The sequence below is a fragment of the Salminus brasiliensis genome, chromosome 6 (genome assembly GCF_030463535.1).
Source record: "Salminus brasiliensis chromosome 6, fSalBra1.hap2, whole genome shotgun sequence".
NCBI lineage: Eukaryota > Metazoa > Chordata > Actinopteri > Characiformes > Bryconidae > Salminus > Salminus brasiliensis.
The window spans coordinates 19,130,386-19,202,474 of NC_132883.1; positions in this window are offsets into that span (position 1 = coordinate 19,130,386).

Sequence of the window (72,089 nt, forward strand, 5' to 3'; positions counted from 1 at the left end):
AAACAAGGTCTAAGAGTTTGAGCTCAAGTCAGTTTATGGCCCAACATCAAAACCCCACAAATCTCCCTCAACCGGCAAGACGATGTACAGCTAGACAACAGCCTCTACCCCCAACTTTCAGGAAGAGCAACGCAGTCCAGCAGTTCAGCCCATTTGAGAACAGTGGTTTTGGAGGTGGTGAATCACACGTACATCTTCTACCAGCGGTGTTTCTGTCTCTACCTGTGATGTGGCGACCGTACCGGAACACCTGGAGACTGGAACACACTGTCCTCACTACCTGATCTAGAAAGAAGAGCTGCAGAGAGTTTGTTGAGTAGAAATGAACTTACTTATTCCGTACGGGCTCATCCTCCGGAGCACTGCTGTCTCGGACACTCCGAACGACTGCGCTCTGTCTCCAGCGGTGTGGCCCAAAAGGAGGTGAGCCTCGATTCTGTTCGGAGGGCAAATGGAGGATGGACGTCCAGCGTCGGCTTCGTGAGCTGAACTACAGCACCCATTACTCCTTCCAGACCAAACAGGAGGTAGTCGTTTGGCGCGTGACTCTGAAAATCCTTCGCTCATGATCTTAAATCGTCCGCAGTGGCTCGTCAGAAACGGCATCGGTAACTCAGGACTGCTTCGAATGAAGGAACGTCCACAACTCGCCGCTTGTCGCTGGTTAAGGGCACCGCTAGCAATGCGCCAGGACGCAGCCGTTGTAGACCAAGTAGTAGTGGAGTGGAGACGCTCGCAACTCCCTAACCAATCCTGCTTCAGAGTGAGTGTAGGACCGCCCACCTCGTTAACACAGAGACGCAGAAATCCATAAACGAACGAACGAATGAAGGAATGTGAAGGTATAGAAATAAATACTGTATGTTGAAATATACAAATTGATAAATCAAGACACGTGGAAATATATGAATAAACAAACGTTGAAATGTGGAAATACAAAAATAAATTAATTCTGAAATGTGGAAAAGAAATAAATGTTGAAATAAATAAATAATTGTAGATAAACCGAAACAGCCCAAAGAAAAAGTAACGTATGGGCATATAAAAATAGGTTTAAGACATTTATTTATTTTTCACATTACTTAATTTAACGTTAAACATTTATTTATTAGAATATTTATCTTTTTTAAAATATTTATTTGTTCATTTACTCATTTATCCCTTTAATTATTTATTTGAACATTTATTTATTTCTCCTTTAAATGCTATTTCTCGTCCTCCGTATCGGTCTGCAATGGCAGGCAGGTGAAACGGGGGGAAGGAGCTATTATGACGTCGTCCGATTGAAAGTCTGTGAAACAGCAGTGCGCTGCTGTACAGCACGAGCGTCGGACGAGCTCGAGGAAGTGAAGAAGGAAAAGGACAGACCACGTCCTTTTCACACATCCTTCATCTTCCTCAGCGCGGATACGGAGACTCAGGGAAGTATTGGTGCTAATTTGAACACATTTCTGTTACGTGATAATGATTTTTTAATGTTTTTTTACAGGCAGGTGGAACGGAGGGAGGGAGCCATTATGGCTTCGTCCGATTGGAAGAACAGACCACGTCCTTTTCACACATCCTTCATCTTCCTCAGCGCGGATACGGAGACTCAGGGAAGTATTGGTGCTGATTTGAACACATTTCTGTTGTAGTGGTGGTGAGTATTTCATGTTTTTTACAGGCAGGTGGAACGGAGGGAAGGAGCCATTTTGGCTTCGTCCCATTGGAAGTCTGTGAAACACAGCAGTGCACTGAAATCAGTTGGTGTGATAAGGTAGAGCAAGAGAGTAGGAAGACCTGGAGGAAGTGAAAAAGGAAAAGAACAGACCACGTTCTTTTCACACATCGCCAGTCTTCCTCAGTGCGGATACGGAGACTCAGGGAAGTATAGGTGCTGATTTGAACACATTTCTGTTGAAGTGATGATGAATATTTAATGTGTTTTACAGGCAGGTGGAACGGAGGAAGGAGCTGTTATGGCATCGTCCCATTTGAAGTCTGTGAAACACATCGTTTATCTTCCTCAGTGCGGATACAGAGAGTCAGGGAAGTATTGGTGCTAATTTTGAACACATTTCTGTTGAAGTGATGATCTGTTTTTAATGTGCATTGTACAGAAGCGTCGTACCATGCAGGACAAGCCCACTGACCGTCCCCTGTGTGGAAATCGGCAGAGAGGGGAGATGAAGAACCAAAAGGAAGTGGGACATTTTGGACCTTGCTGTCACTGATCCTGGTGAGAACCAAGCTGGTTAAGGTGGTCGGACAGCTTAGCTCTTGAAAAGCGTAGGGTATGTTTTTGTTTGAGTTTGATGGTTTAACTGCTGTACAAGCATGATCAACCCGACTGTGCTGCTTGACAACGCTGGTTGACCAGCAGAACCAAGCTTATTTACAGCATGACCACGCTGCTTGTGTAGCATTTGGTCATGTGGGTCATGATGGACCAATATGGTCTAACAGCATGGCCAAACTGGTCGCCCAGCATTGCCAGTTTGACCAAGCTGGTTGACCAACATGTCCAAGCTGCAGTTTGCATTTGATTTTGGTCATGCTTGGCCACGATGGTCTGTTTGACCAGTAAGACCAATCTGGTCGACCAGCATTTTGGCAATGCTTGGCCATGATGTTCATGCTAGTCAGCAAGACCAAGCTGGTCAAATGGCATGACCCGTATGAACAGTCTGGTCGACGAGAATGAGCACGCTCGTCGACCAGCATGACCAGCACGACCAAACTGGTTGACCAGCATTTTGGCAATGCTTGGCCATGATGTTCATGCTAGTCAGCAAGACCAAGCTGGTCAAACGGCATGACCCGTGTGAACAGTCTGGTCGACGAGAATGAGCACGCTCGTCGACCAGCATGACCAGCACGACCAAACTGGTTGACCAGCATTTTGGCAATGCTTGGCCATGATGTTCATGCTAGTCAGCAAGACCAAGCTGGTCAAATGGCATGACCCGCATGAACAGTCTGGTCGACGAGAATGAGCACGCTCGTCGACCAGCATGACCAGCACGACCAAACTGGTTGACCAGCATTTTGGCAATGCTTGGCCATGATGTTCATGCTAGTCAGCGTGACCAGCCAGACCAAGCTGGTCCAACAGCATGACCCGCATGAACAGTCTGGTCGACGAGAATGAGCACGCTCGTCGACCAGCATGACCAGCATTACCAAGCAGGTTGACCAGCATGACGAAGCTGTATGTCGCATTGGGTTTTGGTCATGCTTGGTCATGCAGCAAGACCAATCTGGACCATGCTGGTTTACCAGCATCACCAAACCATCCAAACCAGCATAACAAACTCTACCCTTATCAAGATCAAGGTCAAGGTTTCCTCAATCATTCATAAAAGATCTTGGCCAGAGGAGGATGGGTCCCCCCTTTTGAGTCTTGGTTCCTCCCAAGGTTTCTTCCTCCAGCATTGAGGGAGTTTTTCCTTGCCACTGTTGCCTTTGGCTTGCTCACTGGGGGTTTTATGTTTGATTTGAGGAGCTGGTTAACCAGCTAGCTTACAAGCATAGGGGATGCTTTCTCCTCGATGACCAGCTTTTCAACCACCTTGACCATCATCAGGAACTGCAGCTACTGTTCAGTCCCCCAGCGGTAGAAGATCGCCACCTAGCGGTTTGTTTTTAAGAAGGCAAAAATTAAAGCTCTTTGTCCTGAAGAGTAACTTTCTTCATTATTCATCATACAGAACTTTATTCATGCATGAAATGTAGCATCAAATAGCCAAACACTGAGAAAACAGCACAGTGGAAAAGAAACAAGGAAGAGACAACGGATTGTGACTAGAGGCAAATATAATGTGGGAATAAAAATAAATGAATAAAAATATCAAATTGAAAAAGTATGAAACGTAAAATTGAAAGACGTGATGCTGTCTCTTCCTTCTCACACCAGTCTTATCAAATTAAATGATCTCCTCCACGAGGGGCACCTTTAATATTTTCTATTTAACTATTTGAAAAACTCAAAAGTCAGCAAGTAGTGATCCACATGCAGCAAACAATAAAAAGACACAAGATGAAATGACAACGCAGACGGAGCCCTGAAGACCCTCATGGCTGTGTGTGGAGTTATGCAAGTCGTTTACAACTGTCTGACAATTTGGGCTCATTACAAAACGGCGAGGTTCGTTCAGGTTTCTGTGTCAGATGGTGCAACTTCCAAAGTTCATGGATTACATTTGTAAAAATTTTATTTGAGGAACGATTGCACTTTCATTTGTTGCTGGAACTTTCAATATTTCCACCCATTCACATACATTAGAAGTGGGATGGTGTCTGGTTACCATGTACATCAGGGGAAATAAGTCATTCTACAAGTAAATCTATTTCTAAAGGTGCTACTGACGTGAAACTCTCATCGGACGTCGGGCAACCACCCATCCAATCCACACACGCAAATAAATCAAGCCGTAGATGTCCATATATGAAATGAACACAGAGGAAGAGTATTGAACGCGCTTACTGAAATGTATTTAGTACTCCGTACTAAAGCCACACCATGATGTTCCCACCGCCAACCTTCACTGTTGCTATGGTGTTTGTGGGGTGATATGCAGTGCCCTTTGACCTCCAAACAAGGTTTGTATTATGTCATCCAAAGAGTTTAATTTTGGTCTCTTCTGACCAGACTATGTCCTCCCAGTATGTCGCAGACTTGTCTAAATCTTGTTGAGCAAACTTTAAATGTGCTTCCACCTGCTTTCTCTTCACCCTTCTTCAGATCTCGCGCCCTGAGCGTGCACACAGGCCGTGGCGGTTGAGTGCGTTACTTATTGTTTTCTTTGAAACAGTTGTACCTGCTGATTCCAGGTCTTTCTGTAGCCCTGCACAGGTGGTCCTTGGACAACCCTTCTGATATGAATTCTTTTCAATCTGTCTGAAATCTTGCAGGGGATCACCTGGTCATAGCCGGTGAAATAGTGAAACGATATAATCCACTCCTGGATTATGGCCCCAACAGTGCTGACTGGAATCTTCAGTGGTTTAGACATTCTTCTGTAACCAATGCCATCTGTATGTTTACAACAATGAGGTCTTGAGAGAGCTCACTGGTTTTCCCCATCAGATGAAACATCAGAGATGTTTCTTGTGTGGCAGGATTGCTCTCCAATTACTGATAGATTTCAGCTGCTGTCATCTCTTTCCTTATGTGTTCAATACTTTTTCCCTGGATCATTTCTTATCATTACACATATCTTAATTTATGGACAGCAATGTTTATATCAGCAGCACCTTTACAAATACATATATATATATATATATATATATATATATATATATATACATATAAATATAGTGTCCGATTACCATATACTAATATACACATATCTAATATACACATGCATGCAAGGACATAATCATATTGATTATTGCAGGAATGTACACACACACACACACACACACACACACACACACACACACACACACACAAACACTGTATGGACATTTAGAATATTAACAGGTGTGGCATTCAATGTCATCACATCAATAATTACTCACCATTTATTTGATTCATAAGTTAAGTAAAAAAATATTCACATAACATAATATTCAATAGCACCAATATATTCAAACCACACCCAATGCAAATACAAGATACACTATATGGACAAAGTATTCAGACACCTGCTTATTCATTGTTTTTTTTTCTAAAATGTATTCTGAAAAAGTATTAAAAACAGGTAGAGTAACTGTAACTGTTGCTAGACTTTGACTGCATCCAGTTACAGAAGCGTTGCTAATTCAGGATGTTGGATGATCACCAACACCTACATTTTAAATGTCACTCTACAAATTTATACAACATCCTGCATTTAAAAAAAAAAAAAAAAAAAAAAAATTTAAGCCCAAGAGAATGACCGTTCTATACGTTATGCTCATTCTGTGACCTATTCTATTTTAAAATGATGTTGACGGATCAAACCTAAGTGCTGAGAGTCTTTAGATTCTGTTTGTTCAAATAGTTATTAACATTCTTTATGGTGGACAATAACTAATATAGAATGAACAAAATTACTCAGAAAGATTGAAATTTACGTTAATCATAGAGAGCCAGACCTAATGTGTTATGGCATGTATTATACAGCATGTATTATACAGGCAATGACTGTGTATTAAAAGTATTAAGTAGTTTGTTTTTTCATTATTCCATCTCATTATTATAAAAAAAAATATCCAGGAACATGCTACCATTAATATACATGGTTTAGCCCAAAATGTGAACTATAAAAAAGGATCTTCCTTCTATATATTGAAAATGTAAAGTTAGACACTTGGGGGTAAGAAAAAAGGCCCCGGAGAATATTATTGGCTTGGATCTTTTTTTCTTTTTTTTTTTTTTTTTCTTTTTTTTTTCACCAGAATTTTACTGACTAGCTAGCATTCACATTACATTGTTTGCAAAAATCATGCAATATTTAGACAATTTGCTAGAAATGAGTTTCAGTTTTGTGTAATACACAAAACATTCAAATTTGTAAATGTATGGCTTTCACAAAGGAATCATGGCACATTTCATGTACTGCTTTCAGTCTGATGAGAGCTGAGAAACAACTACAATATAAGCAGCAGGTATTTTACTGTTTTGTATTTTATGCACTACTATGTAAAAAAGGATCATCAGTATTTGCTAGTTTATTTTAAAGAGCTGAGGCTTTGAGAAAGGACAAGATACAGAATCTTTAGGCTGTTTTTGGTCACAGCTTCAGCCCTTATGACAGGCTGTGCTATAGGAGCAATGTCTTTTCACATAGTAAATGGTAATTAGAGAAACTGCCCCCATTAGAATTATGAGCTCAGATATAGTAACTTAGAGCCCCCCCTCCAACAATAAGAAGCTGCTTATGGTGCAAAACCAACTGCTTACTGTGTAAAACTGTGAATGATGAGTTCAGATTTGGCTATTTGTGTCTTTTTTAAATCTTTAAAAAAAATTATTTTTATATTACATAAACTATTACCTATATCTGCTGTTTTAATTGTATTACAAGACTTGAAAAAATGAATCACACAGAAATTATGTATATGGAGATTGGTTGCTTCATTTGTTGTCTTTGTGGCTGGTTACTGAACTGTTCTACTCTGCCCACTGAGTACTGGTGGGAGAAGCCGTTGTTACCACTGTCAAATATTTTTCCAATCTGTGGATGGACTGTGTTTCTTACACCACTGGTGTGTCCGACTGCAAATATTACCCATCCATGATGGCACTGCCAGGTAAAAAACAGTTTACAGTTTGACCACCAATGTCAGATGTTTTTCGATTGAATTAGACAGTGTAGTGAAGTTCAGCAACTAGTTCACCACTGTCTCTTAAGTTTTCTTGCATGTGTGCCGTTCCCTGGCTATTGTCTCTGTAATCATGGGATTCTGGGGAGCTGTGCTTGCTTTAATTGGAATGAAATATACTAAGATTGGAGGTTCTGAACTTGCCAATGCCAGGGTAACCTTTGCAGCTGCCCTGACCTATATGGCGTCAGGTACGATGCCTTCAAACTTCATTCTTGTTCAGTTCATAGTAAAATAATTCCAGAAATGTATGCAATGCTTTTTGTGCCACAGGGTTCAGTGGTATGATACTGTACTCCTGGTGGAGCATAAAACACAGGTGCAATATGTGGATCCAAACTACAAGCCACAGAAGTAAACTATTTTTAGATGTGGTGAACATGCTTTCACACAGAAATTTAAATTTTTACTTTTCTTGAAATAAATGTAAAGCCGATTGAAAAGTGATGTTCAAGACATATACTAATGCCATTAAAACATAATTGCATTTACTTTGATTTCCCCTCATTTTATATATATACGTTTAAAACACCCACACTTACGCTTTAGCAGGCTTATCATTAATAAACACCCTTGAACCTGAAACTGCTCATCAGTTATTGATAGTTGTTAAATAATCTATTAAATCTAATCTGGGCCTGATTGTGATTGTTTGACCAAAAATCTAATGCAGTCAATAGGCAAAGAATTTTCTTTTTAGTTTTTCTGTATTTTTTATTTTATTTTTTTTATGTGATCTACTTGTTTAGAAAACACATAAGCAGGTCTATTCAGAATTGCATGAGAACTGAAGGTTTGAGGTAAATGTTGATGTTTTAAGCATGTAGTTTGTCTGCGGGTGAACTATTAACTATAAGTTTATAAGCTTATTATTATTATTATTTCCTATACAGTGACATGTACATGTTTGAATTCACCTGATTAATGTCTGTGCACAGTGATGAAAGTTAAACAAATTGTAATGTCTTTATTTAAGCTTTAGATTAGTTTTAATTTTAGATAAGTTTTAATTTTACCATTTCTAAAATGTAAAAGGGCCTGATACAAAAGTTTGGACACCTTGCATGGTCTATACTTAGTAACACCTCCAAAGATTCCTTTGTAAAAAAATTTAAAACTTTTTTCATAGTGCTATTTTTTTTTTTCACTTTATATTTGTACAAAACAAAAATTGTACAATAACATTCCTTAAAATGTTGAAAAGACTTTTATCTGTAAATTATGCTTTTTGAAGATCAGTTGTTACTGTGAACAATTCACAGTAAACAACAATATTTTGACTAGGGGTGCCCATACATTTACACGCTACTCCATATTTCCAATAGTTTATTCTTAGAATAGTAAAGTCTATAATTGTATACATTTTTATGCTGATATTAGCTTGATAAAATTTAATTTTAATGTAAAAACATCTTATTGAGTTCCAATGACACATCTTCTAGATCGGTCACTTTTTTCCAGGCAGCATGTAACTTTTCAAGTGTTAGTCATAGGCATACTACAGCTACATCCACAATTCAACATTTTAGAAGAGCTCAGAAGCAGTGGTTATTAATTTAACTTCACAAAGTGCTTTGGCATTTTAACTATGATGTCAATACAATGTTTTAAGAACCAAAAAGTAGAAACGGTAGCCAAAACATCAAACTTTGTAAACACTGGATCCTCCATTCAATGCTTTGTCTAGCTTGTATCCTTTTACATTTGTCATTTAGGAATGCATAAAAACCAAAATGTATGTTTGCTCACTAAAACACAGTAAAATAACAGGTGGTTTTTGTTGGTAGTTATAAAGTTATGAAGTAATTAAGGTTTGGGAGAGAGAGAATTTGCCCAAATCTCCTTACCTTCCTACACGTTTCTCTCTCAACTTTTTTTGTTTTGTGTCATGACATTTTTGCTTAACATCATTACTTCATCTCCTCTCCGTTCTGAAAAGCACTGCACATGGAGTGGTGAGGGCTGAAGATTTTGTTCATTCTTCAGATTTGAAATAGGTGCAGCAGTGTTCATAGGCTGGGGAGGGTCATCTCTGATTATAGCTGGAAGTGCTGTTATGTGTTACTTCTCTGGAAAAGAGGTAAGCCCTGTGCAATATTTGAATAATGAATGTACAATATCCACAGGCAACAAGATGTAGCAGGTGATAATGATGACAAAATGCTATTGATGACCTGTGACAAAAAGGATCCACAATATCACTTTGCAATCCGAATATTTAAATTTAATATAAGTATACATACAACCAAAATGTCTTTTGAAAGTATGCCATTCATCGCGTTGCAAGGAAAAAAGTTCAGAGGCATCCGCAAAACTTGATGTCGGCCCGCTGTACAACACAACTCTGTCATTTTCTTGATCAAAATAGAACCCGAAATAATAGCCGTTAGCCAAAGCCATGCAAAAATCGTGTCTGTGTCTTTCAAGCGCAATCGCCTTTTAGCCAGAGTCAGTTTCATCTTTTTGGGAGTATCGGACGCCATGATTATTACGGCTATCTTCTAACCCTAACCGCCACAAAAAACACTGACCCTTTAAATCCTTTGGCCTACAGGACCTGTTGAATGAATGGGTGGAGACTTATGACGTTGCATACTCTGATTTGCTCGATCGTATGTATCTCGGTCACCTGATTGGGCGCCTTTTTAAATGATGTTACCGAATCATTGCGTGTAATACATAATTGACTCGTAAATAAAAGTCTATAGATCTCTGATCAACTCTCTCTCCGTCTCTCTCACGTGGCACAGGATGGGTTTGGCAATGGGTAACAGATGTCCGAAGGGATATCTATATTTTGCTGAATCAGGGTCTAGGTTCGTTCGGACCTTTTGACCCCGGCTAGGCTTCCCTTGTTTACACACACACACACATACACAAACACATACACATGGGCATGGGCACAGGTGTGGGGTGGGGTGGGGTGCTTGAGTAACAGATGAGTTACTCATAACTCAGATAAGTTCAGATAATGAATCAGGGTCTAGGTTCGTTCGGACCTTTTGACACCGGCTAGGCTTCCCTTGTTTACACACAAACACATACACATGGGCACAGGTGTGGGGTGGGGTGGGGTGCTTGAGTAACAGATGAGTTACTCATAACTCAGATAAGTTCAGATAATGAATCAGGGTCTAGGTTCGTTCAGACCTTTTGACCCCGGCTAGGCATTGGTATGTGAGAATGGATAACAGACCTGTCAAAAAAGTTTGATGAAAAGTGCCCAGCTATCCCATTGGACGGCAACACAATAGGCGGGACTTCCGGAAGGAGGGATATCCAGAAGGCGGGACTTCCGGTGAAAATGCACGCTTCTGATTGGTTTCATCAAAACTAGTTTGATGAAAAGTGCCTCCTATATCTCTCTCTACCATATACTTCAGTCACGTCAGATCTATAGGAAGTCGGACCGTGTCCAAATATCATATGTCTTAATTTATGTCAATTGGGTTTCAAGTGGGATTGTAACCCAAATCCAAAATATTAATGTCCAAGTCAGATCTATTACATATGAGATGGATTAAAATGAGCTGAAAATGTACGGGGGGTTGGAGATTTGTTTTTAAAACAAAACTTTAGACATGCCACTTGCAATATATTTGACATAGGTAATATATATATTGGAAATGGTATGGTGTAAATCAGTATCTTTTGGCTGATGTCCATTTTTAATATAATGGTAATTTTGCTTTAATAGCAGCTTAGTCCTGCCCCCATTTTTTCCCAAACTCACACCCTGTGCTAAGGAGACTTAGATTAGATCGGCCTGCTTTTAGTCTTTTCCTGTCTTGCACCAATGCAAAGATCATACAATCCTATTTTCAATATATTCCAGTCAAGAAAATAAGGGATTTGGGCTGTATAAATACATATATTGCTTACAAATGTTGGAAACGGGATCCCTCTTCTGGCCACCAGAGGTCGTTCTCGCTCGTTCTGACTCTGTCAACATGACAACCACAATTACTGCCACCTGATCCTCATCTCCACTCTAATCATCCCTGCTTCTTAAAGCTCTCATTTGCACTGGCACTGTCCACAGTAGTGGCAGTATCCTAGTGTCTGGTTCATCAAGCATTACTGGGTTTCTCTTTTGCCTAAACTGTTGATCCTTTTGCCCTTTTTGATACTTTTGTCTTGGTTTTCTGTCTTTTTGGTGTTGGAACCTTTTTCTGTCCATCACTTTGGCCTTTGGATTTCTATGTTTTAATAAACTGCTTAAACTTGCACATGGATCCTTTTCAAGTCCCCGAGAACCGGTTGTCTCATATATTGGACATGGGATCTCACTTGTATATTAAACAGATGTATTAAAGCTGGGTCAACAATATTAAGTGTAAGACGGTGCACAAAAGCCAGTACATGAAAAATCAATCATTCGATATGGAATGGTGTCCTACAGTAAATCTACTGCTGAATATATGGCGAAATATGATTATGAAGGTATAGAAATCTAAGAGGTTTTGTCAATTTGTCAATTTAAGGGGTTCATTCAAGTCCTCTGATAGCCACCATGTAGCGTGCAACCTCATCATTTTCCCCACCTTCATCCGACCACACACACACACACACACACACACACACACACACACGCACACACACACACGCGACGATGCCATCCACTTCGACGGCTCAGGACTTCAGGACTGCTGCTGCAAGATTGATGGTGGCCGACCTCAGATATGTGTATATGTACCAGAGCAGAGCTTATTACCATAAAAGGAAAACCAGCAGGTTATATATTATTATATATACTGTGATATAATGTGATACTGTGAGCAAGGTGATATATTGTGATTTTTAAACATAAAAAACACCATCATTTGCATAAATTTGAATAAAAGAATAAAAAAGTCAAAGAAAAACTTTACTATCAGAACAGCAGGATCTGAAGACGAGTACAACACTGTGGGCTGGTGATTCTCCAACATCCTGCCCTCACTAACAGTGACTCTTGTCGCTGAATGCAATCAAATCCTCAAAGCAATTTTCTTAAATCTAGTAGAAAGAGACAGTTACTCCATCAGAAGCAGGAAAACCTATTTTAATACCCTAGATGTCAGAAATAAACGACGAACGAGCAGGTGTCCCAATACTTTAGTCCATTCTTCAACCTTCTGAAAGGCGCCATTGTAAAAGCAGATGATGGACGTTATTGATTTCAGTGGTTTTAATGTTACGGCTGATTGTAAAGCTTTTGGAGATCATGATAAAATGGTAACTTTATATCTAGGTGGATTTTGTGTGTCCAGAGTTTAGAACAATGTCTAGAACAGATATAGGTACTTATAGCTACTTATTGGGGACAAACGTGGTTCTTGGCGCTACTGTGTGCAGAGCCTGAGGGTGGGGAACTCGGTCCTCAGTGTAAATGGAGAACCTCACTAGTCCCTGAACTCGTTTCTAGATAACCGTGTAATTTATCGCTCTCTGTCGCCATGGAGACACTGAACATGTTTCCCTTTAAAATGTAAGAGAACGTAGGTAGAACCCAGGTCACAATCTAGAACGGTAGAACGAACGTTGAGCCTCAGTCGTTTACCGACCCCCACAGCGCTCAGCTGCCCTTTCTGCTCCTCTGAGAACTTTTCAGCTTTTTCGTCGAGACCAACTCCTGCAGCAACAACAGCTCCATTTTGGACGAGCTCCACTCCTCCTTCCTCCACTAGAACCACCTCAACCACTTCGACGAGGACCCCTCCACCTCCTTCAGCTGTTTCAACGATGCGCGGCGTCTTCGCTCTTCGCCCCCCGGCGGTGGAGCTCCGTTTGCGCCCCCTCCTGTTCGCAGCTGGGGTCGCAGCTGCCACTGCCGGAATTTATTATGTCCTCTCTACCCGCAGGTCCCGAGATCGACAGCGGACGCCGAGGACCGTCGATGCCGCTGTCCAGACCGCAGCAGAAGGTAGCTAGAGCTCTTTAAAGCGTTAAAGCCGAAAGACAGACTCGTGTAGAAATGTGCTCACTAGCTGTGTGTTTGTGTGTTTGTGTGTTGGAGAAGCTAAGCAGCGAAACAGAGGTCTGTCTGAAGCTCGCTAGCTAAGTTAGCTAGCCTACTAGCCTGTTTACACCTCCGTTGGATGCACATTAAATGTTGACGTTTACAAGATGTAGGATGTGACTCACACTGTCCTGTATTGAAGATAGGAGGGGTGTCTTCACTATTTCTCTTTTTCAGACCCAGCGTTTCATCGGGTTGAGCCGAGCGTGGTGTTCTCCACCTACCAGAGCTACGGCAGACGCCGCGATGGAGCTCAGGCTGAGGTAGCTAGTTCTCCAGCTACACTTGGCTACATGGACAGGCTGAAAGTAGCCTGTTAATGTGTTCATATTTAATGACTCCAGCACCAGCTAACGTCTACCTTACGCCATCTTTTTTTTATTGCAGGTCATCACTGCGGAGGACGGGCGGCTTACCCTTAGCCCTCCTTTTGGATCGGTGCTTCCGTACCGGGTAAGAGAAATGATGCAGTCGGTTTAACTGGAATTTGAGATGTTCTAGATACTTTATACTGCAGAGATGATTTAATAGGATGCAGCTCACTGCAGTCTTTCTGCCGTGTCTCATTGCAGTGTCCCAGGCGCTTTCTGGAGCAGCTGGTCCTGGAGCATTGCCCCAAGGATGTGCTCGGTTCCGTCTGGACCCTTCGCTTCTCCTACCGGCGGTGGTACATCCGGGACAACCAGGTATGCACTTCCTCCTGTGGGGAAGAACCCCCATTTGGTACGGTTACTCATGTCTGTATGGTTCCTATGTGGTAGAGTTAGCACTTCTCCTACAGACTGTGGCTCAAGCCACACCAGCAGGTATGGACTCCTTTGGTATAGTTACTCGTATCTGGAGCTTTGCGTCTTACTTGCGTGTGTTTTTTCTTATTCTTATTATTCTGCAGAAGATCTGTGTGCGCCGACACTACGTGCTACTGATGCGGGGGGACGTGACCCAGTCGTGGTGGATCCTCACCAACGACTTCTTCAACCTTGTTCTACCTTCTGAGCAGGTAGGAAAACTCTTCCACTTCCAGTTGTTTCTGTTACTCTATTATTATTTTTTTTTATATGTAATTCTTCTTCACGTGATTCTTCTGAACCCTCTAACCTCTCTGCTACAGGCCCCCATCTGGTTCGCATCGGCAGCACAGGTCACCTTTGCTGAGGTAAGACGTCTCAGCCGCGTCCTCCTAAGTCTAGTTTCCTCATGGCCTTTGACTCACATGGGAATGCCTTGTGTCTTTGTAGCGCATCGAAGGTCACCTGCTCCGCGTAGCGTCCGGCCGCTTCACCAAGCGCTCCACCCCCAAAACGTCTGGAGGCGTTCAGGTAACTTTAGCACGTTCTAGTCAGAACTGATCTGCATGTTCTTGTAGAACGTACCTCAGAAAGCCAACACGCTACAGTTCTCCCCAGCTATGAGATGTGATGCATAGAGTGTGTGTTGTTTGTTTTACAGGAGCTCCACACGTATCAGGACCTGGTCATCGGCGATGACGGGTGGACCTCCTTTTCCAACACGTGGTCTGAGGACACCCCCTGCCAGCCAGAGCCTCAGCAGGAGTCCAGCACTTCTGACTGGCCTCAGTCCGGACCAGCTCCTGAGGTAAAACTAAACACGCTAGTGTTATGAGGCGTCGTCGTACCGTTCCCAATTCTGTTCAGCATTAATTAAAGTGGAATATTTGGACTTACAGGCGACTGGATGCAGCGCTGCAGCGAGGGAGGTGCCCGCTTTGCAGTAAGTGTCACGGCCGCTTAAGTTCTGTACACTGTAAACGGAATTGAGGTGTTTGTGTTGATTCTGAAATGGGAGATTTGCTCCTTTTCCACAGCGCCTTCTCAACCATTCAGGGGATCAGGAACTTCCCCCTGAAGCTGAATGCCCTGCGTCTGGCCTTCACTGTAAGTGGCAACCCATGAAAGTACTTTTTTTACATCTTAAGGTCTTCAGTTTTGTCTCCAGTTCTTTCTTCTCTAACAACCCGTTCTCCATTCCTGTAGTTCCTCCTGAGCGACGCGGAGCGCCGAGAGTACGTCTGTGAGACCGGCAAGACAGTTCTCGGCGACCTGGCAGCTCTCAACGACAGGGTAACTAGATGACCACGATCTAAAACCCATGAAACACTTGAAACGCTGTGATGATGAATGAAAATGAATGAATGTGATTCTAAACATCTCTCTATTCTTCCTGCAGAATGTGGTCGTCTTCCTGCTGGCGTACGACCGACTGCTTGCGTTGGCTCAGGATCCTTCTTGCCATCGAGGGATTGAAGAGGAGCTGGCGCAGATTGGGGTGAGTTTCATTAACCAGGCTTGAGTCAAAACCTTTGTGCCTCTTAGAAAAATGGATCGTTCTTCTGACGCTGGCGTTTCCTCCTACTCTCAGATTCAGCACTTCAACTTCATAGACATCGTCTATGAGGTGGTGATGCTTGGTCTTCAGGCTGGAGGGAGACCTCCGATCTGTCCGGTAAGAGACGTTTTCAGTGTTCTAGATATTAGAGCCTACACAGAACTAAGCAGCCTTTCTCACATCTTGACCATTTCTCACACTGTTGCAGACGGCTGGGGGATTTCTGGATCATCTCATGGCCGTGATTTCCTCTTTCTCTGCTACCACCGAGCAGAGCAGTGCCGGGGCTCAGCAGTACCAGCTCCTGGTCCAGGTAACCCTCAGAATCCTTCACAACACAAGAGAGAACCTCACAGCTTCTCCTCCAGACATTCAAAGCAAAAATGGTGTAGATTTACGGGGTTGTTTGCCTCCTTTAACGACAGCCTCTTCTTTTGTTTGCTTTCAGAACGCACTGATGCGCTTCCTGGGGGCCATCTTTGCTCTGGAGGAGTGTGTGTACGAGGACCCTGTGTCTGTGGCCGCAGCCGTGTGGGAGTTGGTCGGGAGCTACGTCAACCAGCTCCTGGACAGCCTGGAGGCTTTGGACTAAGTGACCGTTTTCTTTTATTGCCTTTAACCCCTCCCTTTCTTCCCTATTAAATCAATTGTACTTCTATTCATTATTTTAAATGAATTTACAGCTCATTTAACCCCTTTAATCTTAGACCTCCCCCCTTTTAATATAGTTTTAATACAATAAATGTGTTTTATGTTTCTTAGGATTTTTTTTTTGTATGGTTAATATTAATGTTTAATTAGTATAAGTATATGTATTCATTAATAAATTCTCTAATATATGGTGATATAGGTAGTGTTTGTGCGTTTAATTAAATAAGGTAAGGTTCTTTTTTTATTTATTTTCTATAATTCAGTGTTATTTGTAATTGTAGGATCCGTGAATTTGTACGTTTTGCTGTTTCTCTCCACTCTTTTTGTGTTTCTTTGCAGGTGCCCTGACTCTACGGGACTGACTGGCGTCCAGCGCATCCCCCCAAAAAAAATACTGGGAGTCATTTTATTTAATTCATTTCCAGGTATATTTGTTCTATTTATTTGTCAGTATTAGATAATTTTGTCTGCAGATGGTTAAATTCAGTCCTTCTGACCCCACGTTTCTGTTTCCTTCCTTTATATGACGTGCGTCTGCATTATGGAGCTTCAATCAGTCGGTCCAGTCTGACTCTGCAGGAATGAATGGCCTCCACCACACCCTCCCGTAAGTAAAGGGTCCATTTCTGTATCTGTTTATTGTCAGTATTAGAGAACTGCTTATAAGTTAGAAGGTCTAATACAGTACGTCTGACTCCACATTTCTTTCCCTTTTCTATTTGTATGTCGGCGTGATGGAGCCTCCATACTGCAGTCCTGGGAAAGGAATCTTATTCCACAACGATTAGCTCAAACCAGTCAGTCCAGTAGTGCTTCAACTCTGCTGGACTGACTGGCCTCCACCCCCCCCTCCCGTAAGTAAACGATTTATTTCTATGTCTGTTTATTTTCAGTATTAGAGAACTCTGTGTAGATAAGAAGGTCTAATACAGTCCATCTAACCCCACATTTCTGTCTTTTCCTTTTCTATCTCTGTACATCGGTGTGATGGAGCCCCAGGACTGCAGCTGACACTGATCCAGACTGCAGGAAGGTTTTAGGATTACCACTTGTTCCACCATCTGTTAGCTGAGGCCAGTCAGTCCAGCAGTGCATCGGCTTTGCTGGACTAACTGGCCTCCACCCCACCTTCCCGTAAGTAAATAGTCCATTTCTGTGTCTGTTTATTGTCAGTATTAGAGAACTCTGTGTAGATTAGAACATACAATACAGTCCATCTAACCCCACATTTCTGTTTTCGTCCTCTATATGATGCGTGTCTGCATTATGGAGCCTCAATCGCCTCTGCTGGACTGACTGGCCTCCACCACTCCCTCCTGTAAGTAAATGATTAATTTCTGTAAGTTTATTTTTGGTATTAGAGAACTGTGTTTAGATGAGAAGGTTAAATCCAGTCCATCTAACCCCACATATATTTCTTTCACTTTTCTGTCTCTGTACATCCGTGTGATGGAGCCTCAACACTGCAGCTGATTCTGGTCGAGGCTACTGGAAGGTTTTGAGACCACCACTGAGAGACAACACAACAGTAGGTCCACACTTCATTAACATGTTCTGATCAGAGTATTTGCAGGGATTTCCATTCACCATATGATCTCACACATTAGGGAAACCCTTCCAGTGATGATGTCTATTGTATTCCACCATCTGTCAGTATTAGAGAAATGAAAGCTCTAGTGAAAGTTCTATGAGGAGACTCCACCGTTCTTCAGCCAGTCATCAGTCGCCACTTGTGTTAAAAAGATCACTAATCACACTTTTTTTTTGCTGCTTTCAGAAGTGATGTCTCGTCTCTCTGTGTACATGGTGGCTTTGTCTCAGCTTGGTTTTTCCCCCGTCTCGGAACTCTGACTGATTCTGGTGACGATTGTGCTCCCCCTTCTCCTGCTCTGTCAGTCTGGCAAAGTTCTCGTCTGCTTGCCCAGGCCCCGCCCTGGTCTGCGTGGACGGCAAATCAGATCTTGGAGCTTCTGGCAGCTCGTGGCGTTCTGGTGTGCCCCGGATTGTCTCTCGAGGATCTGTGGCTCCTGGCGTCTAACGCTCTGGGTAGACTTCTTGCTCCGGACATTGCTGGGGCGCCCTCTGGTGCTGAACCTTCCACCTTAAATTTGATAATATAAAAAAAAAAATGTCCATCATTGTTGAGAACAGATGCTGCACCAAATAAATATTTAAAAGCAACTAATAAACATGGTCATCGTTGTTCATCTTGCACATGAATAAAACAATTACCTGGAATATTTGATATAAAAAAAAATGCATGTATTAATATTTAGAATTGATCTGGTATGAAATTAAAGGACTCGTGAACAATCCTTTGCACTCCAGATCACAAAACTAACTGTGTGAGTCTTGAGCCAATATGTCCACATGGGGGCGCTGCTTCATTACAATTGCCTTACAGTTTGTTTCAAATTAAACCAGCTTTGAAACCACCTTTAGGATTTACCCGAAACCACACGTACATGTATCATCACTGTCACACACAACACCCTCTCACCTTTCAATAGAAGCCAATGTAGTGAGACTTTATTCCAGGTCATTTTGGAGTGTTTCTATTGGTCCATTCATCATGAGAGTTTAGTTCAGAGTAAAAATCTAATGTTTTCTCCTATCTATTTTTCTCTTTTTGATAGAAAACAGGAAAATAGAAATGCTCTATTCTCTCATAACTTAATGAAATGTATTTGCGTTGACTTCCACTTACAGCTCGTCATGTCGTGCTAGGCCAGACACAGAGGGACGAACACTCCGAGATGGATTCACAGCAAATCGTTTATTAACAAAACTCAAGAAAACACAAACGGGCAAAACAAGGCAAATGAAGCAGCAGCTACAGGCACAGATGAGAACACAACACAAACGAACCTGAGACTGGGGGTTTAGCTGGGGGGCAGCTACTGAACAAAAACGGCTAGGCCGACCAAACCTGGAACCGCAGCGCGCTGCCGTGAGCGTGGGTCGCCAGTAAATCCTGGCCGTGAGCGAGCCTCGCTGAAGACTTGATAGGCAGGGTGACCTGCTCCTGAACGTGAACTCTGAGCAGAAGCTGACCTCAACACACTTCTACAGTACGAGGAGCCGCTCGTGAAACCTCGAGGACCCAAACGACACGATTCTCGGTGCCGAATGGCGGTGTCGAGGCCTCTTAAATACCCCCCAAATCCCGGGTATAACTCATGCACATGAAACGAGACACACTGAATCAAACATGAACAAATGAACATGACTCATGAACCGATACCAAACACATGAACGTAAACAAGGCGGAAGTTCTTATTTGGGCCTGTAGGCAGCGGCTCGGAAGCGTGGACGTCTCCATTCAACTTGTAATGAAGGAATTTGATGTTTTCAAGAGCGTTTCAGGGTTTAAGATGAACTGGTCTTAATGGCACTATATAAACAGTGTGAAAGTGCTGCTATCCCTTCAGTAATGTCAGTTAAGTATACATTCACCTATACATTGATATTTATCCTGTTCTCTATAAATCAGCCAGAGAAAACTATTGTACACTAAGTAGGATCTGGAAAGATGACCGTAGCTTCGTCTGCAAACTTCAGGAGTTTAACAGACGGGCCATTTGAGATGCAGTCATCGGTGTAGCGAGAGAAGAGCAGCGGGAAGAGAACGCATCCTCGAGGAGCCCCAATGTTGACAGTCTGTGTGCAGAACATGACTTTCCCCCAACTGCACCTGCTGCTTCCTGGAAGCTGGTGATCCACCGACACGTGGCAGGTGAAACAGTGAGCTGGGAGAGTCTGGAAGACGGAATGTCCGGGACAATGGTGTTGAACGGCGAGCCGAAGAATTCTTGCATGTGTCCCCGGGCGGTCGAGATGTTGCAGGAAGTAATTCAGACCCATGTTGACCGCATCATCCGCTGACTGTAGGGGGTCCAGCAGGTGTCCTGTGACATCCTTTAAGTGGGACAGCACCAGGCGTTCAAAGGATTTCATGACCACAGATGTTAGAGCGACAGGCCTGTAGTCATTCAGTCCAGAGATGGAGGATTTCTCGGGGACTGGGATGATGGTGGAGCGCTTGAAGCAGGAAGAACCTTCACACGGCTCCACAGTGATCTGTTGAAAAGGTTTGTGAAGATTGGAGGCAGTTGTGCAGCCTGATGCTTTCCTGGTCTTTTGTCTCTGGAAGAGTCGGCTCACGTCTACTTCACATACCTTCAGAGCAGCTTGAGTGGTCGGGGGTGGAGGGGTTGATGGAGGTGCGATGCTGGTTGTAGATTCTGTTGCAGAGTTATGAAGAGGAGTAAATGTGTCCCTCTCCAACCTACAATAGAAGTCGTTCAGGTCGTCAGCCAGGCCTTTGTTTGCCACAGCAGGGGGGGGGGCGGGGGGGTCTTCTGTAATTAGTAAGGTGTTGAAGACCTCAATGATCCAGGGTCGTTGGCTGAAAGCTGTTTTTTTCAGCTAGCCACTCTGATCTCCTCTGTCAGTGTGTTCCTGGCCTTTTTATACAGATTCCCGTCTCCATTCCTGTGGGCTCCTGCTGTAGCCTGACGGAGCCGACTCAGTTTAGTTGTGAACCATGGCTCGTTATTGCGGGATGTGCGGAAGGTCTTGGTTGGCGTTCACAGCTCCTCACAAAAGCTGATGTAGAATGTCAGGGTCAGTCTTTACGGCCAGGTTGGGAGTAGCAGCTTCGAAAACACTCCAACCAGTGCAGTCAAAACAGTCCTGCAGTTCTTGCTTTGCCTCTCTGGTCCACCTTTTCACGGTCTTCACTACAGGCTTTGCAGATGTAGGTTTCTGCTTGTAGGTTGGAATCAGACAGTGCTCAGAATCTCCCAAAGCTGCATGGGGGACAGAGCGATCCTTCTGTACAGTGTTAATATCCCCTGGCGGGACAATTACAGTGTTGCTTATATCTTGGAAGTACGTGCTTAAGTTTGGCTCTGTTAAAGTCCCCGAGAATAATGAAAAGTGAGTCTGGATATTTTGGCTCCAGACCAGTTATTCGCTCTACGCTGGCTTGAGGTGGGATGTAAACGCCGAGCAGAATAAATGAAGAAAACTCCCGCGGTGAATAAAAAGCTTTGCAGTTTATAAAGTGTGAGTCTGTAGGTTAGAGCTGCAGTGTTTATTCAGCACTGAGACATCTGTACACCAACCTTCGTTAACATGAGAGCAGATTCCTCCGCCTCTCGCTTTCCCCGACAGCTCCGTCACACGGTCTGCTCGCTGTAGACGAAAGCCCGGCAGATGTAGCGCGCTGTCCGGGATGGACTCGCTGAGCCAGGTCTCAGTGAAGCAGAGGGCAGCTGACCGTGCGAAACTCTTGTTGGTCCCGTTGAGGAGAAGAAGTTCATCCACTTTGTTGGGTAAAGAGCGGAGATCCGCTAGATGAACAGACGGGAGAGCGCTTCTGAATCCTCGCTGTCGGAGCTTTAGGTCCACTCGTCCCCCGCCTGCGTCTCCTGCGCGCTCTCCACAGAGCCGCCGCTCCTCCAACAGTTCTCTCCAAACAACTTTCCGCGTTCTCGAAAACTGGCGACAACCTTTGAGATGTGGACGGTCTCATGTTAAGCAGTGGTTCTCTGGTGTAAAAAAAAGAAGGGTTCAGTTGCATAAAGTAAAAACATACACATTACTAGAGAGCTCCGTGCCGAGGCAGCCACTCGCGGCGCCATCTTGAAGAAGTTCAACAATTCATCAAAACACGCTCCCACCTAAACAACAACAACAACAACAACAACAACGTGGATTTCTTCAATTTCTCCTTCAGCATCTTTTAGCTGTGTTTGCACAGGTTCAGGTCTGTACACAAGCAGAAGCTCCATGGACGCGCCGGTCATTAACAGTTGGGACGGTGCTGCAGAATCTGAGTCACAGTTTAATCCAGATCTTTGTCGCTCATTGGAGTTCATAGACTGTGGACTCTAATCTACACACAAACAGAGTCAACGTGACACACAAACATGACCACAGTACAAATCAACCACCATCACAAGAGGTCAGCTGCTCGATCACCAGCTGAACTGCAACGAGAGCTTCATGAGGACTTGAAATCTGTGCTGTCTGGAACAGAAAACAAATACTCTGCCTTTTTAAACCTCCTGCAAAACGGCTGTTGAGTCCTGCAGAAATGACACGAATCGAACAGGTCACCCTATCTGAGGTCTTCATATATGTGTACGTGTGAGCTTGAATCTGAACCTAAGCAAACAAGGTCTAAGAGTTTGAGCTCAAGTCAGTTTATGGCCCAACATCAAAACCCCACAAATCTTCCTCAACCGGCAAGACGATGAACAGCTAGACAACAGCCTCTACCCCCAACTTTCAGGAGGAGCAACGCAGTCCAGTAGTTCAGCCCATTTGAGAACAGTGGTTTTGGAGGTGGTGAATCTCACGTACATCTTCTACCAGCGGTGTTTCTGTCTCTACCTGTGATGTGGCGACCGTACCGGAACACCTGGAGACTGGAGCACACTGTCCTCACTACCTGATCTAGAAAGAAGAGCTGCAGAGAGTTTGTTGAGTAGAAATGAACTTACTTATTCCGTACGGGCTCATCCTCCGGAGCACTGCTGTCTCGGACACTCCGAACGACTGCGCTCTGTCTCCAGCGGTGTGGCCCAAAAGGAGGTGAGCCTCGATTCTGTTCGGAGGCCAAATGGAGGATGGACGTCCAGCGTCGGCTTCGTGAGCTGAACTACAGCACCCATTACTCCTTCCAGACCAAACAGGAGGTAGTCGTTTGGCGCGTGACTCTGAAAATCCTCCGCTCATGATCTTAAATCGTCCGCAGTGGCTCGTCAGAAACGGCATCGGTAACTCAGGACTGCTTCGAATGAAGGAACGTCCACAACTCGCCGCTTGTCGCTGGTTAAGGGCACCGCTAGCAATGCGCCAGCACGCAGCCGTTGTAGACCAAGTAGTAGTGGAGTGGAGACGATCGCAACTCCCTAACCAATCCTGCTTCAGAGTGAGTGTAGGACCGCCCACCTCGTTAACACAGAGACGCAGAAATCCATAAACGAACGAACGAATGAAGGAATGTGAAGATATAGAAATAAATACTGTATGTTGAAATTCACAAATTGATAAATCAAGACACGTGGAAATATATGAATAAACAAATGTTGAAATGTGGAAATACAAAAATAAATTAATTCTGAAATGTGGAAAAGAAATAAATGTTGAAATAAATAAATAATTGTAGATAAACCGAAACAGCCCAAAGAAAAAGTAACGTATGGGCATATAAAAATAGGTTTAAGACATTTATTTAAATGCCAAAAATGTATTTATTTATTAGTTTATTTATTGTTAATTATTTATTTGTGTATTTTGTAACCTTTTAAATGATGTATTAGTTTTTTTATTTTATTTTTCACATTACTTAATTTAACGTTAAACATTTATTTATTAGAATATTTATTTGTTCATTTACTTATTTATCCCTTTAATTATTTATTTGAACATTTATTTATTTCTCCTTTAAATGCTATTTCTCGTCCTCCGTATCGGTCTGCAATGGCAGGCAGGTGAAACGGGGGGAAGGAGCTATTATGACGTCGTCCGATTGAAAGTCTGTGAAACAGCAGTGCGCTGCTGTACAGCACGAGCGTCGGACGAGCTCGAGGAAGTGAAGAAGGAAAAGGACAGACCACGTCCTTTTCACACATCCTTCATCTTCCTCAGCGCGGATACGGAGACTCAGGGAAGTATTGGTGCTAATTTGAACACATTTCTGTTACGTGATAATGATTTTTTAAATGTTTTTTTACAGGCAGGTGGAACGGAGGGAGGGAGCCATTATGGCTTCTTTTCAGTCTTCCTCAGTGCGGATACGGAGAGTCGGGGAGGTATTGGTGCTGATTTGAACACATTTCTGTTGTAGTGGTGGTGAGTATTTCATGTTTTTTACAGGCAGGTGGAACGGAGGGAAGGAGCCATTTTGGCTTCGTCCCATTGGAAGTCTGTGAAACACAGCAGTGCGCTGAAATCAGTTGGTGTGATAAGGTACAGCAAGACAGTAGGAAGACCTAGAGAAAGTGAAAAAGGACAAGAACAGACCACGTTCTTTTCACACATCGCCAGTCTTCCTCAGTGCGGATACGGAGACTCAGGGAAGTGTAGGTGCTGATTTAAACACATTTCTGTTGAAGTGATGATGAATATTTAATATTTTTTACAGGCAGGTGGAACGGAGGAAGGAGCTGTTATGGCATCGTCCCATTTGAAGTCTGTGAAACACATCGCCAGTCTTCCTCAGTGCGGATACAGAGAGTCAGGGAAGTATAGGTGCTGATTTGAACACATTTCTGTTGAAGTGATGATCTGTTTTTAATGTGCATTGTACAGAAGCGTCGTACCATGCAGGACAAGCCCACTGTCCCTCCCCTGTGTGGAAATCGGCAGAGAGGGGAGATGAAGAACCAAAAGGAAGTGGGACATTTTGGACCTTGCTGTCACTGATCCTGGTGAGAACCAAGCTGGTTAAGGTGGTCGGACAGCTTAGCTCTTGAAAAGCGTAGGGTATGTTTTTGTTTGAGTTTGATGGTTTAACTGCTCTACAAGCATGATCAACCCGACTGTGCTGCTTGACAACGCTGGTTGACCAGCATAACCAAGCTTATTTACAGCATGACCACGCTGCTTGTGTAGCATTTGGTCATGTGGGTCATGATGGACCAATATGGTCTAACAGCATGGCCAAACTGGTCGCCCAGCATTGCCAGTTTGACCAAGCTGGTTGACCAACATGTCCAAGCTGCAGTTTGCATTTGATTTTGGTCATGCTTGGCCACGATGGTCTGTTTGACCAGTAAGACCAATCTGGTCGACCAGCAGTCTGGCAATGCTTGGCCATGATGTTTATGCTAGTCAGCATGACCAGCCTGCCCAAGCTGGTCAAACAGCATGACCCGCATGAACAGTCTGGTCGACGAGAATGAGCACGCTCGTCGACCAGCATGACCAGCAAGACCAAACTGGTCGACCAGCATTTTGGCAATGCTTGGCCATGATGTTCATGCTAGTCAGCAAGACCAAGCTGGTCAAACGGCATGACCCGTGTGAACAGTCTGGTCGACGAGAATGAGCACGCTCGTCGACCAGCATGACCAGCACGACCAAACTGGTTGACCAGCATTTTGGCAATGCTTGGCCATGATGTTCATGCTAGTCAGCAAGACCAAGCTGGTCAAATGGCATGACCCGCATGAACAGTCTGGTCGACGAGAATGAGCACGCTCGTCGACCAGCATGACCAGCACGACCAAACTGGTTGACCAGCATTTTGGCAATGCTTGGCCATGATGTTCATGCTAGTCAGCGTGACCAGCCAGACCAAGCTGGTCCAACAGCATGACCCGCATGAACAGTCTGGTCGACGAGAATGAGCACGCTCGTCGACCAGCATGACCAGCATTACCAAGCAGGTTGACCAGCATGACGAAGCTGTATGTCGCATTGGGTTTTGGTCATGCTTGGTCATGCAGCAAGACCAATCTGGACCATGCTGGTTTACCAGCATCACCAAACCATCCAAACCAGCATAACAAACTCTACCCTTATCAAGATCAAGGTCAAGGTTTCCTCAATCATTCATAAAAGATCTTGGCCAGAGGAGGATGGGTCCCCCCTTTTGAGTCTTGGTTCCTCCCAAGGTTTCTTCCTCCAGCATTGAGGGAGTTTTTCCTTGCCACTGTTGCCTTTGGCTTGCTCACTGGGGGTTTTATGTTTGATTTGAGGAGCTGGTTAACCAGCTAGCTTACAAGCATAGGGGATGCTTTCTCCTCGATGACCAGCTTTTCAACCACCTTGACCATCATCAGGAACTGCAGCTACTGTTCAGTCCCCCAGCGGTAGAAGATCGCCACCTAGCGGTTTGTTTTTAAGAAGGCAAAAATTAAAGCTCTTTGTCCTGAAGAGTAACTTTCTTCATTATTCATCATACAGAACTTTATTCATGCATGAAATGTAGCATCAAATAGCCAAACACTGAGAAAACAGCACAGTGGAAAAGAAACAAGGAAGAGACAACGGATTGTGACTAGAGGCAAATATAATGTGGGAATAAAAATAAATGAATAAAAATATCAAATTGAAAAAGTATGAAACGTAAAATTGAAAGACGTGATGCTGTCTCTTCCTTCTCACACCAGTCTTATCAAATTAAATGATCTCCTCCACGAGGGGCACCTTTAATATTTTCTATTTAACTATTTGAAAAACTCAAAAGTCAGCAAGTAGTGATCCACATGCAGCAAACAATAAAAAGACACAAGATGAAATGACAACGCAGACGGAGCCCTGAAGACCCTCATGGCTGTGTGTGGAGTTATGCAAGTCGTTTACAACTGTCTGACAATTTGGGCTCATTACAAAACGGCGAGGTTCGTTCAGGTTTCTGTGTCAGATGGTGCAACTTCCAAAGTTCATGGATTACATTTGTAAAAATTTTATTTGAGGAACGATTGCACTTTCATTTGTTGCTGGAACTTTCAATATTTCCACCCATTCACATACATTAGAAGTGGGATGGTGTCTGGTTACCATGTACATCAGGGGAAATAAGTCATTCTACAAGTAAATCTATTTCTAAAGGTGCTACTGACGTGAAACTCTCATCGGACGTCGGGCAACCACCCATCCAATCCACACACGCAAATAAATCAAGCCGTAGATGTCCATATATGAAATGAACACAGAGGAAGAGTATTGAACGCGCTTACTGAAATGTATTTAGTACTCCGTACTAAAGCCACACCATGATGTTCCCACCGCCAACCTTCACTGTTGCTATGGTGTTTGTGGGGTGATATGCAGTGCCCTTTGACCTCCAAACAAGGTTTGTATTATGTCATCCAAAGAGTTTAATTTTGGTCTCTTCTGACCAGACTATGTCCTCCCAGTATGTCGCAGACTTGTCTAAATCTTGTTGAGCAAACTTTAAATGTGCTTCCACCTGCTTTCTCTTCACCCTTCTTCAGATCTCGCGCCCTGAGCGTGCACACAGGCCGTGGCGGTTGAGTGCGTTACTTATTGTTTTCTTTGAAACAGTTGTACCTGCTGATTCCAGGTCTTTCTGTAGCCCTGCACAGGTGGTCCTTGGACAACCCTTCTGATATGAATTCTTTTCAATCTGTCTGAAATCTTGCAGGGGATCACCTGGTCATAGCCGGTGAAATAGTGAAACGATATAATCCACTCCTGGATTATGGCCCCAACAGTGCTGACTGGAATCTTCAGTGGTTTAGACATTCTTCTGTAACCAATGCCATCTGTATGTTTACAACAATGAGGTCTTGAGAGAGCTCACTGGTTTTCCCCATCAGATGAAACATCAGAGATGTTTCTTGTGTGGCAGGATTGCTCTCCAATTACTGATAGATTTCAGCTGCTGTCATCTCTTTCCTTATGTGTTCAATACTTTTTCCCTGGATCATTTCTTATCATTACACATATCTTAATTTATGGACAGCAATGTTTATATCAGCAGCACCTTTACAAATACATATATATATATATATATATATATATATATATATATATACATATAAATATAGTGTCCGATTACCATATACTAATATACACATATCTAATATACACATGCATGCAAGGACATAATCATATTGATTATTGCAGGAATGTACACACACACACACACACACACACACACACACACACACACACACACACACACAAACACTGTATGGACATTTAGAATATTAACAGGTGTGGCATTCAATGTCATCACATCAATAATTACTCACCATTTATTTGATTCATAAGTTAAGTAAAAAAATATTCACATAACATAATATTCAATAGCACCAATATATTCAAACCACACCCAATGCAAATACAAGATACACTATATGGACAAAGTATTCAGACACCTGCTTATTCATTGTTTTTTTTTCTAAAATGTATTCTGAAAAAGTATTAAAAACAGGTAGAGTAACTGTAACTGTTGCTAGACTTTGACTGCATCCAGTTACAGAAGCGTTGCTAATTCAGGATGTTGGATGATCACCAACACCTACATTTTAAATGTCACTCTACAAATTTATACAACATCCTGCATTTAAAAAAAAAAAAAAAAAAAAAAAATTTAAGCCCAAGAGAATGACCGTTCTATACGTTATGCTCATTCTGTGACCTATTCTATTTTAAAATGATGTTGACGGATCAAACCTAAGTGCTGAGAGTCTTTAGATTCTGTTTGTTCAAATAGTTATTAACATTCTTTATGGTGGACAATAACTAATATAGAATGAACAAAATTACTCAGAAAGATTGAAATTTACGTTAATCATAGAGAGCCAGACCTAATGTGTTATGGCATGTATTATACAGCATGTATTATACAGGCAATGACTGTGTATTAAAAGTATTAAGTAGTTTGTTTTTTCATTATTCCATCTCATTATTATAAAAAAAAATATCCAGGAACATGCTACCATTAATATACATGGTTTAGCCCAAAATGTGAACTATAAAAAAGGATCTTCCTTCTATATATTGAAAATGTAAAGTTAGACACTTGGGGGTAAGAAAAAAGGCCCCGGAGAATATTATTGGCTTGGATCTTTTTTTCTTTTTTTTTTTTTTTTTCTTTTTTTTTTCACCAGAATTTTACTGACTAGCTAGCATTCACATTACATTGTTTGCAAAAATCATGCAATATTTAGACAATTTGCTAGAAATGAGTTTCAGTTTTGTGTAATACACAAAACATTCAAATTTGTAAATGTATGGCTTTCACAAAGGAATCATGGCACATTTCATGTACTGCTTTCAGTCTGATGAGAGCTGAGAAACAACTACAATATAAGCAGCAGGTATTTTACTGTTTTGTATTTTATGCACTACTATGTAAAAAAGGATCATCAGTATTTGCTAGTTTATTTTAAAGAGCTGAGGCTTTGAGAAAGGACAAGATACAGAATCTTTAGGCTGTTTTTGGTCACAGCTTCAGCCCTTATGACAGGCTGTGCTATAGGAGCAATGTCTTTTCACATAGTAAATGGTAATTAGAGAAACTGCCCCCATTAGAATTATGAGCTCAGATATAGTAACTTAGAGCCCCCCCTCCAACAATAAGAAGCTGCTTATGGTGCAAAACCAACTGCTTACTGTGTAAAACTGTGAATGATGAGTTCAGATTTGGCTATTTGTGTCTTTTTTAAATCTTTAAAAAAAATTATTTTTATATTACATAAACTATTACCTATATCTGCTGTTTTAATTGTATTACAAGACTTGAAAAAATGAATCACACAGAAATTATGTATATGGAGATTGGTTGCTTCATTTGTTGTCTTTGTGGCTGGTTACTGAACTGTTCTACTCTGCCCACTGAGTACTGGTGGGAGAAGCCGTTGTTACCACTGTCAAATATTTTTCCAATCTGTGGATGGACTGTGTTTCTTACACCACTGGTGTGTCCGACTGCAAATATTACCCATCCATGATGGCACTGCCAGGTAAAAAACAGTTTACAGTTTGACCACCAATGTCAGATGTTTTTCGATTGAATTAGACAGTGTAGTGAAGTTCAGCAACTAGTTCACCACTGTCTCTTAAGTTTTCTTGCATGTGTGCCGTTCCCTGGCTATTGTCTCTGTAATCATGGGATTCTGGGGAGCTGTGCTTGCTTTAATTGGAATGAAATATACTAAGATTGGAGGTTCTGAACTTGCCAATGCCAGGGTAACCTTTGCAGCTGCCCTGACCTATATGGCGTCAGGTACGATGCCTTCAAACTTCATTCTTGTTCAGTTCATAGTAAAATAATTCCAGAAATGTATGCAATGCTTTTTGTGCCACAGGGTTCAGTGGTATGATACTGTACTCCTGGTGGAGCATAAAACACAGGTGCAATATGTGGATCCAAACTACAAGCCACAGAAGTAAACTATTTTTAGATGTGGTGAACATGCTTTCACACAGAAATTTAAATTTTTACTTTTCTTGAAATAAATGTAAAGCCGATTGAAAAGTGATGTTCAAGACATATACTAATGCCATTAAAACATAATTGCATTTACTTTGATTTCCCCTCATTTTATATATATACGTTTAAAACACCCACACTTACGCTTTAGCAGGCTTATCATTAATAAACACCCTTGAACCTGAAACTGCTCATCAGTTATTGATAGTTGTTAAATAATCTATTAAATCTAATCTGGGCCTGATTGTGATTGTTTGACCAAAAATCTAATGCAGTCAATAGGCAAAGAATTTTCTTTTTAGTTTTTCTGTATTTTTTATTTTATTTTTTTTATGTGATCTACTTGTTTAGAAAACACATAAGCAGGTCTATTCAGAATTGCATGAGAACTGAAGGTTTGAGGTAAATGTTGATGTTTTAAGCATGTAGTTTGTCTGCGGGTGAACTATTAACTATAAGTTTATAAGCTTATTATTATTATTATTTCCTATACAGTGACATGTACATGTTTGAATTCACCTGATTAATGTCTGTGCACAGTGATGAAAGTTAAACAAATTGTAATGTCTTTATTTAAGCTTTAGATTAGTTTTAATTTTAGATAAGTTTTAATTTTACCATTTCTAAAATGTAAAAGGGCCTGATACAAAAGTTTGGACACCTTGCATGGTCTATACTTAGTAACACCTCCAAAGATTCCTTTGTAAAAAAATTTAAAACTTTTTTCATAGTGCTATTTTTTTTTTTCACTTTATATTTGTACAAAACAAAAATTGTACAATAACATTCCTTAAAATGTTGAAAAGACTTTTATCTGTAAATTATGCTTTTTGAAGATCAGTTGTTACTGTGAACAATTCACAGTAAACAACAATATTTTGACTAGGGGTGCCCATACATTTACACGCTACTCCATATTTCCAATAGTTTATTCTTAGAATAGTAAAGTCTATAATTGTATACATTTTTATGCTGATATTAGCTTGATAAAATTTAATTTTAATGTAAAAACATCTTATTGAGTTCCAATGACACATCTTCTAGATCGGTCACTTTTTTCCAGGCAGCATGTAACTTTTCAAGTGTTAGTCATAGGCATACTACAGCTACATCCACAATTCAACATTTTAGAAGAGCTCAGAAGCAGTGGTTATTAATTTAACTTCACAAAGTGCTTTGGCATTTTAACTATGATGTCAATACAATGTTTTAAGAACCAAAAAGTAGAAACGGTAGCCAAAACATCAAACTTTGTAAACACTGGATCCTCCATTCAATGCTTTGTCTAGCTTGTATCCTTTTACATTTGTCATTTAGGAATGCATAAAAACCAAAATGTATGTTTGCTCACTAAAACACAGTAAAATAACAGGTGGTTTTTGTTGGTAGTTATAAAGTTATGAAGTAATTAAGGTTTGGGAGAGAGAGAATTTGCCCAAATCTCCTTACCTTCCTACACGTTTCTCTCTCAACTTTTTTTGTTTTGTGTCATGACATTTTTGCTTAACATCATTACTTCATCTCCTCTCCGTTCTGAAAAGCACTGCACATGGAGTGGTGAGGGCTGAAGATTTTGTTCATTCTTCAGATTTGAAATAGGTGCAGCAGTGTTCATAGGCTGGGGAGGGTCATCTCTGATTATAGCTGGAAGTGCTGTTATGTGTTACTTCTCTGGAAAAGAGGTAAGCCCTGTGCAATATTTGAATAATGAATGTACAATATCCACAGGCAACAAGATGTAGCAGGTGATAATGATGACAAAATGCTATTGATGACCTGTGACAAAAAGGATCCACAATATCACTTTGCAATCCGAATATTTAAATTTAATATAAGTATACATACAACCAAAATGTCTTTTGAAAGTATGCCATTCATCGCGTTGCAAGGAAAAAAGTTCAGAGGCATCCGCAAAACTTGATGTCGGCCCGCTGTACAACACAACTCTGTCATTTTCTTGATCAAAATAGAACCCGAAATAATAGCCGTTAGCCAAAGCCATGCAAAAATCGTGTCTGTGTCTTTCAAGCGCAATCGCCTTTTAGCCAGAGTCAGTTTCATCTTTTTGGGAGTATCGGACGCCATGATTATTACGGCTATCTTCTAACCCTAACCGCCACAAAAAACACTGACCCTTTAAATCCTTTGGCCTACAGGACCTGTTGAATGAATGGGTGGAGACTTATGACGTTGCATACTCTGATTTGCTCGATCGTATGTATCTCGGTCACCTGATTGGGCGCCTTTTTAAATGATGTTACCGAATCATTGCGTGTAATACATAATTGACTCGTAAATAAAAGTCTATAGATCTCTGATCAACTCTCTCTCCGTCTCTCTCACGTGGCACAGGATGGGTTTGGCAATGGGTAACAGATGTCCGAAGGGATATCTATATTTTGCTGAATCAGGGTCTAGGTTCGTTCGGACCTTTTGACCCCGGCTAGGCTTCCCTTGTTTACACACACACACACATACACAAACACATACACATGGGCATGGGCACAGGTGTGGGGTGGGGTGGGGTGCTTGAGTAACAGATGAGTTACTCATAACTCAGATAAGTTCAGATAATGAATCAGGGTCTAGGTTCGTTCGGACCTTTTGACACCGGCTAGGCTTCCCTTGTTTACACACAAACACATACACATGGGCACAGGTGTGGGGTGGGGTGGGGTGCTTGAGTAACAGATGAGTTACTCATAACTCAGATAAGTTCAGATAATGAATCAGGGTCTAGGTTCGTTCAGACCTTTTGACCCCGGCTAGGCATTGGTATGTGAGAATGGATAACAGACCTGTCAAAAAAGTTTGATGAAAAGTGCCCAGCTATCCCATTGGACGGCAACACAATAGGCGGGACTTCCGGAAGGAGGGATATCCAGAAGGCGGGACTTCCGGTGAAAATGCACGCTTCTGATTGGTTTCATCAAAACTAGTTTGATGAAAAGTGCCTCCTATATCTCTCTCTACCATATACTTCAGTCACGTCAGATCTATAGGAAGTCGGACCGTGTCAAATATCATATGTCTTAATTTATGTCAATTGGGTTTCAAGTGGGATTGTAACCCAAATCCAAAATATTAATGTCCAAGTCAGATCTATTACATATGAGATGGATTAAAATGAGCTGAAAATGTACGGGGGGTTGGAGATTTGTTTTTAAAACAAAACTTTAGACATGCCACTTGCAATATATTTGACATAGGTAATATATATATTGGAAATGGTATGGTGTAAATCAGTATCTTTTGGCTGATGTCCATTTTTAATATAATGGTAATTTTGCTTTAATAGCAGCTTAGTCCTGCCCCCATTTTTTCCCAAACTCACACCCTGTGCTAAGGAGACTTAGATTAGATCGGCCTGCTTTTAGTCTTTTCCTGTCTTGCACCAATGCAAAGATCATACAATCCTATTTTCAATATATTCCAGTCAAGAAAATAAGGGATTTGGGCTGTATAAATACATATATTGCTTACAAATGTTGGAAACGGGATCCCTCTTCTGGCCACCAGAGGTCGTTCTCGCTCGTTCTGACTCTGTCAACATGACAACCACAATTACTGCCACCTGATCCTCATCTCCACTCTAATCATCCCTGCTTCTTAAAGCTCTCATTTGCACTGGCACTGTCCACAGTAGTGGCAGTATCCTAGTGTCTGGTTCATCAAGCATTACTGGGTTTCTCTTTTGCCTAAACTGTTGATCCTTTTGCCCTTTTTGATACTTTTGTCTTGGTTTTCTGTCTTTTTGGTGTTGGAACCTTTTTCTGTCCATCACTTTGGCCTTTGGATTTCTATGTTTTAATAAACTGCTTAAACTTGCACATGGATCCTTTTCAAGTCCCCGAGAACCGGTTGTCTCATATATTGGACATGGGATCTCACTTGTATATTAAACAGATGTATTAAAGCTGGGTCAACAATATTAAGTGTAAGACGGTGCACAAAAGCCAGTACATGAAAAATCAATCATTCGATATGGAATGGTGTCCTACAGTAAATCTACTGCTGAATATATGGCGAAATATGATTATGAAGGTATAGAAATCTAAGAGGTTTTGTCAATTTGTCAATTTAAGGGGTTCATTCAAGTCCTCTGATAGCCACCATGTAGCGTGCAACCTCATCATTTTCCCCACCTTCATCCGACCACACACACACACACACACACACACACACACACACGCACACACACACACGCGACGATGCCATCCACTTCGACGGCTCAGGACTTCAGGACTGCTGCTGCAAGATTGATGGTGGCCGACCTCAGATATGTGTATATGTACCAGAGCAGAGCTTATTACCATAAAAGGAAAACCAGCAGGTTATATATTATTATATATACTGTGATATAATGTGATACTGTGAGCAAGGTGATATATTGTGATTTTTAAACATAAAAAACACCATCATTTGCATAAATTTGAATAAAAGAATAAAAAAGTCAAAGAAAAACTTTACTATCAGAACAGCAGGATCTGAAGACGAGTACAACACTGTGGGCTGGTGATTCTCCAACATCCTGCCCTCACTAACAGTGACTCTTGTCGCTGAATGCAATCAAATCCTCAAAGCAATTTTCTTAAATCTAGTAGAAAGAGACAGTTACTCCATCAGAAGCAGGAAAAGCTATTTTAATACCCTAGATGTCAGAAAAAAACGACGAACGAGCAGGTGTCCCAATACTTTAGTCCATTCTTCAACCTTCTGAAAGGCGCCATTGTAAAAGCAGATGATGGACGTTATTGATTTCAGTGGTTTTAATGTTACGGCTGATTGTAAAGCTTTTGGAGATCATGATAAAATGGTAACTTTATATCTAGGTGGATTTTGTGTGTCCAGAGTTTAGAACAATGTCTAGAACAGATATAGGTACTTATAGCTACTTATTGGGGACAAACGTGGTTCTTGGCGCTACTGTGTGCAGAGCCTGAGGGTGGGGAACTCGGTCCTCAGTGTAAATGGAGAACCTCACTAGTCCCTGAACTCGTTTCTAGATAACCGTGTAATTTATCGCTCTCTGTCGCCATGGAGACACTGAACATGTTTCCCTTTAAAATGTAAGAGAACGTAGGTAGAACCCAGGTCACAATCTAGAACGGTAGAACGAACGTTGAGCCTCAGTCGTTTACCGACCCCCACAGCGCTCAGCTGCTCTTTCTGCTCCTCTGAGAACTTTTCAGCTTTTTCGTCGAGACCAACTCCTGCTTCTTCTGCAGCAACAACAGCTCCATTTTGGACGAGCTCCACTCCATCTTCTTCCACTAGAACCACCTCAACCACTTCGACGAGGACCCCTCCACCTCCTTCAGCTGTTTCCACGATGCGCGGCGTCTTCGCTCTTCGCCCCCCGGCGGTGGAGCTCCGTTTGCGCCCCCTCCTGCTCGCAGCTGGGGTCGCAGCTGCCACTGCCGGAGTTTATTATGTCCTCTCTGCCCGCAGGTCCCGAGATCGACAGCGGACGCCGAGGACCGTCGATGCCGCTGTCCAGACCGCAGCAGAAGGTAGCTAGAGCTCTTTAAAGCGTTAAAGCCGAAAGACAGACTCGTGTAGAAATGTGCTCACTAGCTGTGTGTTTGTGTGTTTGTGTGTTGGAGAAGCTAAGCAGCGAAACAGAGGTCTGTCTGAAGCTCGCTAGCTAAGTTAGCTAGCCTACTAGCCTGTTTACACCTCCGTTGGATGCACATTAAATGTTGACGTTTACAAGATGTAGGATGTGACTCACACTGTCCTGTATTGAAGATAGGAGGGGTGTCTTCACTATTTCTCTTTTTCAGACCCAGCGTTTCATCGGGTTGAGCCGAGCGTGGTGTTCTCCACCTACCAGAGCTACGGCAGACGCCGCGATGGAGCTCAGGCTGAGGTAGCTAGTTCTCCAGCTACACTTGGCTACAAGAACAGGCTGAAAGTAGCCTGTTGATGTGTTTATATTTAATGACTCCAGCACCAGCTAACGTCTACCTTACGCCATCTTTTTTTTTTATTGCAGGTCATCACTGCGGAGGACGGGCGGCTTACCCTTAGCCCTCCTTTCGGATCGGTGCTTCCGTACCGGGTAAGAGAAATGATGCAGTCGGTTTAACTGGAATTTGAGATGTTCTAGATACTTTTATACTGCAGAGATGATTTAATAGGATGCAGCTCACTGCAGTCTTTCTGCCGTGTCTCATTGCAGTGTCCCAGGCGCTTTCTGGAGCAGCTGGTCCTGGAGCATTGCCCCAAGGATGTGCTCGGTTCCGTCTGGACCCTTCGCTTCTCCTACCGGCGGTGGTACATCCGGGACAACCAGGTATGCACTTCCTCCTGTGGGGAAGAACCCCCATTTGGTACGGTTACTCATGTCTGTATGGTTCCTATGTGGTAGAGTTAGCACTTCTCCTACAGACTGTGGCTCAAGCCACACCAGCAGGTATGGACTCCTTTGGTATAGTTACTCGTATCTGGAGCTTTGCGTCTTACTTGCGTGTGTTTTTTTTTATTCTTATTATTCTGCAGAAGATCTGTGTGCGCCGACACTACGTGCTCCTGATGCGGGGGGACGTGACCCAGTCGTGGTGGATCCTCACCAACGACTTCTTCAACCTTGTTCTACCTTCTGAGGAGGTAGGAAAACTCTTCCACTTCCAGTTGTTTCTGTTACTCTATTATTTATTTTTTTTTATATGTAATTCTTCTTCACGTGATTCATATGAACCCTCTAACCTCTCTCCTACAGGCCCCCATCTGGTTCGCATCGGCAGCACAGGTCACCTTTGCTGAGGTAAGACGTCTCAGCCGCGTCCTCTTAAGTCTAGTTTCCTCATGGCCTTTGACTCACATGGGAATGCCTCGTGTCTTTGTAGCGCATCGAAGGTCACCTGCTCCGCGTAGCGTCCGGCCGCTTCACCAAGCGCTCCACCCCCAAAACGTCTGGAGGCGTTCAGGTAACTTTAGCACGTTCTAGTCAGAACTGATCTGCATGTTCTTGTAGAACGTACCTCAGAAAGCCAACACGCTACAGTTCTCCCCAGCTATGAGATGTGATGCATAGAGTGTGTGTTGTTTGTTTTACAGGAGCTCCACACGTATCAGGACCTGGTCATCGGCGATGACGGGTGGACCTCCTTTTCCAACACGTGGTCTGAGGACACCCCCTGCCAGCCAGAGCCTCAGCAGGAGTCCAGCACTTCTGACTGGCCTCAGTCCGGACCAGCTCCTGAGGTAAAACTAAACACGCTAGTGTTATGAGGCGTCGTCGTACCGTTCCCAATTCTGTTCAGCATTAATTAAAGTGGAATATTTGGACTTACAGGCGACCGGATGCAGCGCTGCAGCGAGGGAGGTGCCCGCTTTGCAGTAAGTGTCACGGCCGCTTAAGTTCTGTACACTGTAAACGGAATTGAGGTGTTTGTGTTGATTCTGAAATGGGAGATTTGCTCCTTTTCCACAGCGCCTTCTCAACCATTCAGGGGATCAGGAACTTCCCCCTGAAGCTGAATGCCCTGCGTCTGGCCTTCACTGTAAGTGGCAACCCATGAAAGTACTTTTTTTACATCTAAAGGTCTTCAGTTTTGTCTCCAGTTCTTTCTTCTCTAACAACCCGTTCTCCATTCCTGTAGTTCCTCCTGAGCAACGCGGAGCGCCGAGAGTACGTCTGTGAGACCGGCAAGACAGTTCTCGGCGACCTGGCAGCTCTCAACGACAGGGTAACTAGATGACCACGATCTAAAACCCATGAAACACTTGAAACGCTGTGATGATGAATGAAAATGAATGAATGTGATTCTAAACATCTCCCTATTCTTCCTGCAGAATGTGGTCGTCTTCCTGCTGGCGTACGACCGACTGCTTGCGTTGGCTCAGGATCCTTCTTGCCATCGAGGGATTGAAGAGGAGCTGGCGCAGATTGGGGTGAGTTTCATTAACCAGGCTTGAGTCAAAACCTGCCTCTTAGAAAAATGGATCGTTCTTCTGACGCTGGCGTTTCCTCCTACTCTCAGATTCAGCACTTCAACTTCATAGACATCGTCTATGAGGTGGTGATGCTTGGTCTTCAGGCTGGAGGGAGACCTCCGATCTGTCCGGTAAGAGACCTTTTCAGTGTTCTAGATATTAGAGCCTACACAGAACTAAGCAGCCTTTCTCACATCTTGACCATTTCTCACACTGTTGCAGACGGCTGGGGGATTTCTGGATCATCTCATGGCCGTGATTTCCTCTTTCTCTGCTACCACCGAGCAGAGCAGTGCCGGGGCTCAGCAGTACCAGCTCCTGGTCCAGGTAACCCTCAGAATCCTTCACAACACAAGAGAGAACCTCACAGCTTCTCCTCCAGACATTCAAAGCAAAAATGGTGTATATTTACGGGGTTGTTTGCCTCCTTTAACGACAGCCTCTTCTTCTGTTTGCTTTCAGAACGCACTGATGCGCTTCCTGGGGGCCATCTTTGCTCTGGAGGAGTGTGTGTACGAGGACCCTGTGTCTGTGGCCGCAGCCGTGTGGGAGTTGGTCGGGAGCTACGTCAACCAGCTCCTGGACAGCCTGGAGGCTTTGGACTAAGTGACCGTTTTCTTTTATTTCCTTTAACCCCTCCCTTTCTTCCCTATTAAATCAATTGTACTTCTATTCATTATTTTAAATGAATTTACAGCTCATTTAACCCCCTTTTATCTTAGACCCCCCCCCTTTTAATATAGTTTTAATACAATAAATGTGTTTTATATTTTTTAGGAAATTTTTTTTGTATGGTTAATATTAATGTTTAATTAGTATAAGTATATGTATTCATTAATAAATTCTCTAATATATGGTGATATAGGTAGTGTTTGTGCGTTTAATTAAATAAGGTAAGGTTCTTTTTTTATTTCTTTTCTATAATTCAGTGTTATTTGTAATTGTAGGATCCGTGAATTTGTACGTTTTGCTGTTTCTCTCCACTCTTTTTGTGTTTCTTTGCAGGTGCCCTGACTCTACGGGACTGACTGGCGTCCAGCGCATCCCCCCCAAAAAATACTGTGAGTCATTTTATTTAATTCATTTCCATGTATATTTGTTCTATTTATTTGTCAGTGTTAGATAATTTTGTCTGTAGATGGTTAAATTCAGTCCTTCTGACCCCACGTTTCTGTTTCCTTCCTTTATATGACGTGCGTCTGCATTATGGAGCTTCAATCAGTCGGTCCAGTCTGACTCTGCAGGAATGAATGGCCTCCACCACACCCTCCCGTAAGTAAAGGGTCCATTTCTGTATCTGTTTATTGTCAGTATTAGAGAACTCTGTAGATAAGAAGGTCTAATACAGTACGTCTAACTCCACATTTCTTTCCCTTTTCTATTTGTATGTCGGTGTGATGGAGCCTCCATACTGCAGTACTGGGAAAGGAATCTTATTCCACAACGATTAGCTCAAACCAGTCAGTCCAGTAGTGCTTCAACTCTGCTGGACTGACTGGCCTCCTCCACACCCTCCCGTAAGTAAACGATTTATTTCTATGTCTGTTTATTTTCATTATTAGAGAACTCTGTGTAGATAAGAAGGTCTAATACAGTCCATCTAACCCCACATTTCTGTCTTTTCCTTTTCTATCTCTGTACATCGGTGTGATGGAGCCCCAGGACTGCAGCTGACACTGATCCAGACTGCAGGAAGGTTTTAGGATTACCACTTGTTCCACCATCTGTTAGCTGAGGCCAGTCAGTCCAGTAGTGCTTCAACTCTGCTGGACTAACTGGCCTCCACCCCACCTTCCCGTAAGTAAATAGTCCATTTCTGTGTCTGTTTATTGTCAGTATTAGAGAACTCTCTGTAGATTAGAACATACAATACAGTCCATCTAACCCCACATTTCTGTTTTCGTCCTCTATATGATGCGTGTCTGCATTATGGAGCCTCAATCGCCTCTGCTCGACTGACTGGCCTCCACCACTCCCCCCTGTAAGTAAATGATTAATTTGTGTAGAGAACTGTGTTTAGATGAGAAGGTTAAATCCAGTCCATCTAACCCCACATATATTTCTTTCACTTTTCTGTCTGTGTACATCCGTGTGATGGAGCCTCAACACTACAGCTGATTCTGGTCGAGGCTACTGGAAGGTTTTGAGACCACCACTGAGAGACAACACAACAGTAGGTCCACACTTCATTAACATGTTCTGATCAGAGTATTTGCAAGGATTTCCATTCACCATATGATCTCACACATTAGTGTTGATGATCTATTGTCCAGTGATGATGTCTATTGTATTGCACCATCTGTCAGTATTAGAGAAATGAAAGCTCTAGTGAAAGTTCTATGAGGAGACTCCAATGCAGTATCACCGTTCTTCAGCCAGTCATCAGCCGCCACTTGTGTTAAAAAGATCACTAATCATACTTTTTTTTTTTTTTTTGCTGCTTTCAGAAGTGCTGTCACGTCTCTCTGTGTACATGGTGGCTTTGTCTTAGCTTGGTTTTTCCCCCGTCTCGGAATTCTGACTGATTCTGGTGACGATTGGGCTCCCCCTTCTCCTGCTCTGTCAGTCTGGCAAAGTTCTCATCTGCTTGCCCAGGCCCCGCCCTGGTCTGCGTGGACGGCAAATCAGATCTTGGAGCTTCTGGCAGCTCGTGGCGTTCTGGTGTGCCCCGGATTGTCTCTCGAGGATCTGTGGCTCCTGGCGTCTAACGCTCTGGGTAGACCTCTTGCTCCGGACATTGCTGGGCCGCGCTCTGGTGCTGAACCTTCCACCTTAAATTTGATAATATAAAAAAGGTCCATCATTGTTGATAACAGATGCTGCACCAAATAAATATTTAAAAGCAACTAATAAACATGGTCATTGTTGTTCATCTTGCACATTAATAAAACAATTAACTGGAATATTTGCTATTTAAAAAAAATGCATGTATTAATATTTTTTATTGATCTGGTATGAAATTAAAGGACTCGTGAACAATCCTTTGCAGTCCAGATCACAAAACTAACTGTGTGAGTCTTGAGCCAGTATGTCCACATGGGGGCGCTACTGCATTACAATTGCCTTACAGTTTGTTTCAAATTAAACCAGCTTTGAAACCACCTTTAGGATTTACCCGAAACCACGCGTACATGCATCATCACTGTCACACACACACAACACCCTCTCACCTTTCAATAGAAGCCAATGTAGTAAGACTTTATTCCAGGTCATTTTGGAGTGTTTCTATTGGTCCATTCATCATGAGAGTTTAGTTCAGAGTAAAAATCTAATGTTTTCTCCTATCTATTTTTCTCTTTTTGATAGAAAACAGGAAAATAGAAATGGTCTATTCTCTCATAACTTAATGAAATGTATTTGTGTTGACTTCCACTTACAGCTCGTCATGTCGTGCTAGGCCAGACACAGAGGGACGAACACTCCGAGATGGATTCACAGCAAATTGTTTATTAACAAAACTCAAGGAAACACAAACGGGCAAAACAAGGCAAATGAAGCAGCAGCTACAGGCACAGATGAGAACACAACACAAACGAACCTGAGACTGGGGGTTTAGCTGGGGGGCAGCTACTGAACAAAAACGGCTAGGCCGACCAAACCTGGAACCGCAGCGCGCTGCCGTGAGCGTGGGTCGCCAGTAAATCCTGGCCGTGAGCGAGCCTCGCTGAAGACTTGATAGGCAGGGTGACCTGCTCCTGAACGTGAACTCCGAGCAGAAGCTGACCTCAACAGTACGAGGAACCTCTCGTGAAACCTCGAGGACCCAAACGACACAATTCTCGGTGCCGAATGGCGGTGTCGAGGCCTCTTAAATACCAGGTATAACTCATGCACATGAAACGAGACACACTGAATCAAACATGAACAAATGAACATGACTCATGAACCGATACCAAACAAATGAACGTAATCAAGGCGGAAGTCCTTATTTGGGCCTGTGGGCAGCGGCTCGGAAGCGTGGACGTCTCCATTCAACTTGTAATGAAGGAATTTGATGTTTTCAAGAGCGTTTCAGGGTTTAAGATGAACTGGTCTTAATGGCACTATATAAACAGTGTGAAAGTGCTGCTATCCCTTCAGTAATGTCAGTTAAGTATACATTCACCTATACATTGATATTTATCCTGTTCTCTATAAATCAGCCAGAGAAAACTATTGTACACCAAGTAGGATCTGGAAAGATGACCGTAGCTTCGTCTGCAAACTTCAGGAGTTTAACAGACGGGCCATTTGAGGTGCAGTCATCGGTGTAGCGAGAGAAGAGCAGCGGGGAGAGAACGCATCCTCGAGGAGCCCCAATGTTGACAGTCTGTGTGCAGAACATGACTTTGCCCCAACTGCACCTGCTGCTTCCTGGAAGCTGGTGATCCACCGACACGTGGCAGGTGAAACAGTGAGCTGGGAGAGTCTGGAAGACAGAATGTCCGGGACAATGGTGTTGAACGGCGAGCCGAAGAATTCTTGCATGTGTCCCCGGGCGGTCGAGATGTTGCAGGAAGTAATGCAGACCCATGTTGACCGCATCATCCGCTGACTGTAGGGGGTCCAGCAGGTGTCCTGTGACATCCTTTAAGTGGGACAGCACCAGGCGTTCAAAGGATTTCATGACCACAGATGTTAGAGCGACAGGCCTGTAGTCATTCAGTCCAGAGATGGAGGATTTCTCGGGGACTGGGATGATGGTGGAGCGCTTGAAGCAGGAAGAACCTTCACACGGCTCCACAGTGATCTGTAGAAAAGGTTTGTGAAGATTGGAGGCAGGTGTGCAGCCTGGTGCTTTCCTGGTCTTTTGTCTCTGGAAGAGTCGGCTCACGTCTACTTCACATACCTTCAGAGCAGCTTGAGTGGTCGGGGGTGGGGGGTTGATGGAGGTGTGATGCTGGTTGTAGATTCTGTTGCAGAGTCATGAAGAGGAGTAAATGTGTCCCTCTCAAACCTACAATAGAAGTCGTTCAGGTCGTCAGCCAGGCCTTTGTTTGCCACAGCAGGGGGGCGGGGGGGTCTTCTGTAATTAGTAAGGTGTTGAAGACCTCAATGATCCAGGGTCGTTGGCTGAAAGCTGTTTTTTCAGCTAGCCACTCTGATCTCCTCGGTCAGTGTGTTCCTGGCCTTTTTATACAGATTCCCGTCTCCATTCCTGTGGGCTCCTGCTGTAGCCTGACGGAGAGGACTCAGTTTAGTTGTGAACCATGGCTCGTTATTGCGGGATGTGTGGAAGGTCTTGGTTGGCGTTCACAGCTCCTCACAAAAGCTGATGTAGAATGTCAGGGTCAGTCTTTACGGCCAGGTTGTGAGTAGCAGCTTCGAAAACACTCCAACCAGTGCAGTCAAAACAGTCCTGCAGTTCTTGCTTTGCCTCTCTGGTCCACCTTTTCACGGTCTTCACTACAGGCTTTGCAGAGTTAGGTTTCTGCTTGTAGGTTGGAATCAGACAGTGCTCAGAATCTCCCAAAGCTGCATGGGGGACAGAGCGATCCTTCTGTACGGTGTTAATATCCCCTGGCGGGACAATTACCGTGTTGCTTATATCTTGGAAGTACCTGCTTAAGTTTGGCTCTGTTAAAGTCCCCGAGAATAATGAAAAGTGAGTCTGGATATTTTGGCTCCAGACCAGTTATTCGCTCTACGCTGGATTGAGGTGGAATGTAAACGCCGAGCAGAATGAATGAAGAAAACTCCCGCGGTGAATAAAAAGCTTTGCAGTTTAGAAAGTGTGAGTCTGTAGGTTAGAGCTGCAGTGTTTATTCAGCACTGAGACATCTGTACACCAACCTTCGTTAACATGAGAGCAGATTCCTCCGCCTCTCGCTTTCCCCGACAGCTCCGTCACACGAAAGCCCGGCAGATGTAGCGCGCTGTCCGGGATGGACTCGCTGAGCCAGGTCTCAGTGAAGCAGAGGGCAGCTGACCGTGCGAAACTCTTGTTGGTCCCGTTGAGGAGAAGAAGTTCATCCACTTTGTTGGGTAAAGAGCGGAGATCCGCTAGATGAACAGACGGGAGAGCGCTTCTGAATCCTCGCTGTCGGAGCTTTAGGTCCACTCGTCCCCCGCCTGCGTCTCCTGCGCGCTCTCCACAGAGCCGCCGCTCCTCCAACAGTTCTCTCCAAACAACTTTCCGCGTTCTCGAAAACTGGCGAAAACCTTTGAGATGTGGACGGTCTCATGTTAAGCAGTGGTTCTCTGGTGTAAAAAAAAGAGGGGTTCAGTTGCATAAAGTAAAAACATACACATTACTAGAGAGCTCCGTGCCGAGGCAGCCACTCGCGGCGCCATCTTGATGAAGTTCAACAATTCATCAAAACACGCTCCCACCTAAACAACAACAACAACGTGGATTTCTTCAATTTCTCCTTCAGCATCTTTTAGCTGTGTTTGCACAGGTTCAGGTCTGTACACAAGCAGAAGCTCCATGGACGCGCCGGTCATTAACAGTCGGGACGGTGCTGCAGAATCTGAGTCACAGTTTCATCCAGATCTTTGTCGCTCATTGGAGTTCATAGACTGTGGACTCTAATCTACACACAAACAGAGTCAACGTGACACACAAACATGACCACAGTACAAATCAACCACCATCACAAGAGGTCAGCTGCTCGATCACCAGCTGAACTGCAACGAGAGCTTCATGAGGACTTTAAATCTGTGCTGTCTGGAACAGAAAACAAATACTCTGCCTTTTTAAACCTCCTGCAAAACGGCTGTTGAGTCCTGCAGAAATGACACGAATCGAACAGGTCACCCTATCTGAGGTCTTCATATATGTGTACGTGTGAGCTTGAATCTGAACCTAAGCAAACAAGGTCTAAGAGTTTCAGCTCAAGTCAGTTTATGGCCCAACATCAAAACCCCACAAATCTTCCTCAACCGGCAAGACGATGTACAGCAAGACAACAGCCTCTACCCCCAACTTTCAGGAAGAGCAACGCAGTCCAGTAGTTCAGCCCATTTGAGAACAGTGGTTTTGGAGGTGGTGAATCACACGTACATCTTCTACCAGCGGTGTTTCTGTCTCTACCTGTGATGTGGCGACCGTACCGGAACACCTGGAGACTGGAACACACTGTCCTCACTACCTGATCTAGAAAGAAGAGCTGCAGAGAGTTTGTTGAGTAGAAATGAACTTACTTATTCCGTACGGGCTCATCCTCCGGAGCACTGTTGTCTCGGACACTCCGAACGACTGCGCTCTGTCTCCAGCGGTGTGGCCCAAAAGGAGGTGAGCCTCGATTCTGTTCGGAGGGCAAATGGAGGATGGACGTCCAGCGTCGGCTTCGTGAGCTGAACTACAGCACCCATTACTCCTTCCAGACCAAACAGGAGGTAGTCGTTTGGCGCGTGACTCTGAAAATCCTCCGCTAATGATCTTAAATCGTCCGCAGTGGCTCGTCAGAAACGGCATCGGTAACTCAGGACTGCTTCGAATGAAGGAACGTCCACAACTCGCCGCTTGTCGCTGGTTAAGGGCACCGCTAGCAATGCGCCAGCACGCAGCCGTTGTAGACCAAGTAGTAGTGGAGTGGAGACGCTCGCAACTCCCTAACCAATCCTGCTTCAGAGTGAGTGTAGGACCGCCCACCTCGTTAACACAGAGACGCAGAAATCCATAAACGAACGAACGAATGAAGGAATGTGAAGATATAGAAATAAATACTGTATGTTGAAATTCACAAATTGATAAATGGAAAGACACGTGGAAATATGAATAAACAAATGTTGAAATGTGGAAATACAAAAAAAAATTAATTCTAAAATGTGGAAAAGAAATAAATGTTGAAATAAATAAATAATTGTAGATAAACCGAAACAGCCCAAAGAAAAAGTAACGTATGGGCATATAAAAATAGGTTTAAGACATTTATTTAAATGCCAAAAATGTATTTATTTATTAGTTTATTTATTGTTAATTATTTATTTGTGCATTTTGTAACCTTTTAAATGATGTATTAGTTTTTTTATTTTTATTGTTCACATTACTTAATTTAACGTTAAACATTTATTTATTAGAATATTTATTTGTTCATTTACTCATTTATCCCTTTAATTATTTATTTGAACATTTATTTATTTATCCTTTAAAGGCTATTTCTCGTCCTCCGTATCGGTCTGCAATGGCAGGCAGGTGAAACGGGGGGAAGGAGCTATTATGACGTCGTCCGATTGAAAGTCTGTGAAACAGCAGTGCGCTGCTGTACAGCACGAGCGTCGGACGAGCTCGAGGAAGTGAAGAAGGAAAAGGACAGACCACGTCCTTTTCACACATCCTTCATCTTCCTCAGTGCGGATACGGAGACTCAGGGAAGTATTGGTGCTAATTTGGACACATTTCTGTTACGTGATAATGATTTTTTTAATGTTTTTTTACAGGCAGGTGGAACGGAGGGAGGGAGCCATTATGGCTTCGTCCGATTGGAAGAACAGACCAAGTTCTTTTCAGTCTTCCTCAGTGCGGATACGGAGAGTCGGGGAGGTATTGGTGCTGATTTGAACACATTTCTGTTGTAGTGGTGGTGAGTATTTCATGTTTTTTACAGGCAGGTGGAACGGAGGGAAGGAGCCGTTTTGGCTTCGTCCCATTGGAAGTCTGTGAAACACAGCAGTGCACTGAAATCAGTTGGTGTGATAAGGTAGAGCAAGAGAGTAGGAAGACCTAGAGGAAGTGAAAAAGGAAAAGAACAGACCACTTCTTTTCACACATCGCCAGTCTTCCTCAGTGCGGATACGGAGACTCAGGGAAGTATAGGTGCTGATTTGAACACATTTCTGTTGAAGTGATGATGAATATTTAATGTGTTTTACAGGCAGGTGGAACGGAGGAAGGAGCTGTTATGGCATCGTCCCATTTGAAGTCTGTGAAACACATTGTTTATCTTCCTCAGTGCGGATACAGAGAGTCAGGGAAGTATTGGTGCTAATTTTTAACACATTTCTGTTGAAGTGATGATCTGTTTTTAATGTGCATTGTACAGAAGCGTCGTACCATGCAGGACAAGCCCACTGTCCCTCCCCTGTGTGGAAATCGGCAGAGAGGGGAGATGAAGAACCAAAAGGAAGTGGGACATTTTGGACCTTGCTGTCACTGATCCTGGTGAGAAGCAAGCTGGTTAAGGTGGTCGGACAGCTTAGCTCTTGAAAAGCGTAGGGTATGTTTTTGTTTGAGTTTGATGGTTTAACTGCTCTACAAGCATGATCAACCCGACTGTGCTGCTTGACAACGCTGGTTGACCAGCATAACCAAGCTTATTTACAGCATGACCACGCTGCTTGTGTAGCATTTGGTCATGTGGGTCATGATGGACCAATATGGTCTAACAGCATGGCCAAACTGGTCGCCCAGCATTGCCAGTTTGACCAAGCTGGTTGACCAACATGTCCAAGCTGCAGTTTGCATTTGATTTTGGTCATGCTTGGCCACGATGGTCTGTTTGACCAGTAAGACCAATCTGGTCGACCAGCATTCTGGCAATGCTTGGCCGTGATGTTTATGCTAGTCAGCATGACCAGCCTGCCCAAGCTGGTCAAACAGCATGACCCGCATGAACAGTCTGGTCGACGAGAATGAGCACGCTCGTCGACCAGCATGACCAGCACGACCAAACTGGTTGACCAGCATTTTGGCAATGCTTGGCCATGATGTTCATGCTAGTCAGCAAGACCAAGCTGGTCAAACAGCATGACCCGTATGAACAGTCTGGTCGACGAGAATGAGCACGCTCGTCGACCAGCATGACCAGCACGACCAAACTGGTTGACCAGCATTTTGGCAATGCTTGGCCATGATGTTGATGCTAGTCAGCAAGACCAAGCCGGTCAAACGGCATGACCCGCATGAACAGTCTGGTCGACGAGAATGAGCACGCTCGTCGACCAGCATGACCAGCAAGACCAAACTGGTCGACCAGCATTTTGGCAATGCTTGGCCATGATGTTCATGCTAGTCAGCCTGACCAAGCCGGTCAAACAGCATGACCCGCATGAACAGTCTGGTCGACGAGAATGAGCACGCTCGTCGACCGGCATGACCAGCATTACCAAGCAGGTTGACCAGCATGACGAAGCTGTATGTCGCATTGGGTTTTGGTCATGCTTGGTCATGCAGCAAGACCAATCTGGACCATGCTGGTTTACCAGCATCACCAAACCATCCAAACCAGCATAACAAACTCTACCCTTATCAAGATCAAGGTCAAGGTTTTCTCAATCATTCATAAAAGATCTTGGCCAGAGGAGGATGGGTCCCCCCTTTTGAGTCTTGGTTCCTCCCAAGGTTTCTTCCTCCAGCATTGAGGGAGTTTTTCAGCCACTGTTGCCTTTGGCTTGCTCACTGGGGGTTTTATGTTTGATTTGAGGAGCTGGTTAACCAGCTAGCTTACAAGCATAAGGAAAGCTTTCTCCTCGATGACCAGCTTTTCAACCACCTTGACCATCATCAGGAACTGCAGCAACTGTTCAGTCCCCCAGCGGTAGAAGATCGCCACCTAGCGGTTTGTTTTTAAGAAGGCAAAAATTAAAGCCCTTTGTCCTTAAGAGTAACTTTCTTCATTATTCATCATACAGAACTTTATCCATACATGAACTGTAGCATCAAATAGCCAAACACTGAGAAAACAGCACAGTGGAAGAGAAACAAGGAAGAGACAAGGGATTGTGACTAGAGGCAAATATAATGTGGGAACAAAAAATAAATGAATAAAAATATCAAATTGAAAAAGTATGAAACATGTAAAATTGAAAGACGTGATGCTGCCTCTTCCTTCTGACACCAGTCTTATCAAATTAAATGATCTCCTCCACGAGGGGCAACTTTAATATTTTTTATTTAACTATTTGAAAAACTCAAAAGTCAGCAAGTAGTGATCCACATGCAGCAAACAATAAAAAGACACAAGATGAAATGACAACGCAGACGGAGCCCTGAAGACCCTCATGGCTGTGTGTGGAGTTATGCAAGTCGTTTACAACTGTCTGACAATTTGGGCTCGTTACAAAACGGCGAGGTTCGTTCAGGTTTCTGTGTCAGATGGTGCAACTTCCAAAGTTCATGGATTACATTTGTAAAAATTTTATTTGAGGAACGATTGCACTTTCATTTGTTGCTGGAAATTTCAATATTTCCACCCATTCACATACATTAGAAGTGGGATGGTGTCTGTTTACCATGTACATCAGGGGAAATAAGTCATTCTCCAAGTAAATCTATTTCTAAAGGTGCTACTGACGTGAAACTCTCATCGGACGTCGGGCAACCACCCATCCAATCTACACACGCAAATAAATCAAGCCGTAGATGTCCATATATGAAATGAACACAGAGGAAGAGTATTGAACACGCTTACTGAAATGTATTTAGTACTCTGTACTAAAGCCACACCATGATGTTCCCACCGCCAACCTTCACTGTTGCTATGGTGTTTGTGGGGTGATATGCAGTGACCTTTGACCTCCAAACAAGGTTTGTATTATGTCATCCAAAGAGTTGAATTTTGGTCTCATCTGACCAGACTATGTCCTCCCAGTATGTCGCAGACTTGTCTAAATCTTGTTGAGCAAACTTTAAATGTGCTTCCACCTGCTTTCTCTTCACTCTTCTTCAGATCTCGCGCCCTGAGCGTGCACACAGGCCGTGGCGGTTGAGTGCGTTACTTATTGTTTTCTTTAAAACAGTTGTACCTGCTGATTCCAGGTCTTTCTGTAGCCCTGCACAGGTGGTCCTTGGACAACCCTTCTGATAATTCTTTTCAATCTGTCTGAAATCTTGCAGGGGATCACCAGGTCATAGCCGGTGAAATATAATAATCCACTCCTGGATTATGGCCCCAACAGTGCTGACTGGAATCTTCAGTGGTTTAGACATTCTTCTGTAACCAATGTCATCTGTCTGTTTACAACAATGAGGTCTTGAGAGAGCTCACTGGTTTTCCCCATCAGATGAAACATCAGAGATGTTTCTTGTGTGGCAGGATTGCTCTCCAATTACTGATAGATTTCAGCTGCTGTCATCTCTTTCCTTATGTGTTCAATACTTTTTCCCTGGATCATTTCTTATCATTACACATATCTTAATTTATGGACAGCAATGTTTATATCAGCAGCACCTTTACAAATATATATATATATGGTGTCCGATTACCATATACGTCAGTCACGTCAGATCTATAGGAAGTCGGACCGTGTCCAAATATCATATGTCTTAATTTATGTCAATTGGGTTTCAAGTGGGTTTGTAACCCAAATACAAAATATTAATGTCCAAGTCAGATCTATTACATATGAGATGGATTAAAATGAGCTGAAAATGTACGGGGGGGTTGGAGATTTGTTTTTAAAACAAAACTTTAGACATGCCACTTGCAATATATTTGACATAGGTAATATATATATTGGAAATGGTATGGTGTAAATCAGTATCTTTTGGCTGATGTCCATTTTTAATATAATGGTAATTTTGCTTTAATAGCAGCTTAGTCCTGCCCCCATTTTTTCCCAAACTCACACCCTGTGCTAAGGAGACTCAGACTTAGATAGGCCTGCTTTTAGTCTTTTCCTGTCTTGCACCAATGCAAAGATCATACAATCCTATTTTCAATATATTCCAGTCAAGAAAATAAGGGATTTGGGCTGTATAAATACATATATTGCTTACAAATATTGGAAACGGGATCCCTCTTCTGGCCACCAGAGGTCGTTCTCGCTCGTTCTGACTCTGTCAACATGACAACCACAATTACTGCCACCTGATCCTCATCTCCACTCTAATCATCCCTGCTTCTTAAAGCTCTCATTTGCACTGGCACTGTCCACAGTAGTGGCAGTATCCTAGTGTCTGGTTCATCAAGCATTACTGGGTTTCTCTTTTGCCTAAACTGTTGATCCTTTTGCCCTTTTTGATACTTTTGTCTTGGTTTTCTGTCTTTTTGGTGTTGGAACCTTTTTCTGTCCATCACTTTGGCCTTTGGATTTCTATGTTTTAATAAACTGCTTAAACTTGCACATGGATCCTTTTCAAGTCCCCGAGAACCGGTTGTCTCATATATTGGACATGGGATCTCACTTGTATTTTAAACAGATGTATTAAAGCTGGGTCAACAATATTAAGTGTAAGACGGTGCACAAAAGCCAGTACATGAAAGATCAATCATTCGATATGGAATGGTGTCCTACAGTAAATCTACTGCTGAATATATGGCGAAATATGATTATGAAGGCATAGAAATCTAAGAGGTTTTTGTCAATTTGTCAATTTAAGGGGTTCATTCAAGTCCTCTGATAGCCACCATGTAGCGTGCAACCTCATCATTTTCCCCACCTTCATCCGACCACACACACACACACACACACACGCGACGATGCCATCCACTTCGACGGCTCAGGACTTCAAGACTGCTGCTGCAAGATTGATGGTGGCCGACCTCAGATATGTGTATATGTACCAGAGCAGAGCTTATTACCATAAAAGGAAAACCAGCAGGTTATATATTATTATATATACTGTGATATAATGTGATACTGTGAGCAAGGTGATATATTGTGATTTTTAAACATAAAAAACACCATCATTTGCATAAATTTGAATAAAAGAATAAAAAAGTCAAAGAAAAACTTTACTATCAGAACAGCAGGATCTGAAGACGAGTACAACACTGTGGGCTGGTGATTCTCCAACATCCTGCCCTCACTGACAGTGACTCTTGTCGCTGAATGCAATCAAATCCTCAAAGCAATTTTCTTAAATCTAGTAGAAAGAGACAGTTACTCCAACAGAAGCAGGAAAACCTATTTTAATATCCTAGATGTCAGAAATAAACGACGAACGAGCAGGTGTCCCAATACTTTAGTCCATTCTTCAACCTTCTGAAAGGCGCCATTGTAAAAGCAGATGATCGACGTTATTGATTTCAGTGGTTTTAATGTTACGGCTGATTGTAAAGCTTTTGGAGATCATGATAAAATGGTAACTTTATATCTAGGTGGATTTTGTGTGTCCAGAGTTTAGAACAATGTCTAGAACAGATATAGGTACTTATAGCTACTTATTGGGGGACAAACGTGGTTCTTGGCGCTACTGTGTGCAGAGCCTGAGGGTGGGGAACTCGGTCCTCAGTGTAAATGGAGAACCTCACTAGTCCCTGAACTCGTTTCTAGATAACCGTGTAATTTATCGCTCTCTGTCGCCATGGAGACACTGAACATGTTTCCCTTTAAAATGTAAGAGAACGTAGGTAGAACCCAGGTCACAATCTAGAACGGTAGAACGAACGTTGAGCCTCAGTCGTTTACCGACCCCCACAGCGCTCAGCTGCTCTTTCTGCTCCTCTGAGAACTTTTCAGCTTTTTCGTCGAGACCAACTCCTGCTTCTTCTGCAGCAACAACAGCTCCATTTTGGACGAGCTCCACTCCATCTTCTTCCACTAGAACCACCTCAACCACTTCGACGAGGACCCCTCCACCTCCTTCAGCTGTTTCCACGATGCGCGGCGTCTTCGCTCTTCGCCCCCCGGCGGTGGAGCTCCGTTTGCGCCCCCTCCTGCTCGCAGCTGGGGTCGCAGCTGCCACTGCCGGAGTTTATTATGTCCTCTCTGCCCGCAGGTCCCGGGATCGACAGCGGACGCCGAGGACCGTCGATGCCGCTGTCCAGACCGCAGCAGAAGGTAGCTAGAGCTCTTTAAAGCGTTAAAGCCGAAAGACAGACTCGTGTAGAAATGTGCTCACTAGCTGTGTGTTTGTGTGTTTGTGTGTTGGAGAAGCTAAGCAGCGAAACAGAGGTCTGTCTGAAGCTCGCTAGCTAAGTTAGCTAGCCTACTAGCCTGTTTACACCTCCGTTGGATGCACGTTAAATGTTGACGTTTACAAGATGTAGGATGTGACTCACACTGTCCTGTATTGAAGATAGGAGGGGTGTCTTCACTATTTCTCTTTTTCAGACCCAGCGTTTCATCGGGTTGAGCCGAGCGTGGTGTTCTCCACCTACCAGAGCTACGGCAGACGCCGCGATGGAGCTCAGGCTGAGGTAGCTAGTTCTCCAGCTACACTTGGCTACATGGACAGGCTGAAAGTAGCCTGTTAATGTGTTCATATTTAATGACTCCAGCACCAGCTAACGTCTACCTTACGCCATCTTTTTTTTTTTTTTATTGCAGGTCATCACTGCGGAGGACGGGCGGCTTACCCTTAGCCCTCCTTTCGGATCGGTGCTTCCGTACCGGGTAAGAGAAATGATGCAGTCGGTTTAACTGGAATTTGAGATGTTCTAGATACTTTTATACTGCAGAGATGATTTAACAGGATGCAGCTCACTGCAGTCTTTCTGCCGTGTCTCATTGCAGTGTCCCAGGCGCTTTCTGGAGCAGCTGGTCCTGGAGCATTGCCCTAAGGATGTGCTCGGTTCCGTCTGGACCCTTCGCTTCTCCTACCGGCGGTGGTACATCCGGGACAACCAGGTATGCACTTCCTCCTGTGGGGAAGAACCCCCATTTGGTACGGTTACTCATGTCTGTATGGTTCCTGTGTGGTAGAGTTAGCACTTCTTCTACAGACTGTGGCTCAAGCCACACCAGCAGGTATGGACTCCTTTGGTATAGTTACTCGTATCTGGAGCTTTGCGTCTTACTCGCGTGTGTTTTTTTTTATTCTTCTTATTCTGCAGAAGATCTGTGTGCGCCGACACTACGTGCTCCTGATGCGGGGGGACGTGACCCAGTCGTGGTGGATCCTCACCAACGACTTCTTCAGCCTTGTTCTACCTTCTGAGGAGGTAGGAAAACTCTTCCACTTCCAGTTGTTTCTGTTACTCTATTATTTTTTTTATATGTAATTCTTCTTCACATGATTCATATAAACCCTCTAACCTCTCTGCTACAGGCCCCCATCTGGTTCGCATCGGCAGCACAGGTCACCTTTGCTGAGGTAAGACGTCTCAGCCACGTCCTCCTAAGTCTGGCTTCCTCATGGTCTTTGACTCACATGGGAATGCCTCGTGTCTTTGTAGCGCATCGAAGGTCACCTGCTCCGCGTAGCGTCCGGCCGCTTCACCAAGCGCTCCACCCCCAAAACGTCTGGAGGCGTTCAGGTAACTTTAGCACGTTCTAGTCAGAACTGATCTGCATGTTCTTGTAGAACGTACCTCAGAAAGCCAACACGCTACAGTTCTCCCCAGCTATGAGATGTGATGCATAGAGTGTGTGTTGTTTGTTTTACAGGAGCTCCACACGTATCAGGACCTGGTCATCGGCGATGACGGGTGGACCTCCTTTTCCAACACATGGTCTGAGGACACCCCCTGCCAGCCAGAGCCTCAGCAGGAGTCCAGCACTTCTGACTGGCCTCAGTCCGGACCAGCTCCTGAGGTAAAACTAAACACGCTAGTGTTATGAGGCGTCGTCGTACCGTTCCCAATTCTGTTCAGCATTAATTAAAGTGGAATATTTGGACTTACAGGCGACCGGATGCAGCGCAGCAGCGAGGGAGGTGCCCGCTTTGCAGTAAGTGTCACGGCCGCTTAAGTTCTGTACACTGTAAACAGTTGAGGTGTTTGTGTTGATTCTGAAATGGGAGATTTGCTCCTTTTCCACAGCGCCTTCTCAACCATTCAGGGGATCAGGAACTTCCCCCTGAAGCTGAATGCCCTGCGTCTGGCCTTCACTGTAAGTGGCAACCCATGAAAGTACTTTTTTTTTTTTTTACATCTTAAGGTCTTCAGTTTTGTCTCCAGTTCTTTCTTCTCTAACAACCCGTTCTCCATTCCTGTAGTTCCTCCTGAGCGACGCGGAGCGCCGAGAGTATGTCTGTGAGACCGGCAAGACAGTTCTCGGCGACCTGGCAGCTCTCAACGACAGGGTAACTAGATGACCACGATCTAAAACCCATGAAACACTTGAAACGCTGTGATGATGAATGAAAATGAATGAATGTGATTCTAAACATCTCTCTATTCTTCCTGCAGAATGTGGTCGTCTTCCTGCTGGCGTACGACCGACTGCTTGCGTTGGCTCAGGATCCTTCTTGCCATCGAGGGATTGAAGAGGAGCTGGCGCAGATTGGGGTGAGTTTCATTAACCAGGCTTGAGTCAAAACCTTTGTGCCTCTTAGAAAAATGGATCGTTCTTCTGACGCTGGCGTTTCCTCCTACTCTCAGATTCAGCACTTCAACTTCGTAGACATCGTCTATGAGGTGGTGATGCTTGGTCTTCAGGCTGGAGGGAGACCTCCGATCTGTCCGGTAAGAGACCTTTTCAGTGTTCTAGATATTAGAGCCTACACAGAACTAAGCAGCCTTTCTCACATCTTGACCATTTCTCACACTGTTGCAGACGGCTGGGGGATTTCTGGATCATCTCATGGCCGTGATTTCCTCTTTCTCTGCTACCACCGAGCAGAGCAGTGCCGGGGCTCAGCAGTACCAGCTCCTGGTCCAGGTAACCCTCAGAATCCTTCACAACACAAGAGAGAACCTCACAGCTTCTCCCCCAGACATTCAAAGCAAAAATGGTGTAGATTTACGGGTTTGTTTGCCTCCTTTAACGACAGCCTCTTCTTCTGTTTGCTTTCAGAACGCACTGATGCGCTTCCTGGGGGCCATCTTTGCTCTGGAGGAGTGTGTGTACGAGGACCCTGTGTCTGTGGCCGCAGCCGTGTGGGAGTTGGTCGGGAGCTACGTCAACCAGCTCCTGGACAGCCTGGAGGCTTTGGACTGAGTGACCGTTTTCTTTTATTTCCTTTAACCCCTCCCTTTCTTCCCTATTAAATCAATTGTACTTCTATTCATTATTTTAAATGAATTTACAGCTCATTTAACCCCTTTTATCTTAGACCTCCCCCCTTTTAATATAGTTTTAATACAATAAATGTGTTTTATATTTCTTAGGAAATTTTTTTTGTATGGTTAATATTAATGTTTAATTAGTAAAGTATATGTATTCATTAATAAATTCTCTAATATATGGTGATATAGGTAGTGTTTGTGCATTTAATTAAATAAGGTAAGGTTCTTTTTTTTATTTATTTTCTATAATTCAGTGTTATTTGTAATTGTAGGATCTGTGAATTTGTACGTTTTGCTGTTTCTCTCCACTCTTTTTGTGTTTCTTAGCAGGTGCCCTGACTCTACGGGGCTGACTGGCGTCCAGCGCATCCCCCCAAAAAAATACTGTGAGTCATTTTATTTAATTCATTTCCATGTATATTTGTTCTATTTATTTGTCAGTATTAGATAATTTTGTCTGTAGATGGTTAAATTCAGTCCTTCTGACCCCACGTTTCTGTTTCCTTCCTTTATATGACGTGCGTCTGCATTATGGAGCTTCAATCAGTCGGTCCAGTCTGACTCTGCAGGAATGAATGGCCTCCACCACACCCTCCCGTAAGTAAAGGGTCCATTTCTGTATCTGTTTATTGTCAGTATTAGAGAACTGCTTATAAGTTAGAAGGTCTAATACAGTACGTCTAACTCCACATTTCTTTCCCTTTTCTATTTGTATGTCGGCGTGATGGAGCCTCCATACTGCAGTCCTGGGAAAGGAATCTTATTCCACAACGATTAGCTCAAACCAGTCAGTCCAGTAGTGCTTCAACTCTGCTGGACTGACTGGCCTCCACCACACCCTCCCGTAAGTAAACGATTTATTTCTATGTCTGTTTTTTTTCAGTATTAGAGAACTCTGTGTAGATAAGAAGGTCTAATACAGTCCATCTAACCCCACATTTCTGTCTTTTCCTTTTCTATTTCTGTACATCGGTGTGATGGAGCCCCAGGACTGCAGCTGACACTGATCCAGACTGCAGGAAGGTTTTAGGATTACCACTTGTTCCACCATCTGTTAGCTGAGGCCAGTCAGTCCAGCAGTGAATCGGCTTTGCTGGACTAACTGGCCTCCACCCCACCTTCCCGTAAGTAAATAGTCCAATTTCTGTGTCTGTTTATTGTCAGTATTAGAGAACTCTGTGTAGATTAGAACATACAATACAGTCCATCTAACCCCACATTTCTGTTTTCGTCCTCTATATGATGCGTGTCTGCATTATGGAGCCTCAATCGCCTCTGCTGGACTGACTGGCCTCCACCACTCCCTCCTGTAAGTAAATGATTAATTTCTGTAAGTTTATTTTTGGTATTAGAGAACTGTGTTTAGATGAGAAGGTTAAATCCAGTCCATCTAACCCCACATATATTTCTTTCACTTTTCTGTCTCTGTACATCCGTGTGATGGAGCCTCAACACTGCAGCTGATTCTGGTCGAGGCTACTGGAAGGTTTTAAGACCACCACTGAGAGACAACACAACAGTAGGTCCACACTTCATTAACATGTTCTGATCAGAGTAGTTGCAGGGATTTCCATTCACCATATGATCTCACACATTAGGGAAACCCTTCCAGTGATGATGTCTATTGTATTCCACCATCTGTCAGTTTTAGAGAAATGAAAGCTCTAGTGAAAGTTCTATAAGGACACTCCAATGCAGTATCACCGTTCTTCAGCCAGTCATCAGCCGCCACTTGTGTTAAAAAGATCACTAATCACACTTTTTTTTTCCTGCTTTCAGAAGTGAGGTCACGTCTCTGTGTACATGGCGGCTTTGTCTCAGCTTGGTTTTTCCCCCCGTCTCGGAATTCTGACTGATTCTGGTGACGATTGCGCTCCCCCTTCTCCTGCTCTGTCCGTCTGGCAAAGTTCTCGTCTGCTTGCCCAGGCCCCGCCCTGGTCTGCGTGGACGGCAAATCAGATCTTGGAGCTTCTGGCAGCTCGTGGCGTTCTGGTGTGCCCCGGATTGTCTCTCGAGGATCTGTGGCTCCTGGCGTCTAACGCTCTGGGTAGACCTCTTGCTCCGGACATTGCTGGGGCGCCCTCTGGTGCTGAACCTTCCACCTTAAATTTGATAATATAAAAAAAAATGTCCATCATTGTTGAGAACAGATGCTGCAACAAATAAATATTTAAAAGCAACTAATAAACATGGTCATCGTTGTTCATCTTGCACATGAATAAAACAATTACCTGGAATATTTGATATTAAAAAAAATGCATGTATTAATATTTAGAATTGATCTGGTATGAAATTAAAGGACTCGTGAACAATCCTTTGCACTCCAGATCACAAAACTAACTGTGTGAGTCTTGAGCCAGTATGTCCACATGGGGGCGCTACTGCATTACAATTGCCTTACAGTTTGTTTCAAATTAAACCAGCTTTGAAACCACCTTTAGGATTTACCCGAAACCACACGTACATGCATCATCACTGTCACACAAAACACCCTCTCACCTTTCAATAGAAGCCAATGTAGTAAGACTTTATTCCAGGTCATTTTGGAGTGTTTCTATTGGTCCATTCATCATGAGAGTTTAGTTCAGAGTAAAAATCTAATGTTTTCTCCTATCTATTTTTCTCTTTTTGATAGAAAACAGGAAAATAGAAATGGTCTATTCTCTCATAACTTAATGAAATGTATTTGTGTTGACTTCCACTTACAGCTCGTCATGTCGTGCTAGGCCAGACACAGAGGGACGAACACTCCGAGATGGATTCACAGCAAATCGTTTATTAACAAAACTCAAGGAAACACAAACGGGCAAAACAAGGCAAACGAAGCAGCAGCTACAGGCACAGATGAGAACACAACACAAACGAACCTGAGACTGGGGGTTTAGCTGGGGGGCAGCTACTGAACAAAAACGGCTAGGCCGACCAAACCTGGAACCGCAGCGCGCTGCCGTGAGCGTGGGTCGCCAGTAAATCCTGGCCGTGAGCGAGCCTCGCTGAAGACTTGATAGGCAGGGTGACCTGCTCCTGAACGTGAACTCTGAGCAGAAGCTGGCCTCAACAGTACGAGGAACCTCTCGTGAAACCTCGAGGTCCCAAACGACACAATTCTCGGTGCGGAATGGCGGTGTCGAGGCCTCTTAAATACCCCCCAAATCCCAGGTATAACTCATGCACATGAAACGAGACACACTGAATCAAACATGAACAAATGAACATGACTCATGAACCGATACCAAACACATGAACGTAAACAAGGCGGAAGTTCTTATTTGGGCCTGTGGGCAGCGGCTCGGAAGCTTGGACGTCTCCATTCAACTTGTAATGAAGGAATTTGATGTTTTCAAGAGCGTTTCAGGGTTTAAGATGAACTGGTCTTAATGGCACTATATAAACAGTGTGAAAGTGCTGCTATCCCTTCAGTAATGTCAGTTAAGTATACATTCACCTATACATTGATATTTATCCTGTTCTCTATAAACCAGCCAGAGAAAACTTTATTGTACACTAAGTAGGATCTGGAAAGATGACCGTAGCTTCGTCTGCAAACTTCAGGAGTTTAACAGACGGGCCATTTGAGGTGCAGTCATCGGTGTAGGGAGAGAAGAGCAGCGGGGAGAGAACGCATCCTCGAGGAGCACCAATGTTGACAGTCTGTGTGCAGAACATGACTTTCCCCCAACTGCACCTGCTGCTTCCTGGAAGCTGGTGATCCACCGACACGTGGCAGGTGAAATAGTGAGCTGGAAGAGTCTGGAAGACAGAATGTCCGGGACAATGGTGTTGAACGGCGAGCCGAAGAATTCTTGCATGTGTCCCCGGGCGGTCGAGATGTTGCAGGAAGTAACGCAGACCCATGTTGACCGCATCATCCGCTGACTGTAGGGGGTCCAGCAGGTGTCCTGTGACGTCCTTTAAGTGGGACAGCACTAGGCGTTCAAAGGATTTCATGACCACAGATGTTAGAGCGACAGGCCTGTAGTCATTCAGTCCAGAGATGGAGGATTTCTCGGGGACTGGGATGATGGTGGAGCGCTTGAAGCAGGAAGAACCTTCACACGGCTCCACAGTGATCTGTTGAAAAGGTTTGTGAAGATTGGAGGCAGGTGTGCAGCCTGGTGCTTTCCTGGTCTTTTGTCTCTGGAAGAGTCGGCTCACGTCTACTTCACATACCTTCAAAGCAGCTTGAGTGGTCGGGGGTGGGGGGGTTGATGGAGGTGTGATGCTGGTTGTAGATTCTGTTGCAGAGTTATGAAGGAGTAAATGTGTCCCTCTCAAACCTACAACAGAAGTCGTTCGGGTCGTCAGCCAGGCCTTTGTTTGCCACAGCAGGGGGGCGGGGGGGTCTTCTGTAATTAGTAAGGTGTTGAAGACCTCAATGATCCAGGGTCGTTGGCTGAAAGCTGTTTTTCAGCTAGCCACTCTGATCTCCTCTGTCAGTGTGTTCCTGGCCTTTTTATACAGATTCCCGTCTCCATTCCTGTAGGCTCCTGCTGTAGCCTGACGGAGAGGACTCAGTTTAGTTGTGAACCATGGCTCGTTATTGCGGGATGTGCGGAAGGTCTTGGTTGGCGTTCACAGTAAAATGTCAGGGTCAGTCTTTACGGCCAGGTTGGGAGTAGCAGCTTCGAAAACACTCCAACCAGTGCAGTAAAAACAGTCCTGCAGTTCTTGCTTTGCCTCTCTGGTCCACCTTTTCACGGTCTTCACTACAGGCTTTGCAGAGTTAGGTTTCTGCTTGTAGGTTGGAATCAGACAGTGCTCAGAATCTCCCAAAGCTGCATGGGGGACAGAGCGATCCTTCTGTACAGTGTTAATATCCCCTGGCGGGACAATTACCGTGTTGCTTATATCTTGGAAGTACGTGCTTAAGTTTGGCTCTGTTAAAGTCCCCGAGAATAATGAAAAGTGAGTCTGGATATTTTGGCTCCAGACCAGTTATTCGCTCTACGCTGGCTTGAGGTGGGATGTAAACGTCGAGCAGAATGAATGAAGAAAACTCCCGCGGTGAATAAAAAGCTTTGCAGTTTATAAAGTGTGAGTCTGTAGGTTAGAGCTGCAGTGTTTATTCAGCACTGAGACATCTGTACACCAACCTTCGTTAACATGAGAGCAGATTCCTCCGCCTCTCGCTTTCCCCGACAGCTCCGTCACACGAAAGCCCGGCAGATGTAGCGCGCTGTCCGGGATGGACCCGCTGAGCCAGGTCTCAGTGAAGCAGAGGGCAGCTGACCGTGCCAAACTCTTGTTAGTCCCGTTGAGGAGAAGAAGTTCATCCACTTTGTTGGGTAAAGAGCGGAGATCCGCTAGATGAACAGACGGGAGAGCGCTTCTGAATCCTCGCTGTCGGAGCTTTAGGTCCACTCGTCCCCCGCCTGCGTCTCCTGCGCGCTCTCCACAGAGCCGCCGCTCCTCCAACAGTTCTCTCCAAACAACTTTCCGCGTTCTCGAAAACTGGCGAAAACCTTTGAGATGTGGACGGTCTTATGTTAAGCAGTGGTTCTCTGGTGTAAAAAAAAGAGGGGTTCAGTTGCATAAAGTAAAAACATACACATTACTAGAGAGCTCCGTGCCGAGGCAGCCACTCGCAGCGCCATCTTGATGAAGTTCAACAATTCATCAAAACATGCTCCCACCTAAACAACAACAACAACGTGGATTTCTTCAATTTCTCCTTCAGCATCTTTTAGCTGTGTTTGCACAGGTTCAGGTCTGTACACAAGCAGAAGCTCCATGGACGCGCCGGTCATTAACAGTTGGGACGGTGCTGCAGAAGCTGAGTCACAGTTTCATCCAGATCTTTGTCGCTCATTGGAGTTCATAGACTGTGGACTCTAATCTACACACAAACAGAGTCAACGTGACACACAAACATGACCACAGTACAAATCAACCACCATCACAAGAGGTCAGCTGCTCGATCACCAGCTGAACTGCAACGAGAGCTTCATGAGGACTTTAAATCTGTGCTGTCTGGAACAGAAAACAAATACTCTGCCTTTTTAAACCTCCTGCAAAACGGCTGTTGAGTCCTGCAGAAATGACACGAATCGAACAGGTCACCCTATCTGAGGTCTTCATATATGTGTACGTGTGAGCTTGAATCTGAACCTAAGCAAACAAGGTCTAAGAGTTTGAGCTCAAGTCAGTTTATGGCCCAACATCAAAACCCCACAAATCTCCCTCAACCGGCAAGACGATGTACAGCTAGACAACAGCCTCTACCCCCAACTTTCAGGAAGAGCAACGCAGTCCAGCAGTTCAGCCCATTTGAGAACAGTGGTTTTGGAGGTGGTGAATCACACGTACATCTTCTACCAGCGGTGTTTCTGTCTCTACCTGTGATGTGGCGACCGTACCGGAACACCTGGAGACTGGAACACACTGTCCTCACTACCTGATCTAGAAAGAAGAGCTGCAGAGAGTTTGTTGAGTAGAAATGAACTTACTTATTCCGTACGGGCTCATCCTCCGGAGCACTGCTGTCTCGGACACTCCGAACGACTGCGCTCTGTCTCCAGCGGTGTGGCCCAAAAGGAGGTGAGCCTCGATTCTGTTCGGAGGGCAAATGGAGGATGGACGTCCAGCGTCGGCTTCGTGAGCTGAACTACAGCACCCATTACTCCTTCCAGACCAAACAGGAGGTAGTCGTTTGGCGCGTGACTCTGAAAATCCTTCGCTCATGATCTTAAATCGTCCGCAGTGGCTCGTCAGAAACGGCATCGGTAACTCAGGACTGCTTCGAATGAAGGAACGTCCACAACTCGCCGCTTGTCGCTGGTTAAGGGCACCGCTAGCAATGCGCCAGGACGCAGCCGTTGTAGACCAAGTAGTAGTGGAGTGGAGACGCTCGCAACTCCCTAACCAATCCTGCTTCAGAGTGAGTGTAGGACCGCCCACCTCGTTAACACAGAGACGCAGAAATCCATAAACGAACGAACGAATGAAGGAATGTGAAGGTATAGAAATAAATACTGTATGTTGAAATATACAAATTGATAAATCAAGACACGTGGAAATATATGAATAAACAAACGTTGAAATGTGGAAATACAAAAATAAATTAATTCTGAAATGTGGAAAAGAAATAAATGTTGAAATAAATAAATAATTGTAGATAAACCGAAACAGCCCAAAGAAAAAGTAACGTATGGGCATATAAAAATAGGTTTAAGACATTTATTTATTTTTCACATTACTTAATTTAACGTTAAACATTTATTTATTAGAATATTTATCTTTTTTAAAATATTTATTTGTTCATTTACTCATTTATCCCTTTAATTATTTATTTGAACATTTATTTATTTCTCCTTTAAATGCTATTTCTCGTCCTCCGTATCGGTCTGCAATGGCAGGCAGGTGAAACGGGGGGAAGGAGCTATTATGACGTCGTCCGATTGAAAGTCTGTGAAACAGCAGTGCGCTGCTGTACAGCACGAGCGTCGGACGAGCTCGAGGAAGTGAAGAAGGAAAAGGACAGACCACGTCCTTTTCACACATCCTTCATCTTCCTCAGCGCGGATACGGAGACTCAGGGAAGTATTGGTGCTAATTTGAACACATTTCTGTTACGTGATAATGATTTTTTAATGTTTTTTTACAGGCAGGTGGAACGGAGGGAGGGAGCCATTATGGCTTCGTCCGATTGGAAGAACAGACCACGTCCTTTTCACACATCCTTCATCTTCCTCAGCGCGGATACGGAGACTCAGGGAAGTATTGGTGCTGATTTGAACACATTTCTGTTGTAGTGGTGGTGAGTATTTCATGTTTTTTACAGGCAGGTGGAACGGAGGGAAGGAGCCATTTTGGCTTCGTCCCATTGGAAGTCTGTGAAACACAGCAGTGCACTGAAATCAGTTGGTGTGATAAGGTAGAGCAAGAGAGTAGGAAGACCTGGAGGAAGTGAAAAAGGAAAAGAACAGACCACGTTCTTTTCACACATCGCCAGTCTTCCTCAGTGCGGATACGGAGACTCAGGGAAGTATAGGTGCTGATTTGAACACATTTCTGTTGAAGTGATGATGAATATTTAATGTGTTTTACAGGCAGGTGGAACGGAGGAAGGAGCTGTTATGGCATCGTCCCATTTGAAGTCTGTGAAACACATCGTTTATCTTCCTCAGTGCGGATACAGAGAGTCAGGGAAGTATTGGTGCTAATTTTGAACACATTTCTGTTGAAGTGATGATCTGTTTTTAATGTGCATTGTACAGAAGCGTCGTACCATGCAGGACAAGCCCACTGACCGTCCCCTGTGTGGAAATCGGCAGAGAGGGGAGATGAAGAACCAAAAGGAAGTGGGACATTTTGGACCTTGCTGTCACTGATCCTGGTGAGAACCAAGCTGGTTAAGGTGGTCGGACAGCTTAGCTCTTGAAAAGCGTAGGGTATGTTTTTGTTTGAGTTTGATGGTTTAACTGCTGTACAAGCATGATCAACCCGACTGTGCTGCTTGACAACGCTGGTTGACCAGCAGAACCAAGCTTATTTACAGCATGACCACGCTGCTTGTGTAGCATTTGGTCATGTGGGTCATGATGGACCAATATGGTCTAACAGCATGGCCAAACTGGTCGCCCAGCATTGCCAGTTTGACCAAGCTGGTTGACCAACATGTCCAAGCTGCAGTTTGCATTTGATTTTGGTCATGCTTGGCCACGATGGTCTGTTTGACCAGTAAGACCAATCTGGTCGACCAGCATTTTGGCAATGCTTGGCCATGATGTTCATGCTAGTCAGCAAGACCAAGCTGGTCAAATGGCATGACCCGTATGAACAGTCTGGTCGACGAGAATGAGCACGCTCGTCGACCAGCATGACCAGCACGACCAAACTGGTTGACCAGCATTTTGGCAATGCTTGGCCATGATGTTCATGCTAGTCAGCAAGACCAAGCTGGTCAAACGGCATGACCCGTGTGAACAGTCTGGTCGACGAGAATGAGCACGCTCGTCGACCAGCATGACCAGCACGACCAAACTGGTTGACCAGCATTTTGGCAATGCTTGGCCATGATGTTCATGCTAGTCAGCAAGACCAAGCTGGTCAAATGGCATGACCCGCATGAACAGTCTGGTCGACGAGAATGAGCACGCTCGTCGACCAGCATGACCAGCACGACCAAACTGGTTGACCAGCATTTTGGCAATGCTTGGCCATGATGTTCATGCTAGTCAGCGTGACCAGCCAGACCAAGCTGGTCCAACAGCATGACCCGCATGAACAGTCTGGTCGACGAGAATGAGCACGCTCGTCGACCAGCATGACCAGCATTACCAAGCAGGTTGACCAGCATGACGAAGCTGTATGTCGCATTGGGTTTTGGTCATGCTTGGTCATGCAGCAAGACCAATCTGGACCATGCTGGTTTACCAGCATCACCAAACCATCCAAACCAGCATAACAAACTCTACCCTTATCAAGATCAAGGTCAAGGTTTCCTCAATCATTCATAAAAGATCTTGGCCAGAGGAGGATGGGTCCCCCCTTTTGAGTCTTGGTTCCTCCCAAGGTTTCTTCCTCCAGCATTGAGGGAGTTTTTCCTTGCCACTGTTGCCTTTGGCTTGCTCACTGGGGGTTTTATGTTTGATTTGAGGAGCTGGTTAACCAGCTAGCTTACAAGCATAGGGGATGCTTTCTCCTCGATGACCAGCTTTTCAACCACCTTGACCATCATCAGGAACTGCAGCTACTGTTCAGTCCCCCAGCGGTAGAAGATCGCCACCTAGCGGTTTGTTTTTAAGAAGGCAAAAATTAAAGCTCTTTGTCCTGAAGAGTAACTTTCTTCATTATTCATCATACAGAACTTTATTCATGCATGAAATGTAGCATCAAATAGCCAAACACTGAGAAAACAGCACAGTGGAAAAGAAACAAGGAAGAGACAACGGATTGTGACTAGAGGCAAATATAATGTGGGAATAAAAATAAATGAATAAAAATATCAAATTGAAAAAGTATGAAACGTAAAATTGAAAGACGTGATGCTGTCTCTTCCTTCTCACACCAGTCTTATCAAATTAAATGATCTCCTCCACGAGGGGCACCTTTAATATTTTCTATTTAACTATTTGAAAAACTCAAAAGTCAGCAAGTAGTGATCCACATGCAGCAAACAATAAAAAGACACAAGATGAAATGACAACGCAGACGGAGCCCTGAAGACCCTCATGGCTGTGTGTGGAGTTATGCAAGTCGTTTACAACTGTCTGACAATTTGGGCTCATTACAAAACGGCGAGGTTCGTTCAGGTTTCTGTGTCAGATGGTGCAACTTCCAAAGTTCATGGATTACATTTGTAAAAATTTTATTTGAGGAACGATTGCACTTTCATTTGTTGCTGGAACTTTCAATATTTCCACCCATTCACATACATTAGAAGTGGGATGGTGTCTGGTTACCATGTACATCAGGGGAAATAAGTCATTCTACAAGTAAATCTATTTCTAAAGGTGCTACTGACGTGAAACTCTCATCGGACGTCGGGCAACCACCCATCCAATCCACACACGCAAATAAATCAAGCCGTAGATGTCCATATATGAAATGAACACAGAGGAAGAGTATTGAACGCGCTTACTGAAATGTATTTAGTACTCCGTACTAAAGCCACACCATGATGTTCCCACCGCCAACCTTCACTGTTGCTATGGTGTTTGTGGGGTGATATGCAGTGCCCTTTGACCTCCAAACAAGGTTTGTATTATGTCATCCAAAGAGTTTAATTTTGGTCTCTTCTGACCAGACTATGTCCTCCCAGTATGTCGCAGACTTGTCTAAATCTTGTTGAGCAAACTTTAAATGTGCTTCCACCTGCTTTCTCTTCACCCTTCTTCAGATCTCGCGCCCTGAGCGTGCACACAGGCCGTGGCGGTTGAGTGCGTTACTTATTGTTTTCTTTGAAACAGTTGTACCTGCTGATTCCAGGTCTTTCTGTAGCCCTGCACAGGTGGTCCTTGGACAACCCTTCTGATATGAATTCTTTTCAATCTGTCTGAAATCTTGCAGGGGATCACCTGGTCATAGCCGGTGAAATAGTGAAACGATATAATCCACTCCTGGATTATGGCCCCAACAGTGCTGACTGGAATCTTCAGTGGTTTAGACATTCTTCTGTAACCAATGCCATCTGTATGTTTACAACAATGAGGTCTTGAGAGAGCTCACTGGTTTTCCCCATCAGATGAAACATCAGAGATGTTTCTTGTGTGGCAGGATTGCTCTCCAATTACTGATAGATTTCAGCTGCTGTCATCTCTTTCCTTATGTGTTCAATACTTTTTCCCTGGATCATTTCTTATCATTACACATATCTTAATTTATGGACAGCAATGTTTATATCAGCAGCACCTTTACAAATACATATATATATATATATATATATATATATATATATATATATACATATAAATATAGTGTCCGATTACCATATACTAATATACACATATCTAATATACACATGCATGCAAGGACATAATCATATTGATTATTGCAGGAATGTACACACACACACACACACACACACACACACACACACACACACACACACAAACACTGTATGGACATTTAGAATATTAACAGGTGTGGCATTCAATGTCATCACATCAATAATTACTCACCATTTATTTGATTCATAAGTTAAGTAAAAAAATATTCACATAACATAATATTCAATAGCACCAATATATTCAAACCACACCCAATGCAAATACAAGATACACTATATGGACAAAGTATTCAGACACCTGCTTATTCATTGTTTTTTTTTCTAAAATGTATTCTGAAAAAGTATTAAAAACAGGTAGAGTAACTGTAACTGTTGCTAGACTTTGACTGCATCCAGTTACAGAAGCGTTGCTAATTCAGGATGTTGGATGATCACCAACACCTACATTTTAAATGTCACTCTACAAATTTATACAACATCCTGCATTTAAAAAAAAAAAAAAAAAAAAAAAATTTAAGCCCAAGAGAATGACCGTTCTATACGTTATGCTCATTCTGTGACCTATTCTATTTTAAAATGATGTTGACGGATCAAACCTAAGTGCTGAGAGTCTTTAGATTCTGTTTGTTCAAATAGTTATTAACATTCTTTATGGTGGACAATAACTAATATAGAATGAACAAAATTACTCAGAAAGATTGAAATTTACGTTAATCATAGAGAGCCAGACCTAATGTGTTATGGCATGTATTATACAGCATGTATTATACAGGCAATGACTGTGTATTAAAAGTATTAAGTAGTTTGTTTTTTCATTATTCCATCTCATTATTATAAAAAAAAATATCCAGGAACATGCTACCATTAATATACATGGTTTAGCCCAAAATGTGAACTATAAAAAAGGATCTTCCTTCTATATATTGAAAATGTAAAGTTAGACACTTGGGGGTAAGAAAAAAGGCCCCGGAGAATATTATTGGCTTGGATCTTTTTTTCTTTTTTTTTTTTTTTTTCTTTTTTTTTTCACCAGAATTTTACTGACTAGCTAGCATTCACATTACATTGTTTGCAAAAATCATGCAATATTTAGACAATTTGCTAGAAATGAGTTTCAGTTTTGTGTAATACACAAAACATTCAAATTTGTAAATGTATGGCTTTCACAAAGGAATCATGGCACATTTCATGTACTGCTTTCAGTCTGATGAGAGCTGAGAAACAACTACAATATAAGCAGCAGGTATTTTACTGTTTTGTATTTTATGCACTACTATGTAAAAAAGGATCATCAGTATTTGCTAGTTTATTTTAAAGAGCTGAGGCTTTGAGAAAGGACAAGATACAGAATCTTTAGGCTGTTTTTGGTCACAGCTTCAGCCCTTATGACAGGCTGTGCTATAGGAGCAATGTCTTTTCACATAGTAAATGGTAATTAGAGAAACTGCCCCCATTAGAATTATGAGCTCAGATATAGTAACTTAGAGCCCCCCCTCCAACAATAAGAAGCTGCTTATGGTGCAAAACCAACTGCTTACTGTGTAAAACTGTGAATGATGAGTTCAGATTTGGCTATTTGTGTCTTTTTTAAATCTTTAAAAAAAATTATTTTTATATTACATAAACTATTACCTATATCTGCTGTTTTAATTGTATTACAAGACTTGAAAAAATGAATCACACAGAAATTATGTATATGGAGATTGGTTGCTTCATTTGTTGTCTTTGTGGCTGGTTACTGAACTGTTCTACTCTGCCCACTGAGTACTGGTGGGAGAAGCCGTTGTTACCACTGTCAAATATTTTTCCAATCTGTGGATGGACTGTGTTTCTTACACCACTGGTGTGTCCGACTGCAAATATTACCCATCCATGATGGCACTGCCAGGTAAAAAACAGTTTACAGTTTGACCACCAATGTCAGATGTTTTTCGATTGAATTAGACAGTGTAGTGAAGTTCAGCAACTAGTTCACCACTGTCTCTTAAGTTTTCTTGCATGTGTGCCGTTCCCTGGCTATTGTCTCTGTAATCATGGGATTCTGGGGAGCTGTGCTTGCTTTAATTGGAATGAAATATACTAAGATTGGAGGTTCTGAACTTGCCAATGCCAGGGTAACCTTTGCAGCTGCCCTGACCTATATGGCGTCAGGTACGATGCCTTCAAACTTCATTCTTGTTCAGTTCATAGTAAAATAATTCCAGAAATGTATGCAATGCTTTTTGTGCCACAGGGTTCAGTGGTATGATACTGTACTCCTGGTGGAGCATAAAACACAGGTGCAATATGTGGATCCAAACTACAAGCCACAGAAGTAAACTATTTTTAGATGTGGTGAACATGCTTTCACACAGAAATTTAAATTTTTACTTTTCTTGAAATAAATGTAAAGCCGATTGAAAAGTGATGTTCAAGACATATACTAATGCCATTAAAACATAATTGCATTTACTTTGATTTCCCCTCATTTTATATATATACGTTTAAAACACCCACACTTACGCTTTAGCAGGCTTATCATTAATAAACACCCTTGAACCTGAAACTGCTCATCAGTTATTGATAGTTGTTAAATAATCTATTAAATCTAATCTGGGCCTGATTGTGATTGTTTGACCAAAAATCTAATGCAGTCAATAGGCAAAGAATTTTCTTTTTAGTTTTTCTGTATTTTTTATTTTATTTTTTTTATGTGATCTACTTGTTTAGAAAACACATAAGCAGGTCTATTCAGAATTGCATGAGAACTGAAGGTTTGAGGTAAATGTTGATGTTTTAAGCATGTAGTTTGTCTGCGGGTGAACTATTAACTATAAGTTTATAAGCTTATTATTATTATTATTTCCTATACAGTGACATGTACATGTTTGAATTCACCTGATTAATGTCTGTGCACAGTGATGAAAGTTAAACAAATTGTAATGTCTTTATTTAAGCTTTAGATTAGTTTTAATTTTAGATAAGTTTTAATTTTACCATTTCTAAAATGTAAAAGGGCCTGATACAAAAGTTTGGACACCTTGCATGGTCTATACTTAGTAACACCTCCAAAGATTCCTTTGTAAAAAAATTTAAAACTTTTTTCATAGTGCTATTTTTTTTTTTCACTTTATATTTGTACAAAACAAAAATTGTACAATAACATTCCTTAAAATGTTGAAAAGACTTTTATCTGTAAATTATGCTTTTTGAAGATCAGTTGTTACTGTGAACAATTCACAGTAAACAACAATATTTTGACTAGGGGTGCCCATACATTTACACGCTACTCCATATTTCCAATAGTTTATTCTTAGAATAGTAAAGTCTATAATTGTATACATTTTTATGCTGATATTAGCTTGATAAAATTTAATTTTAATGTAAAAACATCTTATTGAGTTCCAATGACACATCTTCTAGATCGGTCACTTTTTTCCAGGCAGCATGTAACTTTTCAAGTGTTAGTCATAGGCATACTACAGCTACATCCACAATTCAACATTTTAGAAGAGCTCAGAAGCAGTGGTTATTAATTTAACTTCACAAAGTGCTTTGGCATTTTAACTATGATGTCAATACAATGTTTTAAGAACCAAAAAGTAGAAACGGTAGCCAAAACATCAAACTTTGTAAACACTGGATCCTCCATTCAATGCTTTGTCTAGCTTGTATCCTTTTACATTTGTCATTTAGGAATGCATAAAAACCAAAATGTATGTTTGCTCACTAAAACACAGTAAAATAACAGGTGGTTTTTGTTGGTAGTTATAAAGTTATGAAGTAATTAAGGTTTGGGAGAGAGAGAATTTGCCCAAATCTCCTTACCTTCCTACACGTTTCTCTCTCAACTTTTTTTGTTTTGTGTCATGACATTTTTGCTTAACATCATTACTTCATCTCCTCTCCGTTCTGAAAAGCACTGCACATGGAGTGGTGAGGGCTGAAGATTTTGTTCATTCTTCAGATTTGAAATAGGTGCAGCAGTGTTCATAGGCTGGGGAGGGTCATCTCTGATTATAGCTGGAAGTGCTGTTATGTGTTACTTCTCTGGAAAAGAGGTAAGCCCTGTGCAATATTTGAATAATGAATGTACAATATCCACAGGCAACAAGATGTAGCAGGTGATAATGATGACAAAATGCTATTGATGACCTGTGACAAAAAGGATCCACAATATCACTTTGCAATCCGAATATTTAAATTTAATATAAGTATACATACAACCAAAATGTCTTTTGAAAGTATGCCATTCATCGCGTTGCAAGGAAAAAAGTTCAGAGGCATCCGCAAAACTTGATGTCGGCCCGCTGTACAACACAACTCTGTCATTTTCTTGATCAAAATAGAACCCGAAATAATAGCCGTTAGCCAAAGCCATGCAAAAATCGTGTCTGTGTCTTTCAAGCGCAATCGCCTTTTAGCCAGAGTCAGTTTCATCTTTTTGGGAGTATCGGACGCCATGATTATTACGGCTATCTTCTAACCCTAACCGCCACAAAAAACACTGACCCTTTAAATCCTTTGGCCTACAGGACCTGTTGAATGAATGGGTGGAGACTTATGACGTTGCATACTCTGATTTGCTCGATCGTATGTATCTCGGTCACCTGATTGGGCGCCTTTTTAAATGATGTTACCGAATCATTGCGTGTAATACATAATTGACTCGTAAATAAAAGTCTATAGATCTCTGATCAACTCTCTCTCCGTCTCTCTCACGTGGCACAGGATGGGTTTGGCAAT